A 60,948-nucleotide genomic window follows, 5' to 3' on the forward strand; every position below is an offset into this window, starting at 1 on the left:
AACAGCCCAGCTCAGATGGCATCCTCTCTGGTTCAACTGGGCCCTAAGGGAAGATACAACCTAGCTATAATTCTGCAACTAAAGGATCAACACCCCAGAGCAAAGAAATTATCTTTAACAACGATTTGACAGGAGATGGGAAAGAGAAGGAAAACTGAAACACAATATGAAAAAAATATTTGTCGGTGATACCAGAGACGTTTCAAAGGGTTAAGTGGAACCCCCTCGTTAAGACTGTGCCTTCTGAAATTTCCCAAGGAAGCAAATTCAAGGTTGTACACACAAGCGGATGGTTTCCGATAGATGGAATGGGCTCATTGGAGTAGCTGCACCAATGGGAGATGAAGTTCCTGTGGCCAGTGGAACACAGAGAACTGCAGTTGTGCAGCATTTTTTCTTGGGAATAGCAGAGTCCAACCTGGGCAGAGGTCTCCATTCTTAGAGGTAGGCAGTGGTGGTCCAGTTTTTATTTTGGTAGTTGTGGTCACCACAATCAGTCTGGGAGGAGATTCTTCCCATGAAAGTAAGTGGGGGGATTTTATACATGGAGGTGTGACAGGTCAATGAAGAGCAGCTGTGAGTTTGGGGGAGATCCACCACCAGCTACTGAAGTTTACCCAGGACCCCCAGAGTTGATGAGGCAGAAGGAGGGAGAATAAACAAGGGTTGTGTTCTGGGGTTCCTGGAAGATTTGGATCTCATATGGGGTGTAAGATTTGAAGTGTTGTACCTGCTGAAATGGTGAGATCCCAGGTCCTAGACAAGCATTTAGGTGCAATCTCTAGTTGTTACACATTGGATACACAGCTGGACAGTATTAAATAAACTTAGCAGAAGGGGTGGTAAGAGTTAACTACTTCTACTAGCAATGATTATAACCCATCAACAAGCCCATAAATCTTGTTTAAGTAGTGCTCTTGCCCCTACCATATGTGTAACCATCTATTCCCTTGCTCAGTCTAAAATGATGGATTTCATAATCTGTCTTCCAAGTGAAGAGGATGGATTTGGGGGAGCAGATTAGATATCTTCTAAAATAATGGAGTTTGGTGACTACCCTACCTCTGGTCTGATCCCTTCAACATTTTTGTCCCAACTCTTATACAACAATTAACTCTGAGGTTGCTCTACAGGAACCAGGGCAATGTCAGTTTTCCAAGGACAATGATTTGGATTGGCTTTTGAACTCTCCTTTGAAATTTATTTTGAGCATGTCAGATCTTTTCAATGCATTTACAGAATCAAAAACAAATGTTTCTACAGGTTCATTATCTGACACTACCCTTGTTTGTGAACAATTTATAATATTGGGAAAACTTATTGGTAAAATGTTTACAAACATTTCTGAAATCAAAGAATCATTCTGCTTTTTACCTACAGATCAAATAATAAAGGTTAAAAGACACTCTGATTTAGGTCTACAAGATTTGTGTTGGTAGCACTTTAAAACTGGTGAATGTTTAGGAAGATCTCGGATATGAGAGATCTTCTTAGTTTTATAGGATATAGGTTAGATAAGGTTAAAAGGGACCAGTTTGGGAATGATTATCTGAACTGCTCCCAAAAATTGTCCTCCAGATTAAATGTTAAAAAGATAAGAATAAGTTTTCCAAAGATTCTGCTGGTCTTTAGCCTGTGATACAGGTGCACCGTGCTGGGCTGGCCTTCAGCTCTAATACACAGGAGTTAACAGGTAATCAAAGGATTGAAGAAGAAGGGATTGCGAGAACTAGTTATAATCGTAAACCCAATGGGGTGATTTGTACTGATACCTTATTAACTGAAAATGCTGATAAGGAAATGTCTTCACTAGATGGTGTTCTCCAGAACTATTACAAAGATTTTATTAAAATTATATCATGGAACATTAATGACCACAAAAGTAAAGTCCATGATCTGAAATTTAAGAATTCTTTAGACCAATTGGATTAAATTTATTTATTTGTAAGAAACTTGACTTAGTAAAGACTAATCTTTTTATCTCCATGGCTATGATTTTTTTTTTTTTTTTGAAGGATCTGTTAAATATGTTAAGAAGGGCAGAAAGGGCAAACCAGTTAGTGGCATACCTCTTTTTATTTCAATTAATGTATTAGTTCTGGGTAATACCTGTCTTCAATCTTATAGTATCACCTATCTGGGTAACAATATTTTAGTTGCTTTGAATGCTTATTTGCTTCCATCAGGATCCCCCTATTATAATGAATCTATATGGGTGAAGTTAGAATCTCTTACTGACATGTTATCTGTCTGGAAGCTATCCAGAAGTAAATTTTATTCTTTTTGGTGATTGTAATGCTCTGTTGGGTAAGAAAGAGAAGGAACTGTTAAATCTATCAAGTAATACATTTAATGAGGGGTTGTGTGTCCTTCCACCAAGAAATTCTAAAGATAAAGTAATAAATTCAGCAGGCTGGAAATTTTGGGCAATTTTGGACAGATTTAGGCTGGGAATTCTAAATGACAGAGGCAGCAAAAGAGTTTCATGATTGACTATACCACAGCTCCAATGTTAAGTTGGCCTTTTTTTCTTTTTAAACTTTTCAGTGGCCCTTTAATCTGATAGTGACCATCAAACCCTCCTGGTTAATTTTTGCCCCCAGCCCGATTACATTAGTTGATCCCTGCTGGACAATATTTCACTTTTAATTTTGAAGCCTTATAGGTAAGAATAAGATTTTGTCACAGATTCCGTGACTCTCAGAGACCTTCATGACATTTTCCACTTCAGCTTCAGCCCCATGCCCAGGGGCCCTCCAGAACTGTCAGTCTCCACAGGCAGCAGGGGCTCCTGAGCCATCAGCCCCTGAGCTCTAAGCCACCATGGGCAGCAGGTTCCTGCAGCTGTCAGCCACCATAGGTGGCGGGGACTCTGGAGCCACCTGTCCCAGAGCTCTCAGCCATCTCAGGAGACAGGGACCCTGAAACTCTGAGCTGCTGGCCCCAGAGCTCTCAGCTGCCATGGGTGGCAGAGATCCCAGAGCTCCAAGCCATGGGCCCCAGAGCCCCGAGCCACCGTGGGTGGCAGTGGGGGCCCCTGGAGACGCCAGACACTGTGGGCTGAAGGTGCTGGAGACCCTGCCCCACAACAGGGCTCAGGCTCTCATCCCCCATTCCCCTGCTGGGCCCAGGCTTCAGTCTCCCTCCCCCCTCTCCCCTCCAATCCTCCTCCCATTATTTTTAGTAGAAGTCACAGACAAGTTGCGGGCGTCTGTAAATTTCTGTTTATTGCCCACGCCCTGTCCGTGACTTTTACTAAAAATAACCGTGACAAAATCTTATCTTTACTTCTAGACAAGAAGAATTGCATGAAATCCATTGGTTAAATCTAAAATTAAAGAGAATCTCTCCTGTCGTTATTTGCTTGGGTTAAAAAAAAATCAGATTCTAAATCATAGTGATGCAAGTCTATCCCTTAATGTAATTAACAATATTATACATAAATTACAGGTTGATCTAACTACCAGAAAGGGTAGATCTTGAAAGATTGAATAATTTGGTATGACGTAGATTGTTTTCATCAATAAAAATAGTCATATATTATGGCAAGGGAAGTCAGAAAAGATCACTTACAGGATTCCATCCATAAGCTTCATTCCATCCCAAAGCTAGTTAATTTTAAAAAGCTTTATAAAAAATCCTTGAAAGAAAAAAAGTCGGAACATAGTGCGGCCTAGTGGAAGGAATTCACATCGTATACCAAAATGACAAATTCGGTACTTTTTAAAAATTGGTAGCAATGGGTTCGCAGAAGATGAGAAGTCATATTGACACTCTGAGCACCAAACATATTTGGGAGAAAGACTTTTCCGTACTTTATAATGATAGGCCATGTATTAACTGTTCAGCTCCGATAGCTTCCGTTCCCTGTTCCTTTCTGGACCGGTCTGCAGAATCCAGAGAAGTTACATTTTTACATAATCAACAGCGTTGTAATAAAGTGCCAGGGGATGATTTTTTTTCCTTGAAGAAGTATTTAATGAGAACATTGACTGTGGCATCAGTTTTAGCTAAACTTTCCTCTAATATAAATAATACAGGGATTTTCTCCTCAGCGTGGGTTGCCAGTATTACCATCCCACTTTATGCAAAAGGGGATAGGAACAACCCAGGGAATTCCTGCTAAATTAGTTCACTGGACATTGCTTTAAAATTTTACACTAGAAACCTTTTAGAGACACTAGAAGACTGGGCAGGGAAAAGTAATTTATTTGCTGAAATACAAGCTGGTTTCTAAAATGGCCGTTCCACTACAGATAGCTGCTTTATACTTTCTTATTTGATCTACAAATGTCTCTCTCCTACAGGGGAAAATAGCATGCAGCTTTTGTTTATCTAAAATTGGCCTTTAATTCTCTTGATAGGGACCATCTGTGGGGCAAATTGGAGATTGCCAGAATAAATCCCCAGTTACTTTTTCTTTTAAGAGCTCTTCACAGTGGCCAAGATTAGTATAGGTCTGAATGGGGAATTAACTGATGCCATTCCAACTACAAAGGGGTTTGACAGGGCTGTCTTTTAGCCTCTTTTCTTCTTAATTTTTATATCAATTATGTTATTTTAGCACTAAAAGGGGGCTCAGTATTTTCCCCCTCAAATCACTCTGTGTCTGTCTTCTATTATGCAGATGATAGGGTTTTACATTCACAAACACCTTTGGGACTGAAGCATAAATTAAATACTATCAATGGGAGGCCCTCTTGGTAAATTATTCCACACCAAAATTAATTGTATTTAGGCAGAGATGTAGGTTGCATAAATGGAGGATCGATGGGCAAAATATTGAACAAGTTAGTTCTTTCCCCTACTTGGTTATTTGTTTCTCACAAAATTGTCTGTGGGATAAACATATTCAGATAACCAAAGAGAAGGCCTCAGATTCAATGCAAGTGGTGTTACAATTTACCTGGACTGATGGGGGCAATTTAATTGCATTGGCCCTTAGAGTGTTTGAGGCCAAGGTATGGCTCAAATTTTGTCTGGCTCAGAAATATGGGGCTAGAATGATCCCTCAGGACTAGAAATGATTCAAAACCAATTTCTTTGGAATATTCTTGGTCTCTCAAATAATAACCCAGCTGCACTTATTAAAGCTGAGATGGGCATGGATTCTATTCTGTCCAAAGTGCAGCATCATAATAGTAATATTTGGCCTTTTATTCATAGTGTGCACCCTCAGCGTTTGCCAAAGTTATGTTTTGAGGACCAGCTCAGCAGAATTTCTCACATAATTTCCTTGGTTAGCACATACTCAAAATTCGTTGCAATCTCTTGGTTTCTGAGAATCAGAAATGATTAGATTTAAGTTTAAAAAGTGAAATTTATAATCAAGTTGAGAATAGAGGATATTAATAAGCAACTAGATATGGCAGTAGTTTATATTTCAAATATGTCACCTTGTGTTCCTCTTGTTAAAAAGATTCATGAGTATGCCAAATATTTAGACAGTTTGTGTATTAACATGCTAAGGAGGGTATTTACTACTCTCCATTTCCAATCCATGCAGACAGATTACTTAGAAGGTCGATGTACTGGAATTGAGAAATGTAATCGTCTCTGTCCATTTGATACAGGGCAGGTGGAAAATCTACCCCATTATTTATTACATTGTCCTTTGTAATTGTCTTTTGAGGTCAAAATGGCTTTCCATGTTTTTGTCCATGTTTCTCTATGATCTCTCAGAAAACAAAATATTTGATAGGAACTGACAATGTATCTGTGATCCAAGCAGTTGCCCTACTTACATGGTCAACTGCTAAAATAAGGAAAAAGGAAGTGGCATGGTGGTTATGTATGGATTAGTGGTGTATGTCTCTTTTAACCTGTATTTACATGTATTTTAATATTTTATAATTTTGGGTTTAATTTTTACGTTTCATTGTAATATTTTGTTTTCTGTGCACTGGCCCAAGCCTAAGTCACTATTAATAAATTAGTAGTAGTCAATGGTTCACCCTCAACCTCTTTTACAGATGCATTGTATCTTGTGATCATTTAAGGAGAATCCCTTTTCCTCCACCCTCTTCATTTTTCTACACAGTCCTCATAACTTCATGATTCTTCATGATAGTGAAATAACTGCCTACCAGTCAAGCCCCATTTCATCCAGGCTTTTTTAGATCTTCAGTTTTGTGTCTCTCCCCTCTTTGATACTGACTGGCCCCAGATTACTATTAACTGCAAGTTTCCATTCCTTACTGGGTGTTCCCTGCCTTCCTCTCCGAAATATAGTGTTAGCAAGATCAGAGCGGATCTCTGCAGTCCTGCTTCCTGCCCAGTGGGTAGCAATTTACCACTACTCTGACCTTAATTACTAAGCTCCTTTTATATCCAATGTATAATTTCACCATCCATACTGTATTTACTACCTTTATGTACTTGCCTTTGGGCTGACATTGTGCCTCAAAACACTCTTGAAATCTAAATATATTATGTCTACTTCTTTACCCCGTCAGCTCTCATTGACCATCTCTGCTTCTCAAAGAAGTTAATTTGATTTACAGAGCATGAGCTCCCCTTTATAATCCACACTGGCTCTTTTTGACCCATCTGTACCTGTGGAAGTAATCTCTAATTTTACCTCCAAATACTGACTCAAATTCTTCCTAATTCCAAGGTTAGACTTGCACATCTGTAGTTTCCTCATTCATCCATTAATCCCTTGCTAAAATATGGGTGTCACTTTTTAACAAATTGTGTGTTGCTAACAGATACAGCTGACTAGAAAAATCTCTCTCACACACACACACACACACACACACACGCACACCTGCAAAGAAAGGACAAGAACCATGTTTCTTCAGCTCCAAAAATCACAGGTCTCTACCATTTAAGTTAAAGGAGAACTCCCTTATCTGTAGGGAGTCCCTAGACCTCTTTGTGGGCCAGCCACTATTGAGCATTATGATTCCAAAGCTAGGATGTTCCATACTCTTCCCAACCAGACAGTGTTGGTCCAAGCACAAGAGGTTCAGAAGAGTTCAGACCCAATAGCTAGGCGCCAATCTGTCACACAGGTTTTTCACAATGGTAAGGAACAGAGAAGGAAGCTATAAACCTTTCCGGGTGCCAAAGAGAGGTTAAAACCTAAACCCCTTCTTATTTTATCTATTATTTCTTCGGAATGCGGGCCAATATTTTTTTTTTAAAATGGGGTCCTAAAGTTAGAATTCTCAATCCATATTTTGGCACCTAAAAGAGATTTAACTTTCTTAAGTGCTAAGTGACCAGCAGTGCTCACTGACTTCTATGGGAGCTTCTGGTGCTTAGCATCTCTGAAAATCAGGCTACTTAAATGTTGAAATATGGATTTAGGAGACTGACTATAGTTTTCCGTTTAAAAAATATTGGCACCAAGGTTCAGGCTAGCCCTTTAGTACAGAGCTGTACAACACTTTTATAAGTGCAAACCATGCAATGCCATCTGTTTTCTGCTTTCATTACCATCCTGAACCTAAGGACAGGTTTGCTGATTTACACACCTCATAGTGAGCATGGGAAGTAAGTAAATATGGGCTTGCATAGATGCAAAATGTGGTGGTTTGTTGAAGTTTCAACTTGAAACTAAGGATGGATTCAGATCAACCACTTTCCCTCATCCATACGTAGATCCAGACACTCCTTGGAACTGGATCACAGACGACAGCTCAAATTGTTCTGTAAAATGGGCTAAATGTAACCAGTGCATCTTTACATCCTGAATTTCACATTTGAATAAAAATTGCAGACCCCTGCACTTTATAAGGATTTTTGGTTCTGCCTGTTCTGTTGGGAGCCAAAGTTTAAATCCAGAACTGGACACCAGATCTGGAGTTCTGGTTCATGTCCATTTCTACATAACAGCAGCCACATTTGTCAGGTTTGATTATGTTCTGGGAGTTTGATCTATAGCAGTGGTTTTCAATCTGTGGTCTGCAGACCTCTGGGGGTTCATAGACCATGTCTAAGATTTCCAAAGGGAAATCTGCACCTCCATTTGAAATTTTTTAGGGGGCAGCAAATGAAAAAAGGTTGAAAACCACTGTTCTAGAGATCTCTCTGCTTCCATTATTCATTGTTACTTCTGTTTAAATAGTTTCCCCTCCCACACAACTTATCTTCTCTATCACCCAACAAACCATTACAATCATACTTCTGTTTTGTATTTCCCTTCCTCCAAGCCTCTATGCTAATCTGTCTGGTGAATACTGACTTAAAGAAGTCATTCTATTTCACAGCAATATTGGCATCTTCTGTTACCAGTTTCCTTTCAATATTCCCCCAAAGGGCCCTCAGTCTTTTTTATCAACCTCTTGCTCCTTATACTTTACATTTGTAAAACCATTTATTATTCATCTTCATGACTCACATAATTTTCCTTTCATTTTCAATCTTGGCTTCCTTGATCATTTTTTACCTTCTTTTTCTTTCGTCTTCTATGCCTTCACTTTCAGTGCTAACCCGTCTGATTTATCCCAGGGGACACCTTAGAAATTAGATGTTAGCTCTCAGTGGAATTTCCCTGGAAAGACATTTTAAAATAAATAAATTATATATGTCTTGCCTGCCTTTCTCCCGGCCTTGATTTCCTCCTGTATTTCCCTGGTCATCCATATTGATTGTTTTTCCACATCTTGAATATTTATTTCTTAACTGGATACATATTGTATTTGCTGAGCTCATGGTAATTTTCCTTAGGTACTTTGTGCTCATTTTAACTTTCCAATGTGTTTTGCCTGGAGACATACACATCTGTATTATTGCAGAGATGCATATTATTCCATTTGACTAGAGAGGCACTCTGACAATAGGTTATAGCAAGGGGACTGCAAGTTCTACATTCCATGTCTGACATACTGAGTGGCATAGGGCCAAATTTTCACCACACCGCAAACCTACCCATGGAAAATCTGAATAAATGGGCTTTATGCTGTGGACATATGTGGAGAATGGGGGACAGACTCCTTCTATCTTCTCAACATAAAGACAGGCTAAAGTAGCTATGCAACAACTCTGTAGTTTTTATTACAACCTCTATGCTATAGGAGCCAATATAGTCCATTATACCCTGTACCTCAATTCACCCATCTATAAAACAGGTTTGAGAATACTAGAATCAGGAGGAATTTGTCCCTCTGTGTTTTCCAGGACTACAGCCTAATGGTCTTTGAGCATTACAACATTTTTAAAAGGAGGATCCAGATCTATTTTGGACATACAAGTTGTCTCCTTTATTCGACCATGTCATCTCAGATGTGGTCTGCAGGGCCCCCTATGCTCTGTGATTCCAGAGCTGCGGAATTTACTCCCAAAACCTCAGTTCTGATGGTTGTGAAGAAAATCTTGAAAGCAGACCCAAATGTATTCAATGCGGTGATGTCTGCAGCACTTGCCCTGGGAGGTGAACTGCTCCTCAATGTGTATGTGAGGTAAATGATGAAGAGAAAGAGCATGACTAAGTGCGTGTGCATGCAAAAGAGACAGATGAGTGGAAAAAGTGAGAGCAAGAGAGCACCAGTAGTTGATGGGTAGAGAGGGGGAGTTGGGAGAATGAGCAGGCACACATATGATGGATGGAAATGGAGGGAGTGAACAAATTGCCTTAAAATCTTATACAATAGATTAAATAGCACCTGGCATTTCAACATGTTATAGGGGAACAGAAACTTGCCCCATCCCGCTGCCCCCACTTCTTTTCATTGCTTCCCTACAGCTCCCCAAAGCCTCCCCATTTCTCTTTGGCTGGCTACAGACTCATACATGACACCCCTTGCTTGCATACGACTAAGCAAACCACTGATGCACCGCAAAGTCTACGTATCCCAGTGTCCGCCTTGGGCCACAATTCCTCATTATAGACTGGGGTGGACACATCCACATAGGGAGCCTGATCCTGGAAGATGATCAGCATTTCCAGGAAGGGGAAGTCAGTGGAAGTTAAGGGTGCTCAACGTGATGCAGGATTGGGTCTTTATCCCACCATGGTGCATTTTGACCACCGTTCCTATAGACTCTAATACCAGACTGTGTGCTGAGCTTCCCCCTTGCATTTTGTTCCGTGTGGTGGTAGGAGGGAAGCTAGAGACAGGCAGGTTACGGATCAGCAGACTGCAGCTGAAGAGCAGTTGCTTTGGGATTTGGTTTTACACTTTGATAGAAGCATTATTTTAGTAGATGTCAATGAAGCAGCTATTCTAGAGCAGCCAAGTACAGATATGAAATCAACTGTTTAAAATACATAAAGAGTGTAAAGACCAGAATTATAATCACTAAACAGACACCTTGGTTTTGGGGGTGTTTTGTTTGTTTTGGGGTTTGTTCGTTTTTTTGTTTGTTTGCTTGCTTGGCTTTTTTAACATTTATACTTCTTTTATCCAATGGTAACTTTGCCTCCTTCTTACAGCTAAGCAGGGCTGGCAATCAATCAGTCCCAGGGTGATGAGAATATTGCATCACAAAATTTCACTTTTTTAATGTGATATCAGTCACTTCCAGTCCTTGGATAGAATAATGTTGCAAATATTACAACAGGAAAACTCTGTATCATCACTGGCAGAGAATGTAATATACTGACTATCTTTTGAATTGGATAATTCAAAATGGCATAATGTGAATGTCATGATGATATTGAGGACTTTCATATTGAGTGAATGGCACAAAGGCAATAAAGAACAGAGCTGGTAGTGCTGTACTGTATCATCACCTAGTTTGAATGAGTATGCTCTTCTCCTAAATTTTACATGTTATGAAGATCAATTTTTTCCAACATATAGACTGAAGGTTTTGCCATCAAGGAAATGGTTCAGGTTTTTCACTGAGGGAGAAGCACAATCTATGAGGAACCAAATGAAAAAAACCTTCCCAAGGAAAACATCACAATTCAGTGCACAGGACACCAGACTGTGGGTCAGGAGGCCTGAGTTTTGTTCCTGTCTCTGCCACTGACCCTGAAGTATTGGCAATATGGAGAAGGACTGGAATACCATACAAGAAGATCTGGATGATCTTGAAAATTGGAGTAATAGAAATGGAATGAAATTTAACAGTGCAAATTGCAAGGTCGTGCACTTGGGAACTAACAACAAGAATTTTTACTATACGCTGAGGATTTATCAGTTGAAAGTGACAGAGCAGGAGAAATGTATTGGTTGATCTCAGGGTGACTGTGAGTCGCCAAGGTGATGCAGCTGTGAAAAAGGCTAATGAAATCTTAGGATGCATCAGGCAAGGTATTTCCAGCAGAGATAGGGAAGTGTTATTACCATTATACAAGCACTGGTGAGATCTCATCAGGAATACTGTGTGCAGTTCTGGTCTCCCGTGTTTAAGAAAGGTGAATTCAAACTGGAACAGCTGCAAAAAAGGGCTACAAGGATGATCAGAAAAATGGAAAACCTACAAGAAGAGACTTAAGGAGTCTTTGGACCTCATCTCCATTGCATCATCTGCTCAGTGGAGTATGGATAATGACCTCAGGAAAGGTCAGGCCTTCAGTGTTCTTTTACTCTGTGGATTCAAGAGGAACTCTGTTTACACTTCTCTGTGAACTTCAGATCCCCTTTTTAGGAGACAACATCCCCAGTTTCCAATGGATCCCAAATATACATGGCTTATATGGAGATGGAGAGGTGACCACTAACTCAGAGGGAGCAGCCATTCCTCCGCACCCTTATTTATTCATGCTTTTGTTGTTGGCACAGCCTTTGTAAATGGCTTGGATGTTTTGATTTAATGTGCAAAGATGGAAACTATTTAAAAAAAACAGAGAAAACTAAAACTGTAAACATGATTCCTACAATTTTTGAATTGTCCCATGTATTTCTAGCTCATTACTGTTAGTGCTTAATAACAGCCTGCATAAATTTGTGTAAAGCCGCCTCAGCCACCTCTCTATAAAAGATCTTAGAACTACCACTAGAAAACCTTGTTCTCTCTCAGCTTCAGTCACTGCACTGGGCTTCCTGAAGTTCCATTTCAGTTCAAAAGGGCTGAGAAATGTAGTGCCAAATACATATTAAGGCAAATTCTGAAGGGGTAAGAGAACAGGAGGGGAAAGGAACAAAGACGACAGGTAAAGAGAAAAAGGGAAAGAAAGTGACATTAGCACAAAGTGGGAGGAAAAGAGGATGAGAAAGATGCAGGAAAAGGATGATGGATGAAAGGACTTATTATTCAACATGACAGTTTGTAGGGGAGGAGAAATGATAATAAGTGCAATAGTTTGGGACTATGGCAACTCAGAATTTTCATTCTCCATGATGCACACTCATGCTGAGCAGGTTAGAAGTGCAAGGTATTGTCTATTTCTTTTTCATGCCCTATCCCTCATTCACTTACTGGCAGTACTTTTCAGCTTCTTTTTGTGATCACTCTATAGCTTGTCCAACAATGTGTCTGGTGGAGTGGGGTTTCCAGGCAGCAATCCAGGGATGTGCACACTTACAGTACATGGCTCTCACTTCCTTCACTTTGACCTCTGGGATTATTTGTTTTTCCTGTATTCAGCTGCAGCAGGAATGAAGCTGAAGTTCAGTATCTACAGCAAAGGCCAGCTGACAAGAGCAACATTGAAAACTGTTGCAAAATTGTGCACCCGGATTATCTTCTGATTTTAGTTACACATTATGCCTATGCAAGCCATCTTATGTAAAATATTACATGGCTAAGAGAGAAAAGGCCTGATATGCAGTGACTTATTTGCTGGGGAATGCCACTGAAATGCCTCACTCCAAACTGTTGTTAAAAAGTAAGCTAGGGTGAAATTCTTGCCTGTGCATAGGGCATCTTAAAGCCCTCACCACTCAGGTCCTCAAAATAGGGCATTTTGAGTGTGATTTAATAGTGTGATTTAAGTAGTCCATAGTCTTTGGCCTGGCCTTCTGCATAGGAGATAATTTAATTCTTAATTGGATTTTCAAAGGTTGATAGTTTCTAGGGTATGGAGCTAGAAGACCTGTGTCACCGGTAGTATGTGTCAGGAGTCAGCCACATAACCATGCTGAACATCAGCTTTCCAGTTTTGCAGAAATGTTGTCAGTCAGTGAAAGGTTAAACTGATACCAGGGTCTACTTTAAGGGGTTTTCTGAGGAGAATAGATTTTCTAAGGTTAATGAGTTAGCAACAGCAGACATCTGCGGTTCCATCTTTTCCAATCTACATCATCAAATAACACCCATGTCATAAATAAGGAGCAAATGTTTTCTCCCCTATGGGCTGAATTTTGGTAGGAGTAACAGTATTATTTTTTATTACATTAGTTCTCACTTGGAAACTAGCCTGCTAGAATCTATTCCCAGATGCACATCATGCTGTAATGCACAAAATATCTCAAAAAAGCATTTCTTCTGAAATCTATGATGCTGGTGCACACCAGTCTAACAAACGTATTTAATTCAGAATCATTAAATATTAACACTATAAGTCATGCTGATCACCAGCTGGGCCTGAAAAAATTTCCCATCACAGTACAGTTTTGTAGGATTGGCCAGGTGCATTATACTTTTAAAAAATAATAATAATAATAATAATTTGCACTTCTAAAGCACTTCTCATTCATGAATCTCTTTACAAGCACTAATTAATGAAGTCTCAATCCTGAACACCACAACCCCATTCCAGGCGGTACAAAAATTAGATTTATTCCCATTTTATAGATTGGATAAACTGAGGCACAAAGTGGTTAACATGACTTGCTCAAAGTTGCACAAATCAGGGACAGTGCTTGAAAGAGAATTAAGGATTTCTGAATCTCAGTTTCCTGCTCTAATGACTAGGTTACATTATACTTATCCTTTTATCAGTGACTTCAAAGTATCATTGTAAACAGACTAGTTCTTTCTTTGATTTTTGTCTTAAAAAAACAAAAACAAATATAACTCCTCCTCCATGTTCTTAGATCTTGTAGGCAAAAATTCCCAATCCTTTCACAATATTAATTTCAGTTTTGAAAGGTTTTAAAGAAAGCCTTTCAAAGCTAGGTTTTGTTGGATTAGAAACTAACTGATGCATTTTGCAGATAACCATAACTGATGTAATGTTACTGATCAGACTGATGCTGAGCGAAGGAGATCTAAACTGTAAATGCAGATCTGAACCTGATTTCAAACTTTCAAAGCTCAGGAGTGTTTGGATCTGGGATTTTCACTTGGTTCAGTCCATTACAGACAGCATCAGTTATGAAATCTTAGATCCAATTTCAGGTCCAGATCCAGGTTTGGTTTTCAAACCTTTCTTTCCCACCCATACCTCAAAGAGTTTTTTGGTTGTTTGGGTCCAGGTCTGACTCTCTCTCTCTCTTTCTGATAACATAAATCATTTCCGACAATTCTTCATCTTTGTCATTGGTGTTTCACATGACAACCCAGTGTTAACTGGCTACTTTTTATTTTTGTATACAAGTGTAAATCAACAAATGTAATGAATAACTGAGAGCAAAGTCGGCCTAGCGTGCTTGTCTGCAGGTTGTATCTCGGGCTGGCATGGTCACTTTTTGAGATGAGGCTTGAATAGTAATAACATAATTGAGAGAGTAAAAAGAGGAATAGGAAAAGGATTTTTTTATTTGAATGCTAGAGTACCCACCCCTACCACTTTCGTTCTGTAGAATCTGCTTTAAAATGATGCCTTACAGAACTATAAGTAAACACAGCACAGGCAATACTAAATACAGTATATTTAAAGTTCTGCCTGGCCCTGCAACAATGCTAAGTGTCTGTCACGTGCTGGAACTGATAGTGTGGAAACTGACATCTGCGGGCCAGTAATGGTTGTCATACCTCACTGCTACCCCAACTGTTACCAATCCAGCACAACCTACCACCCTGAGCTCAACGCAGCTGTCAGGACTGTCACAGCTGCCATCATATTCTACTGCCATAAGCCTCTTGGCATAGTGGACTTGACCACTGCTGAGAAAATGCCTGTCATTGGCTGGAATAGACACAGGAAATGAAGACACTAAGGAACCCTGGGAAGATGCAACATGTTCCAGCCACTTGACAATAGTATCAAACCCTGCTTGAGTCGCTGAGGTTGTTCTTTGTTGACTGATAAGATTGGACAAGGCACAGTGGGCCCCAGAACTCGTATTCTGTGTTATTTTAATTGAATGTGTCACTGACAAGGGACAATCACTTATGCTGCAGTATCTATTCTAAATGAAACAATTGTTTTAAAATAATTGGTCTGACAAGAGGGCAGGCAGCCATTGAGGATAACCTATATGCTTTTCTACTGAGAAAGGCAGAGAACATGCTCACTGTAATTGTTTGTGCTCAGCTAGTCTAATTTCCACCCAAAACACACTCACAGTGAAAGCTGCTTTGCAGATCTGTCATATGAATCACGTTGAACAATTCTAGTAACACCTTTTCACTTTTCAGGGTTTTGTGCTCCATGAAAAAGGCTCATTTTTAAAAAGTTTCTTAAAATATCTAACCCAAACAATTTGCAATTAATTTAAATAAAGTGGAAGCATGTAGACTCTGGGCCAGCTGGTCAGTAGCTATAAGCCCGCATAGCTGCACAGATTTACCATACTTGGGAATCTGGCCTTTAATTTTTCCTGTTAACTTCCCAGCAGATCTGAGCGCTTAAGAAACCCTAATGAAAATCTGTGCAATTATGCAAGATAAAGCAGACAACTGTTTCAGCCATTATTATCTGGTATGAGACACTGCTCCTGACTGCTTGTTTCAAAAACAAAGGTATAAAGAAAAATTATAACAGCTAGCAATGAAAAGACTAACACTCATGAAAGGCTTGTGCGTACTGGAGATATGGGAGGCAAGCACTAAACACCTTGAAGATTTCTCAGGGATAGTGAAGGTGAGAGCAAGTGTGTCCATGGGGGCTCAGTCCTGCAAGGTGCTAAAGTCCCTCACTTCCTTCTCACGTCAATTGGAACTGATAGCATTTATCACCTCCAGGAATTGATTAGTATCTTACAGGACTGAGCCTTCAGTGCTAACTCTCCAAAATAAATAACCCCTGCTACAACTGTAAAGGCATTCACACACTAGCAACCACAAATATATCTGAGATTCTTGAGGAAAGCCTATCTAGAAGTGCTAAATATTATTATTGTGTGTTTTTCCCTTTTCTAACTAATTTGTGTAAAAATATGCCATTGAAGTATATCGAGCACTTTTGTTGCATGTTACTAATGGTTAAAAATCAAAACCGCTAATTAAACTTTGTAACAGCGAAAGCTTAACATGTTTCATTTAAAAAAATAGAGACAGGAAACTAGAAACCCTATTTATGGTATATGAAAACTGATAGTCAACTCAGTTGTTAAAGTTCTGCAGGATCTGATTTTTTAAAACCTTTGAATTAATGGAAGCACTCCAAATAATATATATTCCCAATGTCCCATCCTACAATATGTGTATACTCCCCAAACCTAGCATTCCTTACTCAGGCCAAAAGACTCCTCATGGTTAAGATTAAGATTCTGTCATGGGTATTTTTAGTAAAAGTCAGGGACTGGTCGTGGCAAAAAACAAAAATTCACAGAAGCCCACAACCTGTCCCTGACTTTTACTAAAAATACCCTTGGGAGGGGGGACAAACAGATCATTGCCGGGGCTTGGGGCTGCCCCAGCCCCATTTCTGCTCCTGCAAGCAGGGACTGACCATGGCTGCTTCAGCCCTGGGGTGGGGGGGCTTGACCCAACCTGACCACTGCTCTGGCTGGCTGGCTGAACTCACTTGCTTTGGTGGCCAAGTGGACTGGCCACCGATAAGCTGTTTGACAGTGGTCTGGGATGGGAGGGCTGGCCACCGAACAGCTGATCGGCTGGAGGCTCCGTGGCTGCTGCTGCTCTGGCACCCTGGCCTAGCTGACAGATGCTGAAGCCCTGCCCCAGAAGTAATCACAGAGGTCCTGGAAAGTCACGGAATCTGTGACTTCCATGACATCCATGACAGAATGGTATCCTTAGTCATGGTTATAGACTCCTGACCCTGAGAGTGATGAAATGAAACTGCATCATTCCTCACAACACATGCATTTCCCCCTCATGCAAAGTTTTCCCCATAGGATAAAATGGTAGCGGCCTTTATTAAATAGTTGCAGCTAATTTCCAAATATAAAGCTTGATCTTTGCCCTGTCCGGCAACCACTTAAGCATGTGCTTAAGTTCTTTGCTGGATCGGGCCACCGTGCTTCCCACCCTGCAGGATTGAGCCCCACAATGAGTTCATTCTATTCCCACACCAGTTTTACAAAAGCTATAACTCCACAGACTTTGGTGAGTTTTATCTGGTTTATGCCATTGTCAGATTAGAATGAGACACAAATTATTCATTGTTTGCCCTCCAGTGGGGTTTGTGGATGAGTGACCCACGCAAAATAAAAAGCTGCGCCTGCAGCAGGAAGGCATCACAGAGCAAATACATTTCTGTCTTAATTCAGGCTCATGGCTGCAGACGGGAGTGGCAGCTGGCTCTGGGTCCACTAGCTTTAGAGATATGAGCTCTCTCTGGGTGGGGTAGGCAGATAGGAAGGAGGAGTAAAGCAAGATTGGTTTATGGGCAATTCTTTGGATGGGAAGCCAGAACTGGATGAGAGGAAACAGGAGCCAACAATCGATTGTTCCTATCTGAAGTGATGGAAATCTTTAAGTAAGTTTGGTTTGGGTTTAGGTACATAGTCCTGGCCAGTTCAGATTTATAGAAGGCACAGATTTAGAGGCCTGGATATCGGTGGTGCACGAGTCTGTCTTTTCCTCTCCCCTCAATGGTGGGACTCTTGTGGGTGTTGGATCTGATAACTGACTGGCCTATGCATGTTTTCTCACATGCTTGGTGGGTAACACAGAGACTTGGATGGGACAGTAATATCCACAAAAGTCAGCTATTGCAGTATATACCACCCATTGCAAGCCTTTACCCTGTCTTCTGCAGTAGGCTATTGTACTGAAGGTTTACTGTGATAAGTGGAACATATTTCTAATCATTGCATAGAAGTGCAGTTTTACCCTCTGTTCATACAATAGCCATTTCTCAATAAAACACCACATACTGACTATACTTGACACTGCTTTGCTGCGCCCCTAAAGAAATAAATGAAAGTCTGAGACAACAGACATTTTAAAGAGATTAAAACCTGTCACAGTTGGTCTAAGCAAAATGGGAAGATACATAGTCATTATCTCTTCTTCTCTCATATTATTTTTTCCTAGTGTTCTTATTGACATCTGGTCAGCCTGTCATGACAGAGTCCAATTAAAATTATATATCATTGCAGGTTTTCTTTTTGCCAGTGCTGGAACTCCCACAGGACAGGAGATCCATTTGATAGCACTTTGATGTCCACTACTAGGTGTTTTAATTTCCTGACAAATCTATCATGTGTAATTTGCCATTGGGGCATTCAATCTCATGACAACAGCAAAAAGGATAGAGGTTGGAGTTTTCTGTAACATTTTAACAAGTTGGCCATTTTTTACCCATATTAAGATTTCACATTTCCATACCCTACATGTGCATGTGAGCATACACGCACGGGTGGTTTTGGGGGTGTGCTTACCCATGTTTGAACCTGTCTGACATGTACTGACTGTATGTGTACATTAAACAAAACCAAGTTACCATATTACTATTATTTATCATTTGCATTACAGCACCAAAAAGCCCACACTGAAATGAAGGCCCCATTGTGTTAGGTGCTCTGATACACAAAGTCAGAGACAGCCCCTGCCCTAAATACATTGCAACCGAAATTTTTTAAAAAAGCCAGACAAATTGCTGGAGGAAGGAAGTATTATCCCCATTTTATAGGTGGGGAACTGAGGCAGAGAGAAATGAAGAGATTTGCAGGTCACATCAGGAATCTGGCAGAGCCAGGAAGTGAATCCGGATGTCCCAGTCCAGTGTCTTAACCACAAGCTCATCCTTTCTCTCGTAAATCTTAAAATAATGCTACTGAGAGCATATGACTTGCATGACATTTTAAAAATCACCATATCATATTTCCTCTGATCACCTGCTCACTTCCTGCAAAAACATAATGTGGCACATTGAATATAAAATAAATATGGGCTCACTGAGGCCTGGAGGCTTAGATCACTTATCCATAATTCAAAAAGTCTAAGGGAAATTTCTCTCTCTCGAGGACTTTCTTAGGCATTGTTTTTTATGGTAACTGATGCTTAAAACCATGTTTATCTGTGCTGTAACTTTTGCCCTGCCTCTGTGGTATCTTCTGCAATAATTGTTGAGAATTTTTAGCATGCAGGATAGTATGTATGTTGAAACTAGGCAGAGATGATGAGAGACAATGATGAATCCAAAAAGAATCAATATATTCTACCAGGTTGGTAATTCACAAAGGAAGAAGATTAAAGTCTCTGAATACAATTCTGGATATTATTCCTCTCCCAGCATGTTTAAGTTTAATTTAAAGGTTCTTTACAGGGAAGATCCAAAGTTTACATAAACTATCTTCCCCCACCCAAGCAGCAGTGAATGTTCTCTCATAACTGATGAGCCACAGATTCATCTAGAGTGAAGAAAAAATGTCATATACCCTAGGACAGCTTTGGGAAATTGATGACAGCTTTTTTTATATAAATATACTTACATACACACAGAGAGTATATTAGAGATGAGTGAATAATTCACAGTGAATATTGTCTGAGGAACTCAGCCTCATGGAATGTCAGATCATGATTGTTAAAAATTATTCACCACCTTTTATTGTGAGTGTTATGTATTCTACAGCTCTTTTCCCCCTACAGCTTGATAAAGAATAGCTCCCTGCAAGTATTCTGCTCTTGATATTCTCTTTTCAAAATGTGATTTTAAACTTTAGTTTCCACGAATATTCATATATGTGACTGACATTCAGAACACTAAAATTTGATTGCTCAACTGTTCACAGAAAGCAGACAGAAAAGGGACATGAACCAGGCTAAAGCAAACTCATTAAAAAATTTCAGCTTCACATTAGCAGGAAATGATTTGCATTATTAGTCTAGCTCTAATATATGCAGGTATGCGCGCACGCACACGCACACACCTATGATCCAAAAAGAATCCCTGTAAGTGTATGGGGGTAGTTCAGTCTCTGTACCCATTCAGTCTGATAACACTTTATATTTATATTGAACTTGGACAACTAGGGCCCAGATCCACAAACGTACTGAGGCACACAGACCCAGGCTTAGCAGCTGAGTCCTAGTTTTGGCCACACGGCCATCCACAAAACTCCAGGAGGACTGGACCCAGGTCTCCCACCTCCCAGGTGGGTGCCCTAACCACTGGACTACAGAGTCACTCTCATTCTTTCTCAGGCCCAGTGACTATTCCATTGAGAATAAATACTTGCTCAAAACTCACTTTATTTATCCATGGTGGAACAACTTCAATAGAACAAACTCAAGAAGCCTCATATCAGAATATCCCATAAATCAGTGGTGAGAGTACACCCCTGAGAGGCGGGAGACCAATGTTCAAATTCTTTCTCCTCCTCTAGCAGAGAGGAGGGAATTGAATCTGCATCTCCCACCTCCCAGGCAAGTGCTCTAACCACTGGGATAAAAGTTACATGGTGGACACCATCACCACCCCCTGCTCTTCCTCCTGTTTTATGTGGAGCGAAACAGGCACCTAACTCATTCCATCAAGAAGCAGCTCATGTGCCTAAATCATCTAACTCCAGGAGACAAGTTTATGTTCCTGGATCACTAAGCAGGGCTAGGTGCATCCCTGAAGTCTAGATTTAGACACCTAACCCTGACAGAGGAATGGGGTTTAGCATTCACTCCTGTAGGTGGCCTCTCTCATTGGCTAGCTTAGGCAGTTCCCTGCCTTGTGTATTAGCTTTTGTGGTTCAATCTTAGGCACCTCTCTGACCTCATTCACTGTATAGGGAGCCTAGGCCTAACACAAGCTTTGTGGATTGCAGTATTGTTCTAGTCACCTAAAAGTTAGGCTTGGTCTACATTGCAGGCGAATTTCGGTGGCAGTCGACGGGAGATACACAAGCCCATCGACTTCCTAACTTCTACTTACCGCAGCATCCCCACTATGCTGTGCCGACTGGAAATGCCCCCCGGTCAACACAGTGTTACTCTTTTTTGCGGGGATGGATTAGCACCATCAATTTCCAGATCAATTGAGTGGGTCTCCACTGCCGCTCAATCGATCACGCAGAATCGATCCAGCGGCGCTGACAGTGCTGCCATCAATGTAGACATATCCTTAGATGCCATGATGCTCAGCTTTGCAATGCCTAAGTCCCTTTGCTATCCCACCATAGGAACTGAATTGAATCCATCAACTAGTTTCCCATAGGTTATCAGAGCCATCAAATGGTAACAATTTTCAATCACTACGGAACTGCATTGGAATTCATTGAGCAGACGAGAAAGACTTCAGAACCCATTACCAATCCCCTCATTTGGACATTCGTCACCTTTACTACCCCAAATTTACATCTCTATATTTTGGAGATGCTGTCAGATCCTTGGCCATATCTAGACTACAGTTACTATAGCAGCCTAGCTATGTAAGCATAATCCAGTAGTGCAGATGCAGTTTATGCGGTTGAAAGTGTTTTTCAGGGCTCTAAGATCATCACCTCCCTGACTGACAACAAGTAGGTCAGTGGAAGCATTTCTCCATCAACCTTGCTACATCTACACCAGGGGATAGGTCAGCATAGCTACGGTGCTCAGAGGGGTGGATTTTTCACACCCCTAAGTGTTGTAGCTACATCAGCCTACATTTTAAATCCAGACCAAACCTTATAGGTGTTAACAAAGCCTCACAAACACACAGGACACAGGGCCATATGGTTTCTTTCTTATTTATGGAGAGAATTTTCCAAGCATGCTAAAGAGAAGAGATTGAAGTAGCAACTTTACAATTAAACTTTATTTCTCAAGAGAGCTTACTGAAGTTGAGGGCCTGTAGGAGTTTCTTTTTATGAGCAACTTAATTTTTTTCCCAGGTCTTACTGCAATGATTATAAAGGATCCCAAGATGTTTAATTCCTTCGCATTAGGCATTGACACTATCAACAAAGCTCTTTTTGGATTATACTTCAACATTATGAATATAAACATTTCACATGCAAGGCATTTTTTGCTGCCTTGCGGGATAAAACAGAGCCCAGGACTGTATGCTGACATGAAAATCCTTAGCTGAGGAAGGTCTATTGTTTTCCTTACCCCATTTCTGTCAGTTCAGGGCCTGATTCTCTTTTCACTTATATTAATTTTACTCTTTATTTATATTGCTGTAAGTGAGATCAGCACTAGGCCCCTAGTGTATTAAGGATGTTACCTACTCCTTAGAGTTTACACAACATCCTAGATACAGGAATCCCCATTTGCCCATACTCTGTCAGACCAACTGGATTAACTGGGAAACAGAATTTCAGCTCCTTCATCTGGTAACTGGTGTACACCGCTAGCTCTGCCTGCACTTAATTATTTTGTTGCTTGTGGATGCCACAAAAGGAAACTTTGATGGCACAGTGGTCTAGCATATTAATGTTTTCTGCTTAACTGCACCCACTCCCAGCTCTTCAGGTCTGCGGGTTACCCACAGCCTTCCTTCCCCTTGCACGAGGGCAATTCTATTTCCTACTGGGAAAAGTAGTGCATTTCCAGATCTTGGGAAAGTCTCAATGGTCATTCTTCCTGACAGAAAAACAAAACAAAGAAAAGAGAGCAAGTGTATTTGACTCACAGCAGCAGTTGCTGACTTTAGGACCAAACATTACAAGGCAGCAAACATATGGGAATGTATGGTATGTCCCCAATCCATCTTCCCACAGCAGGCAGTCACTGAAAGGTTACTTCTGTTGAGAAGTATCCGAATGGCAGGGGGTGAAGGAAAGAGAGGGAACAAGGAAGAACAATGGATGAAAATGTAAATGCCGTGAGGTAACAACCACCATTATAGGCTCTGCTGCACTGAAAGCATAAATGCTTTCAAAAAGATGGATTTTCAGGCCCTACCAAAGACAGTGCAGACACAAACCATGGCATAGGGCTGTGACTGAGATGAGAACTGATTTGAAGAAAAATTCCTGGGAAGCACAAAAGGAGGAGTAAGTTGGATAGAATCAGAGTCGTATAAGACACTATATAGCAATTGCTAACCTTTAAGGTGTCATTTCTTTGCCCCCTGCTAATTCGCTATTTCTTTGTCTATGTTCTTACCACCTTGCTTTAATCCTTCCCCTTTTCTATTTCTATTTTGTGACAATTAGGATCAGACACCCAATGGGAAAACAGGGATAAGAATAAGCAATTGAATCAACTGAATGTATACAATATGACTGTACTATAAAAGTATGTAAAGTCTTTTATGAAATCCAGTGACACACTGATGATTAATATCATTGTGAAATGTATATATTAACATTATATGAGGAATCATGGCTATTCACTGATATTATGCTTTAAAGTCTGTGACCAAACAAACAGAGAAACAGATTCTCTCCCAGACAGGAAGGAAGGAAAAGTTATCTACTTGTCTCCAATGCAAATTAAACATTATGGAATTAGAACAATGGAAACCTCATTTACATATGGATCAGCAGGGGGAAGGGAAGAACAGCAGGAGGTCAGACAGACTCTGGAGAAAAACAATGAGTTCTGGGAAACATAAGCAGAAGCAGAAAACCATTTTGACAGCCTTCACCTGAGGAGACAAAGACCCCAAGTTCTTTGGCCTGTGTGTTTTGGATCCTAGCTAAGGACTGGCCAGCCAGGCTGGAAGAAGAATTGTGGTGACAAAAAAGACTCTAGTTTGTTAAGTTAAGGTTTAGACATAAAAGCATATTTTTACTTTTGTTTGCTTGTAATCATTTCTATCCCAATTCCTTCTCTTTGGTATCACTTAAAGACCTGTTCTTTGTTATTAAATTTAATCTTGGTTTATTACTCAATCATCTGAGTGCAGTGTTTCAAAGTGAAGAGTGAAATCCTCAGCCAAACTAACAGGCTGGTGCTGTGTACAGTCTCTTTAAAGGAGCACTGACCATGATAAGGCTTTGGAAATGTTCCAGTGAGACGAACGGGACACTGCAGAGGAGATGGTTTCGGGAAAACTTGGGGCTGGGAAGGGCTGTTAATGTCATCCTGCAAGGAGCAACCAAGCTGGTAGAAGCCAAGTTGAGGCTATTTTGCTGTGAAGCAGGCTGCTGGTACCAGGTCTCTAAGCCACAGTTGCACAGCACAGATGCACCCAGGATTACAGGGCAGGCAGAGACAACTTCTTACTGGTCTGGATTAAACCCCAAAGCATCACAATTTTGCTGCACACACCTGCTTCATCTTGCCCCCCAACTCTGCCCATTTCCTCTTCCTCCTCTACTCTTTCCAGACAACACCCACGCACACTTCCTCCAATTCACCTAATTGTTTTATTTGATTTTTCCCTAGCCCATACCTCTTCCTCCCTCCATATATTGGTTCTCTCATTCTTCTCCCCTATTCTCTAGACCATCAGTTCTTTCTCCTTTCCTCACATTTCCCTTTTCCACCTGGTGCTTTATTTCTTAACTCCTACATCTACCCCATTTTAATTCTAATAGCCAGGCTCCTCTAATTTTTTTTCCTGCCCTCTGCCACCTTTCTTCTCTTCTCTTTTCATACTGCAGCATCTGCCTGCCCCTTGCCTCTCCCTCTCTCCCCACCACTCTCTTGTGAAGTGCGAATAACATGGCGCCTGATCTCCTGAACTGTCTGTGAAGCCAGGGGCCTGACTGTCTGTGAAGAAGCTGTGCTGGAGAGGGAAAAAGGGGTTAGAGTTGAAGCCCGAGCTGGCAACTCATCTGCTCACCAGCTAGCCCTCTGACCAACCATAGAGATGCAGTAGTGCTGCCTGAGCCCTGTGTTTGCCCTTTTGATTACAAAGCAGGTAGGAGGAGGAGTTGGTAACCGCAGTGAATTCACTGGAGTGACTCCAAACTTAGGGTCTGATCCTGGAAGGAGCACAAGGACCCTGAACTCCTCTTGATGTCAATGTGCATTAAGGGTACTCAAACTTCTAGTATGTATTCAGTACATTGTGGACACAAATAATCCCATATGCATTGCCATGTCTGGCTTTGAAATTGCAAGATGGTCAGAGCTGAGATAGGGTTAACTATTCAAAGTTAATTTGTAATATATGACAGCAAAAGGGGGAACAAAAACGCAACTCAGTTCTCTCCTGACAGCTGCATGACAGGCATCTTGGGTAGCAAGTGAAATAATTTATAGAAAAATTAGGTACCAATTACCATTTCTCCATTATTCTCAGAAGTTTAAATACATCAAGATCTACATGATAATGGGTTTTTGCTAATTCTTCCATTACAGGTTCTTTTCCTGAGGCTTGTGAAAGTAATTCACTGAGTTCTTCTCTCAGAAACATATGGAAATGAGAAGTGGTCGCATTCCCACCCTGTTCCACATAAAGTCTAAATAGGCCATAGAAAGGCAATTTACTTTTTTCCTGGGGTTTAGCTTTGTTGGCAAGTTTCATAATAAGAACAGACCATAAGCCACCCAGTTCTTAGGAATTTCTACAGTACCTCCCCCATCTCTCTCCTAGATCCCTTTAACCAGAAGGTCACACCCACCTCTTATATCCTGGTGGAGCTAACCAGCTGCACCTGCTACAGTGAGTCATTATTTACTCAGCAGCTTCATGCAGGAGTCTAAGGGCAGGTCTACACTGCCGCTTAAGTCGCTCTAACTTAGGTCATTCAGGGGTGCGAAAAAGACACCCCACTGAGCAACGCAAATTTCAGTGACCCAAGCACTGTTCACACCGGCACTATGTTGGCAGAAGATGCTCTCCTGCTGACATAGCTTCTGCCTCTCACAGAAGTGGAATAATTATGCCAAAGGAAGAGTGCTTTCCTAGAGGCATACAACATCTTTACCAGATGCGTTGTAGCTGCACCAATGTAGCACTTCTAGTGTAGACCTGCCCTAACTCCTGTTACCAGGGTGGGTCACTGGAAGAGCCCTGCACTCCTATGTGAGGGTCATAGATCTTGCCACCTTGTCATAAGAGGACATGCATTTATTTGTTTTATTTCAAAGTGAATGCTAACTAAACTGATCAATGCACGGAGGCAGGACCAAGTATCATCTAGACCATCCATGACAGGTGTTTGGAGGTTTTTATGAACAGGCTAGACAATCACAGAAATTCCACAACCTCTGTAGGTAATTTGTTCCAATGCTTAACAGCTTACAGTTAGGAAGTTTTTCCTAATGTTTAAACTATATCTCCCTTGCCGCAGTTGAAGGCCATTATCTCTTGTCCTGGCCTCAGTGGCTACACAGAAAAATTTATCACCTTCCTCTTAATAACAATCTTTTACATAATTGAAGACTGTTATCATGTACCCCCTCAGTCTTCACTTCTCCAGACTAAACAAACCCAGTTTTTTCAATCTTTCTTTATAGGTCATGTTTTCCAGACCTTTAATCATTTTTATTGCTCTCCTCTAGACTTTCTCCAATTCGTCCAGATTTTTACTGAAGCATGGTGCCCAGAACTGGACATAATAATCCATCTGATAGCTTATTAGTGCTAAATAAAGTGGAAGAATTACTTCTCGTGTTTTGCTTACAACACTTCTGCTAATACATCCCAGGTGGTTTGCTTTTCTTGCAACAATGTTACATTGTTGACTTGGATTTAGCTTGTGATCCACTATAACCCCCAGATCCCTTTCCACAGTGCTCCTTCCTAGTCATTTCCCATTTTGTGTGTATGCAATTGATTATTCCTCCCTAAGTGGAGTACTTTGCATTTGTCCTTATTGAATTTCATTCTATTTACTTCAGACCGTTTCTCCAGTTTGTCCAAATCATTTTGAAATCTAGTCCTGTCCTCCAAACCACTTGCCACTCTTCCCAGCTTGGTATCATCCACAAACTTTATAAGTGTATTCTCGATGACATTTCCAAACCATTTATGAGGATACTGAATAGAACTGAATCCAAGACAGATCACTGTGGGACCTCACTTGACATTCCCTTCCAGCTTGATTGTGAACCATTGATAACTACTCTCTGAGTACAGTTTTCCAGCCATTTGTGCACACACCTTATAGTAGTTTTGTCTAAGTTATATTCCTCTAGTTTCTTTATGAGAGGGTCAAATGAGACTATCAAAAGCATTATTAAAAGTTGAGACGTCTACTGCTTCCCCAGACCCACAAGGCTTGTCACAATCTATCAAATATAAAGTGAGATGCACTCAGTGTATCAGGCTTTCCTAGATAAAAATATCCCAATTCTACAGTTACCATCACGTCTGGTGGCAAGTCTATTAAATCTAGTAAGTTAAGCAGGGGCAGACCTTGTCAATACTTAACTAGGGAAGCCTCTTTGTAGCTGTAGGTGGTACTCTGAGTTCATACCTACCTCATTGCCCAGTATGGCAGTACTGTGTATTGGGCTTTTTTAAGATGTCATCTTGTGGCTAACATGTGAAACCAAGGCCAAATTACTTCTACCCAATAAAAATCACAAGCCATTTTTAACCAGAGTAAGTTGCTAGATTAGATATCATGGCCAAACTCAAAAAAGGATAATTGCATTCAACCATACCCTTCTAAATTTTCCCTGCTATTTCAACACAGAGTTAGTCTTAATTCATCTCCTAAAATCTGTTACTTAATATTATTGGTGTAGAACAGCTATCACATTCTGTCCAGAAGTGGCTGAATTTCATGATAAGTGAAGTAATCCCAATATAACCAGTATATAGTAGCTTGTAAATTTATTTGAGACCCTTTAGGTTGAAAGATACTAGAGGTGAAGTTTACAGGTGTTCAGAGAACCAGCACAGGACCTATGCATCACTTGAGTCCCATATAGGCTGTGTGCTGTCTCTTTCTGTTGGGGGTGAATTTCACCCTCCATAAACATAAGTGTATTCGTATTATTTGCAACCCTTCTGCCAGATGTCAATTGGCAGGAACAAGGGATGGATTTGATCTGTCTAGGGGAGTCCTCTTTCTAAAATATTTCTGAGGCCCCCTTCCAGTACCATAATCCTATTTCTGGTTCTGAGAAATTAAAATTTAGTCTCCCTTGTTACCATTCCAGGTGGCTTTTTCCCCCACTTGCAAGCACTCAGTCTTTTTGGGAACAAGGAACCACAGGTTTTGTTGTTTGTTTGTTCTTGTTCTTTTTTTTTTTTTTTTTTTGGGGGGGGGGGTGTTTTTTTTTGTTTGTTTTTTTTTGGGGGGGGGTGGAGAGAAAATCAAAAGAAACATAAGAAATTGTTCAACCCCAATTAGGAGTACAAAGGAGTCTGATCAACATGAGAGCTGCAATTAATAACAGTCCAGCTTATTGAGTCCAGAACCCTTAGCCCTACTATGAAGTCTCATTCTCACAGGTCCAACTAGACCCAGTAGCAATCTGGGAAGCAAGGGGTGACTTTCCTCTCCCAGTCTCTCCACTCCAGTGTGAACAACTCCACCAGATCCCACTCCAGCATGAAGCTTAATGATACCAAATATTCTTCTGCTGGTTTAGTAGGCTGGGGTGCTGTGAACTCAGCACTGCCACCATCTGTTTGCTTGCTGTACACTTAACTCTGCTAGTCCAGTCACTCCTTGGAGCAAAGTCATTCTATAATTTCACCACTGCTGGTCCAGTTTCTCAGATGTACTCCATGCAGGGGGCAGAATCTCCAGTCAGGGGAACCCAGAACAAACCAGCCCTCTAAGATGTAGTACATAATTCTTGGGATGGCACTCCTAGCCTCTGTGACACAGCCATTGGCCTTTTCTCTACTGAGTTTGAATTTCATCATCATCCCCTGTAGACTCTCACACTCCTGGGCATACCCTGCACAATCCTTAAGTCCTTTCGTGAATACATTAATAATTTATCATTTATACAATCCAAATTCCAACCACAGCAACAAAACTCAGTAGGTGGAATTATGGGTAAGCAACATTATAATTAATGTAAATGAACCTGGCCAAAGATTGCTTTCCCCCTTCTTCCCAGGGAGTAGAGAGTCATATCCTTCTTAGTCTTCCCATTATTATTTGACATTCCTCTTAACAACCTAAACCATATCATAGCAGAAGAACACGAGCATACTAGAAAGCCATAATCCACTCCCACCTTTCTCTTCCCACCCTCCGCCCCCCCAATGTTCTGATATTTGTCTCTCTAAACAGGCCTCTTAAAATGGTTTGCTTTGGCAATAACATTGCACTCTTGGGGAAGTGTTCTGCTGTGAGTGAACCCTAAATCAAATATTAGATGTAAAAGAAAATGAAAATTAGAATCATGTCCAGTTTTTCAATTTTTTTTATTTTGATTAGGCTTTATATGTTTAATGTTTGAATGATAAAATCAAAACAATAGAAAGGTATTAATCTATTTTATAATTTTTTAATTTCATTTAATTAAATGTTCCAAACACCCCTGGACTCCTTTGAAAACCCCACTCTATATGTTAGACAGCCTATGAATTATGTTAACCATATAATGTAATATTATGACGATAGGTTGAGATTTTCAAAGCAGTTCAGGGGATGTAGACACACGTCTTCCATTTAAAATGAATGGCTAATGTATGGCTAAATCCCATGTACTGTTTTGAAAATCTCTGCCACACATTCTATAGCCTACCTAAAACTCTAAATATATAGCCATAGGTCACTATATAGATAGATAGGGTGAATCAATTCTGGTTAGAAATAATAAGCAGAGGCAAAGTAATGGACCAGAATCATTTATAGTCCCAATGGGAGCTGTCCATGAACAGGAAATGCTTAGCACTGGCATGAGACTGAGGTAAAATAAAATTCTTCTATTTAGCACTGGTATCCTTCACCTGGATAGGAAGGCAAAAAAGTGCAAATAAAAAAAGACATCAGAATAACAAATAACTGCAGAGAGTCACTCTGGACCTATTCTGAAACAACAGAATACGCTTTAAAAAGCAGTAAAACCAATAAAAATCCAGTCATCTTGAAAAAGGAGAGTCGTAGCTGCAATAAAGGCAGTCAATAAAGAAGCTCTCTCATTTAAACATCAAACGCACATTGTTTTGCAACACCTGTTATTCAGCCATAATAGCTTTCTTAACCTGTCAAAGTGTTTAAGCTGAGGAAAAGAAATGGGCCTCCAGCTGTGCACTTGGGTGGAGAAAGCCTGTGCAAAGCGATATTAGTTTAATGAAATGTGTACAGATTGTAATTGTGGTAATAAGAGGGCAATTCCCCGAGGGGCAGTAGGAAGGCGGTGAGTGCAGTCAAGCAGAAAACAGAAGCTGCAGATTGAAGGGAGAGAGAGAGAGAGAGAAGCAGCAGGGAGAAACTAAAATCCTGCCAACGGGCCCCTGCCCTCCCATGTGCTCGGGTATAGTGGAGGGGGTTAAAGGATTCACCTTCACAGAACACAGAAATTAGCAAATCTCAAGCAGAGTTAAAACCAGAGCTGCCTGTGTGCCCCCCCTCCGCCATGCCTCACCCGAGAATTCCTGGAAAAGGAGCTATCTAGTTTTGTGAGAACAGCCCAAGCTGCAGATCACTGCGGTCTGTAAGATGCACTTGTAAATACAAGCCAACAATGACAGGTGGAGAAGGGGGGCACATTGGGGGGAAGAAATAAAGTAAAGGGACAGTTCACTGCTCCTTTTGCTGGCTCATGTACAGTTCGTGACTCAGTGCCAGAGGAAATGTTCCCTATTCCACTATGAGCATTTCTCCGGGAACAGGGAGTTGTCACTGCTCCAAAGTAAAGCACATGGGGGGCCGGAGAGGAGATCAGGAGGAAATGAAATCAAACATCTCATGGGGCTTTTCTTTAATAAAACAAGAATGAATTGAGAGCTTAAGCACTGTGTATAAAGGTTACTTTGCTCCCCCTCCTCCCCCCCCCCTTTTTTTTTTTATACACACACCATGGAGACAGATCAGACCCAATCCTTAAAGGCCTACTGGCAATTAGAGGCACATAGCACCTCACTGGGTCCTTTTGAGAGAGATATCCAAACCACAGCATTAGCCAAAGCATGCACTGTTCACACATGTACCTCAAATAGCAATACAATCAACTGCCCTCACTTGATCAAAAAGTTATAATTACATGAGCACTATGATTCGCCAAAGGCATTTTCTTATTGGTGGAATGTGACATCACTGAAAGGCTCAATGATGAACCAGTGCTTAAGAACTATACCTCTTTTTCCCCATAAGTAGCTGAGAAAAAGCCAGCAACAGCCCCGGAGAAGTGAGAGACAGGGAAGATGCAGAAGTAGAGAATAGCTGAAGAGAATGGTACAAAGGTATGGCGAGAGCCAGGAAATGTGGGAGAAGAGAGAGACTGAAGGAAACAGAGGACAGAGAGAAACCTCAGCAGGAGAAACAGAAAGGTTGGGAGTAACTGTATAGGTGAGAGGAATAGAGAGATTGTTGGGACTCTCAGGGAAAGAAAGAGAAGGAGAGAGAGGAATAAAAACCTCAAGGGACTCTCAGAAAGGACAGAGAGCTATGGCCACCAGAAAAGCAAGTGTGAAAAAATCAGAACACTTTCTTTCAGGGGAATGGGTATAGTTGGGTATATAAGACAAAGCCCATAATGTCAGGACATCTGGTCACCCTATTAAGAGCAGAGATTTTTGTGAAAATATGGAAGAGGGATAACAAAGACCAGAGAGGTCTGGAGATGGACCAAGGAGAGGGAATAACAGAGACAGACACTGGGATGCAGAGGAAAAGAAAGATGGGGGGGAACCTGGGGAGGGATGGAATAAGATGTGGGATTTGAGAAGTGGCAAGCAAAGGAGATCTAGGGAAGAAAAGGAGAGAAAATAATTAAAGGAGGGTAAAAATCAAATTTTAGAAAAAAAAAAGAAAATGGCATGAAGATGAGGGATGGCATGTAAGAGTGAGAGAAGAATGAAGACACTAAAGAAAAACAAGAGAAAGGGATATGCAAATAACTACAGAAAGCAAGGAAAGAGGCACAACTTGAAAATTAGACAGTGTCAGTGTATTTCTACATTCACATCTTAATGTATTTCACTGCAAGAAAGGGAGGAGCTGAAAAGAAGAGGGGTGCACTTTAAGCTGCGGAGGATGGATCGTCAGGCTGTATGACGTACAGGCAGCTTATGGTGCTCTTAATACTTGCCTTTGCCTTAGTTAACGATAGGCCAGATTCAGTTACCCATACTCTCTATGTAGGCCTGCTGACTTCAGTAGGACACTCATGGAATAACATGTTACCCACCATAAACAGGGCCGGATTCTGATCCCCTTGAATAAGTATTGGCAGTTAGGATGTGTAGTGTGCAAAGTACAAGGAATTGCAAGGGGACACCACACACACTGAGGTAACCTCATCTAAGGTATAACTGGCCATCCCTGTTCCAGCCCTTTTGATTTTCCATAGTGGCCAATCTTATATCTTTACATTACAGCCAGCAGAAGCTGTCTTTTACCATTTAGGGATATTAGTGAGCAGTAGATCTGTATTTAGGCTATCAGATAGCATTTGAGAAAAGCTTCCCCTTCCCGCCACCAGTAAGGAACAGTACAGAATGTGGTGGCTTTAATTATCCAGGACAACGTGGAGATCATGGCTGTAAGATGCTTCGAATCAGACTGACTATATTTGTCCATGGATAAATCTATGCCTTTGTCACAGACATCACAAAGCTCCACGCTACATCACTTCATAACTTTGGTGAGGAAAACACTTGAACCAAATCTAATTTGGGCAGCACAGCTAGCAAAACTTTTAATTTGAAAGGGTGGGGGAGGGATATGAGGGGAACAGTCTCTCCAACCCAAGTCATTTCTTTTTGTGTTTTTTTTTTTTTAAACAATGGTTTAGAGAATTATTCAGACTTCCCCAGCTGAGGCTTTGCATTGTGATGTGACACCATCACCTTTCATCAGTCACATCCCCTTCTGATCCATGATGTCATGTAAAACAATGTGACTGATGCAACCTGACACACCATGTCACAATGCCAGGCGTGCCAGCTGGGAAACGATGAAAAAAAAAACCAAGCTGAAGAAAAGGGCAATTTTGATGAGGAAAATATCTATTTTTGTTAGAAAGGTTGCACTGCGTACAAAAACAAATAAGGAAGCAAAAGAGAGAACAAAGCAGAGATTCAAGCTAAGGACTTGTCAATGAACAAATGCTCGGCTGTTTTATTAGCTGGTTTGGCAGACCCTTCAGTATGCAGACAAGGGACATAAGGATAAAGTTACCCCCACTCTCTGCTGTTTTAGAGACCATGCTTTTCTGCCTCGGGAAAAATGAGTGAATTTAGCATTTCAGAAAGTAAAAGATTAATATCACTGGATTGAGACACATGGAATGTACCCACACATACTGTCACCCATTTGAGAAGAGACAGCTAACTTTACTTCATGGTGACATACCTTGGTTTTCTGAAATGAACAAATGAGGACTAAACTGAAACCAATTAACTTATTTTTACTTGACACCCATGAAAGAATTTTAATTCCAGACTCCAGATTAGTGGTGCAAATCTATTCTACTCCACCACCTAGTCCCCTCCAATAAGTACCTATCAGACATTATCTACCCATGTGATGTTTATGGGTACAACATTGGCTGATACATATTTATTTGGAAAGGGTATCTAAGGGTTAGAGTAGCATAGATCTTCTGCTTCCCTTCCATGAATATTCTAGCAAGTTAGCTTGCTTGTAGAAGTATCAGGATTGCTTTAATGCACTCCATCTTGTAACAACCTCTCAGAGGGCCACTATACAGATGGGAATCACTGGACTGCCAGCTCTCCCACTGTGCTCCCTCTTACCTCTGACTATGAGGGCCAGGAATGAGTAGTAAGTTCACTCCTGCCCTGCAAAATGTACTTGAAAAAGTTAATGCTGTCTCAGGCTATATTAATTTTTCCACATTTCCCACCACTCCTTCCAGTCCCTAGTAGTCATCACTGCCAGAGGGGAGACCCAGGTAGCAGGAGTTCATTGAAGTCATATTCCCAGGGGAAGGCACCAGCAGCCAGAGTCACTGTGGCGGGGGTGGGGAAGTCTGTCCCCTCCTCCCCCACGAGGACACGCTCTGATGGGAATCTGAATAAGGAAATCTTTACATGATTTTCCTTGCAAAAACTCTTCACCTACAATCTAGGCCTGGGTTAGAATATTTGTATAAGGGCTTCCTGACAGTGAATGCCTCCGCTAATGGTGTCTCAAGTAAGGCCAGCCAGTCACACCAGTGAAAAGAACAGTGATAAAATGATTTAAGAAAACTGAGGTGGCCACACAGACACTTCGGTCTGGTCTACACTACCAACCTATATCCATATTACTAGGTTACTCTGGGGTATGTAAAATCCACAACCCAGAGCAACATAATTATGCCAATCTAACCCCCCTCCCACACCGCCCCCATTTAGACAGCGCTATGTTAGCAATAGAGCTTCTCCTGCCAGCCTAGCTACCTCCTCTCAGGGAGGTGGATTAACTAAGCCAACAGGAGAGCTCTCTCACCTCATCTTAGAGCATCTTCATTAAAGCACTACAGCTGTGCCAATGCTGTGTTTTAAGTGTAGACTTGCTCTTAGCAAAGTTGAGACACATCTTCAGCACCAAGCCCATTTACAAAGTTTAAACAGTGCTTATTCCTTTGATTCTTTCCTTGTTTTTTCTCTTTGTTTAACCACCTTGCTCCCCCCACCCTTCCAAAAAAATCCTGGAAATTGAATGTAAAAAAGGTAGTATTAGGGCAACAATAAGGCTGAGAAATCAAGCTCTCAGATGTCAGGAAACTCCCATATTTAACATTTCTAGCACAACTTTAACTAAGCTATATTTAACACATTGAGCCATATTTTCAAAAGCTGGGCCCCATTTTTGCACCCGCATTTGTTTCACATAGAAAAATAGAAAATGTCACTTAGATGCCTAAATGATTATTTGTGGACACAGTTAGGTACTTAGATATGGAAGTGACAGAAATTGCACCTGCTAATAATCACCAGTATAAAAAATGGGATAAGACCAGGGAACATCCGGCTGAAATTTTGGCCCATTGCTTGTAGGACTTTCTACTCATGTTTTTCTTATTAAATGTAAAACAATGTACAGAGATTAAGCCATACAGAGTAATCTATGCTGTAAAATTCATATCAAGAGCGATGCAGCTGGGTTAATGCTGCAGTACATACTCTAACAAAGGGAATTTCCAGATTTTTAACCACTTGATTCTTCCATCTTAACATTTCATTGACTCTAATTTTTGCACTTAATAAAGACACATCAAATGCAAATATCAGGGGGAAAAAAAACAACTCTCTCTTCCATCTTCCCTAAATGGTGTTGAGATGCACAATCATCTTGAGCAGCAACACTGTGCAGCTCGGTACTGACAGGCAGGCATTGCTGTCCAGCCCTTTTCTCTTATCGCTTGGCTTTGGCTAGTTTGAGTTGCTGATGCCAGTCATTGAGCAAGCGGTTGTGTAGCAGTGTCAGCCTGTCAGTGGGTCTGTCTGTCCGTATCTATCTTCCATGACATTTCTTTTTAAATGTCAATTTGTTTAACCATAATCCAGCTGGCCAGCCACAGCTGCCAAGCATATGCCAAGGTACCGTTTCCAGGAGAAAATAAGACAATGGAAATGGAAAAAATCTATTAAAAAACACAGAAGCATTAAACTCTGGCTTTGCCTTAGGCTACCCCCTGCTCAGGGACTGACACAAGCTGATCGTTTACTGTTGATATCAACAGATTTTTTTTAATAGGCTTGTTGCTCTTTTGTTTTAATTGATTTTGTTGTTAATGTTAATATCACACGGTTTGTAATTTGTTGATGACCCATAGCCACAGGCAGGGGTGGGCAAGAGCTCAAGTATCTCTCCCTTCTTTATTGACAATTGATCCATATGATTTTCAGCAGCCTACTTTCAAAATTAAGGCTTGAGTCTTCTCAGTGGTAGACATCCAAGTCTTTTTCTTGCTATATAAAAGCTTCTTTCAAAAGGATTTAGGCCCCGATCCAGTAAAGCACGTGTGCGCGCACGCGCTTATTTTTCAGCATGACAGTAGTTCCATTTACTTCACTGGGACTACATACCTACTTAAAATTCATCAAACTTTTTGCATTTTTGTTAGATCAGGCCACTGGTGTTTGTGAAAAGTGGTGGGCTGTCTGCCCTGAAAACAGAAAAGAACATGTACAAAAAAGATGCATCTATGAATATGAATGTACTGCAAGCATGATGAGTGTTATCTTGGTCAAACACCCTGGGGATTGACTCAGGGATCTCCAAAGTAACAGCCTGAGCCAAAAGGCCAAGGCTCATATCCTCTGCAGATTGGGCAGGGGGACCTGCACCACACACTCACCAGTAGGTTACACAAGCTTCCCCCAGCTGGTCCCTACCAAGGCATTTCAGTCCTATCTTGGAGGGCTAAGAGGATGTCCAATCAACATTCAGCCACTCTGCGGAGACTGCCAACACGAACACCAGTTACAGAGGTGATTTTTGTAATGTGGACCCAAGTTCACTAGGAACAGGATCACCACCAAGCTTATCCTCACACAGACTACTGAACAGTCATCCTGATCACTTACAATGTCCAGTCACGAACTGAGCAAATGCTACAGAGAAGTGTCCATAAAAAGTCAGCTGAGTTTTTAAACGAGTTCCCTTGAACTCTGTTGGTGCCCATTTTCTGTGAATATTTTAGCAAATGATTTTACTAGCAAGAACAATCACCAAAACAGAGAATTTAAAGGGAAAATTGCAGAACATTCTTAGAATCGTGCTTGTTACTTGAGTTACTTGTAACAGAGGCCCAGTCCTAAGTGACATGCTCATTAAAAAAAATAAAAAAAAAAAGCATAAATTGCAAATATTGAAAACTTACAATTAACTTCTCGCAATAATTATTTTCAGAAATTATTTGGCAAATTACCTATGAATGATAAACAAGTTACAACAAAATAGTGATTCATTCACAGATGATTCACATGCAAGATAAAAAGGCATTACAGATTGAATAAATCATTTTAATTATTTGCCTATATCTAGATATTGCCAATTAGAGATGAGTTAATTTAATATTAAATATCCGAGGGGGGAAGAACAAATACCATGGCTACTTATTGTTGCAGTATATTGCCCAAATATTCTGGAAGCAGGGTGGCAGACCTAAGCCTGTTCGAAATATGAGAGTACAGATCTGGGTAACATTGGTTAGAGCAGGTCTGTATGGAAGAGAATGATATTCAGATCAAGTTTCAAGGTCCAAATATCAGGACGCCCAAATATGATTATCATCATCTTATTCCTTCATCATTATCACTGAAGTGGGCTAGATTGAAGACAACAGTCCAGGTTGAGCCATCTGGTCAGATGCATTTTTTGTTTTTCCTTCTCCTCTACAAATGTTTTGCCCTCTTTTCTTTCTTATTTCTTTCCTCCTTTTTAAAATTCTATACTCTAGATCAAGTTGTTGTGGTTTTTTTCCCCCGGCAGCCAGAGAATTCATCTGCTTGTATATTTAGCACTGGACTGCAATGAAAATGAAGTAACCTGTTTGAAAAATGTGGATGTGCATATCTGTGTGCCAGAGAGAGATCTTGACTGACAGAGTTGTCTATCAGAATTATGTAATTAATGAACTATTTTCCCCAGGTTGTACTACTTTTTTAGTCCTATTCATTAGCAGATGTACATTGCTCATTTTACACTCCAGAAGTATTGCTAAGGGGCAAACAACAAATGTGGCCCCAGAGAGAATGCTGTTTGCCAACATACCTGTGTGTTAGCTTCCTTGTCATTAAGCCATTCACTCTTCTCCCATTCTGCTGTTAATGTCACTACTTGGATTCACTTAGCCTTTTCCTTTAGGAACCTGGCTGTCTGTAAGTCTTCCCTCTCTCAGTCTCCATTCTTTTATTCTGTCTCATACTAACAAATGCTACATAGCAGAAAGATTCATTCATCTACCACCTTATCTGGTGGAGCATACGTTTCTTTTCTTTGAGGTCAGATTAACTATTCCTTATAACATGGTACAAAGAAAAAATGTGCATTGGCAGCAAGTTCCGCTACTCTTAACCTTCATTTCTGTCAACTGCATTAAGCCAATTTAACATGCTTAAACATGCCTTTTGTCAACAGCAACAAAAGCAAAAAGCAGTTGAACTCTGGTTAATAAATCATCTTCGGGAGGTAGAGACTAGCTAAGAAATATGATGCCAGACAGGTACTACAGCTATTCTTACACAGGGTTTGGAGGGGGAGAGGATGGGAATGGAAAGTAAAGGTTCGATCAACTTTCTGTCATTTAAAAAGAGCTTTCTGGAAACATTAAACTATAGTAGTTTAAAAAAAAAATAGGATGCCTGAATATCATCTTCCATACTCATTGAATTCATTCATCCCTAATTAATCATAACCCATACTGAAAGAACTAATGGTCATTCGATTACATGTTCGCTTCCTGATAGTCTCCTCCTCATCCCTTTGTTTATTGACATTGCTGCCTGCATTCAATCTAATTTAGGTTCCAATGGATCAGAGTGTGGGATTAGAACTCAAAGCACCTTGGGGCAAGGACTTGTCATTTTATTTGTCTGCAAAGTACCATGAATGCCTGGGATGCTGTATGAATTAAACTATAAATAATGATGATATTTGATAATGGATGCATTGTCATAATAATTGCCAACTCCCACAATTTTATCGCAAGTCACGTATTTGGTGTTTTTTGTAAAGGTCCAGTAACAGGAGTTAGGTGATAATGAGAGAACTGCTGCTTTAAAAATATATATATATAAAACCTGAGCCGTAAATGTTTAAAAGTGAGAAAAGTAAATAAAAAATACCCAAGATTTATTATTTTTTAAAAATTTGTGATTCTTTAATCCAATCTTACGATTCTGTAGGCCTGAGTCATGTTTTTGGACTGCTTGGGGTGGGCAACGTTGGAATTCACCCTTGTGCAGAGGACAAACATGAAGTCTAGACACCACTTAGACCCAGATTCAGGGCCACAAAAGTGGTTAAAAGCTACTTTGGCATTTCCCCCCTTCCCCCGCACAGTCCTCCACTGAAAGCAGCTTCACTCTACCAGGGCAGAGAATTTGGCTGATGATTGTTAGAAAGTCCATTCTCCCTTTATAACCCCAAACCCTTAACCATGCAATACACTTTCAGCACACAGAGTTACCTCTACAGCACAGATTAATGCTAATGCTCCACACATGACACTACAGATCAAGTCATCCCACAGGCTTTTCTCCCATAATATACAAAATGAAGCAAATTAGAGTGAAAAGCAAAGGGAAAAATGCAAGTGGATTAAACATCATTTTGCAGTGTCTACAGTCTGTACTGGTTATCCAAAAATAATTAGAATAATTAATCCATATTTAATTATGGATATAGCCAGTGTCAAAGGGTACGGAAGAGATGAAAATTATTGTAACGCCCCATTCTTGTCCCAGATAACTCATGCGAGTGAAGTACACAGAAGTTAGTCAGGGTAGGTAGCCTTGAGAGCTGAATCACAAGCCCTGCAAAGCAAGTGCTGTAAGTGCTTCAACTATTAGAGCCATGGGAGCAGGTAATAAAGAGAGGTTCCCGCAGAAATGACATTCACATACAGCAGTCACAAAATGAACAGCTTTCCTTACACTCAGTCTGGCTGGGCTCATGAACATGAATTCAATGGAGTTACGACCAACAGAATTAAATAACGATGAAACACAAACAGGACTGATGTAGCCACCCACTGACAATGAAACCGTGTGAACCCCCTGCAGTAGAGCTGGATGAAAATTTTCAGATGAATAGTTTATTCACCAAATATGCAGTTGTGCATGAATTTGGGTCAAATTTGGAGGACACTTTCAGCAAAAAAGAAAAAAAAAAGAAAAAAGAAATCTCTCAACTTTTTATTTTGAAACATTTCCTTTTGAAAGCCTCAAAAGTTTAAAAAAAAATTCATTTTGGGTGTCACAATATATTTGGTTCAAAACACCCAACCGAAAAAATCCATTATTCACTCCACTCTCCCCATGAGTTCCTGGGTGCCCCCAAGTCAATGACACAGCCCATCCCAATCAGGAATTAAATTTCCAGAGCTGAGGCTCCCCACCTTACTCTGGCCCTTCCCTATTCAGAACCCCATCTCTCCCAGCCAAGAAGCACCCCTTCCTCAGGCCTAGCCTTACCCTGGCAAACCACAGTGGCTTTTTTGCTCCCCTCTGGACCAGAGATACTGTCCGTCTCTCTTGCCTTTCCAGATGTCTCCTATCTTTTGTTTCACTCCCCAAGTTATCTGATTGGCTGAAGAAAAGGAACTCAGCTGTCTATTAAGTGTCAGTCTCTGATAAGTCTCAAAGCTGAAGCAACTGAGCCCCTAATGGAGAGAGAACATTACTATGCATTGTCTGGAGCTGGTATAGCAGCTCCAGATGATGAAACAATCCTTCCCACCTTGGATTTTGCTGGCTATACAGCTAGGACACTAAATGGCTCCTGTGCATTGTTAGCAAAGGTAAATGAACTGGTTCCCAGTAAATCTGCAGAGCTGCACTGTACCTATGTTGTGCTGTACCTAAACTGTGCCAGCTACAGGGGGTCATACTGTACTTATGAGGAATGCAGCAAAGTAACCTGCATATGTGCCATATTCCATTGTGGAGATTTTAGACCATGTCTCTTGACCCTTCCGTATTTACCCTGCTCTCCTCCTGGGGTTACAATGCATGACATCTCCCAAGCATTCTAGGCAATGGAAACATTGTATTCATTCTTCCCCTTCCACATGTTGGCCCTATACATTTACCATTTGGACATCTATAATAACAACTGAAAAGCTGGTTGTAGGGTACGGTTTTAAGAAGGCCAAATTAGTCCATGTTAAATATACTCATTTCAGAAGTCCTACAATGCTGATTGGATGAAAGTTTGTATTTAAAAAAAAGAAGAAGTATCAAAGAAAAGGACTTCGGTTTCATCTGCATGTGAAACCACCTGCATCTCTAACTACACATTTCTCCCTCAACTGGTCCCTTTGCAGTTTGGAACAAAATTAGAAATGAGATGTGAGCATTGATTAAAAAAAGAGCCAAGACATTTAACAATCTGCAAGCTCAGGGCTTTTTCATTAAGCATGTCTCCTCCTGTATCTACAGCACTTTCACGTGTTTTATCAAAGGAGAAGAGGGGAATGTATTTTTGCCTGCAGTTTGCCATTCCCTTTTTAAGTATATCACGGCTGCACTACAGAAAATATTGGTGCTTGAGTTCCAAGGAGGGCAATTATTTTGTTGCCTACCTGCTGTACCTGAGGGAATAACAATGCACACCAGTAAATCAGCATTTCCAGAGATGAATTTTAAATCCCTGCCACCAAAGAAGCAAAACTTTAAGGTGATTTATAGTGGAGGTTAACCTAGCAGCTGGGGAAAGATGTATTCATATATGATAAAATCAGATAAATTAGAACTACAAATGATATTATTGGCTCAGTTTCCAATCAATGTCCACAAAGCCCTTGGTACAGCTCAGAAGGAGGATATGCAAATATAGTTTTAGGCACCTTTGCGCTTCCATCTTTCTGGGGCACTCTGCATCAGGCTGGTCCAGTGTAAATCAGAGCAGCTTTACATCTGACAGCTGGGGATTCAGCAGAGGTAAGAGTGCCCCAACCAAGCCCCCTTTTCTATTATGGCCAGTAGTGGAAGTTGGCATAGTAGCAGCTATTGCTCCCTGCACCCCTGTGATGAAGAATTCTCCAGTGACCAGACACCATGTTTAAAGCATTTTTGAGAATCTGGCCCAATAGTCAGACAGACCATTCTTCCACCCAGCATGACCTTTTTCCTTTCAGTACATTCTACAATGACTTGGGACTTGGTCTACACTTACCTCCGCAATTCGGCGGCAGTCAACGGGAGTTACGCAAAGAACTTGTCTAACTCCCGTTGACTTCTGTGCTTTCTTCTGCATGACATCTTCACTGCACTGAACTGTGTTCCCATCAATGCTGCGCTATGCCACTTGCAGGGGTGGATTAATAACATTGACTTCTCTGAATTGACTGAGCGGGTCTTCACTGACCAGATAGTCGATCTGATGGCAGCAACTTTGCCGCTGTCAATGTAGACATAGCTTTAGCAACAGGAGTCAGTGAGCTGTTTTTAGACATTCCCCTGTTTCAAGCTTTTTTTCCCTCCCCTCTCACAGTTAGTTAATTAAGTGATCACTGCACAGTTATACATCTCTGGAGCAGAGATTGATAGACAGCTCCATGTTGTCTGAAAGAATCCCAGGAATAATCTACAGCTCCAAAGTTGTAGCAGGCCACTGTCTGAAATACACTGGTAGTTGCTTGTGGGGAAAGTGTCCACAGCACCAACCTGAAGTGTGCCTGGTTAAGGGCACTATTATCCACCCACATCATTTTAAGTAATAAAAGAAAATATACAAGGGACAGAGAGTCAGACAAAATAGGCCATTTCTAGCTCTTACCCACAGTATTCATACTGAGCCCATTTAACAATGCAAGCTTGAGTAAAGGGTTAGAATATACTGAAGAGGAAGTTATGGCAACAGAGGGATACCAGTGAGACGTGCCATCAAGTTATAGCCTGCACAGTTCACAGGGATCAGTTTACTGATGTTTCCAGTAAAAAATGATAATCACTATGTCAACCCTGTATCACATAGTTCATATACAGTCTCTGATATATAGGGCACTTTATGAACTACACACATGCAGTATGTCGGTACTGATGCATTACTTGGAATGAAGGGCAACAGCTACAAGGGCTACTGCTGACACCATTTCCGAGGCAAAAGTTCAGCTGGCACTTTGGATTGATTTCTTAGCCATGTCTGTAAGGACTAAGCACATGAAGAGCAGAATAGGACGACAGTTCAATGTCATCTCCCTCTTTCCACCCCTTACAGAACACGACTCAGGATTCATTACGCAATTAGAAAAAATACCTTTCCCTTACACCGCTGTAGAGTGGGGTTTATTTACATTGTTCAGCATTAATCGAGATCAGAGCTGGAATGGCAATGAGCTATTTTATGAAGCATGTCCTATGTCAGGCAGGGAAAGTTAGGATAGACAGACATTTCATTGCTTTCAACGCAGAAATCCCACCTTAGATGCCCACATTTAATTAGCGTTACTCTACAGTCAGTGGCTTGCCTAGCCTAACGGCCATGTATTAGGATGGCAGCATGTCAGCCATTAAATCGTCTACCAGTTTGGTTAGTGAACAGATGGATTTGGGTGGGTAGCCTAGATAACGCTACAATAGGTGCCATATATGCTGCAGGAATTTCTCATGCTGTGACTAAAATGTTGCACTGACAATACATTCTCCTTACGTTACACCACAACTGTAGTCACTGATGTGCCAAAATACAATAGCTGAACTGTCGTGGGTGCAGGGGTCAACCAATTACGCAAGTTCTGATTGCAGAGAGCACTTGGGAAGCCCGAGAAAATGTCATCGTAGTGACAGGGAAAGCATTGGACACAGACCCATGACAGACTGTCTAGCATTTTCACAGATGATGCAAGATAACATAAGAAACCCCAAACGGAAGTTGTACGCTTATCATGAGAGGGGAGACAAAAGACAACATATAATTCCAGCTGGTCTCTCATTTAGGAAGGAATGGTGTGGGGATGGAGGTAGAATTTTGAATATACTAGCTCTGAATGATATCGTCACTGCTGATTGTGTGCTCATGAGTCACCTTTAACCATAGCCAAGCAATCAGTGCAAGTATCTCACCACACGGTTACAACCCTTATGATTCAGAGCCTGTTGGCAGAGCTCTCCGAGGCATCTACAGCAAACCTATGTTTTTCTTTAGAAGGGTGATTAACAAATCCACGACAGTCTGTCTCCATGGCTTCTGCTGAGCAACTGTTTTTTCTCAGCAACACGTGCAGGGTTCAAACATTAGTATCATATCTATGAGGCACATGTCATGGTATCTTAGGAATGAAGATGCAGCCAAAGGACAAGTAATATCCTGGGTTTCTAAATCAGGATATGATTTAGGGCTGCAACATGCCAAAAAACCCTTGTAAGTCTCTGCACAAGAAGAGTGATTTTTGCTGGGAAGAGTCACATTTTTTCAGCTGAGGTGACTCTGGGCACATCCTTACTGACTGAAGGTAGATGAATTTGGTGGGTAATCTGGTCCTGGCATTTGTCTGGTGTTATTGCAAACATTTTCCCTAACTAAGCTTTTATTTTGATGTATTTTCCCTCATCTTGTTTAGGTAATGTATGTATTTGTGAAGAATATCATGTTCTTTTGATAGTGCAGATCAGGGAATATTAGCAAGAACTTCTAGAAAGCAGGAACCCTCACAAATAACAAGAAGGAGAAGAAAAAATAAAATAATTGTTTTACACTTTTCATTCAAGTCAAGATTTTCAAAAGTTACTTAGTTGCTCGGTACTCAACTTGAGGGGTGTTCAGATCTGGGATTTAGATTTGGGTCCATCTCTGTTGGAAACATAGGACTATGCACTATATTCTAAGGAAAAACACAGCATTTAAAAAGGCAGTAGTCTACACTGCCATCTGAGTTCACAGCTCCCATTGACTTCAGCAGGAGATCCACATGCAGAACTATCATAGAATATGCAATAGCAGTTCTGGAGAAGAGACCCCTGCCTCAGCCTTCTATTACAAGTCAAATGCAACATTGAGCAGAAGGTTTTGCTTTCCTGCGGGTTGTACCGATCTGCAACGGTTGACATATACCATCACTATACACAGAACTCCATATCCGCAGCAACATGCAGTTTAATTTTTCAACAAATAAGGTAATTATATTCATATTTTCAACTATTTTATAGCAGTACTGACCTCCAGGTCCAGCATTTCCTGGCTTACTTAAAGGCTTTGTCCTCCACCTTGGGCCTTGACTTTTTCCAGCTGTTCATTATCTACCAGGAAAAAGCCTTCCTCATCAGTCTTTGACGCTTAAATGGAAAATGGATGATATTAAAAACAATCTCTCTCTCCCCCAACTAAAAGACCAGGGCACGGTTCCTCAATGGGTGACTTCAAAAGAGCAACGGTGATTTATATCACCTGAAGATCTAGTGCCATTCACATTTGCTCCTTCCAATGACAAGCCCTCAACAAAACCGATACAAGCGTTAAATGGTACGCAGACTAAATGGCTAAGGGGTATATCTCATTTTTGTGCACACACAGAATTTTCACCCACGCTAACTTGCATGCCCAGTCACCAAATGTGTGTGTCCATATTGGTCAAGTTGGCATGTAATGATCACGTGTGTTTAAAAAAAAGAAGCCCTTTTAAAAAAAAACAAAACAAAAAAAACCAATACATGACTGACAAAGTAAGCTGCATGTATCTTCCTGTGATTTTTTTATGGCGAGATGTGACAGGGTGCTCATAATCATAGTGCATTACAGCTACTATTGTATGTTAATTGATCAGCACCAGCACTGCTACAAGACATAGACCAAGAAAGAACCTGCCTCAGAAAAGAAATGTAAAGACAAAAATGTACTGGCAGGCCTAGGAGAAGGAGAAGGAGATGGAGATCACATTAAAAAAAATTTTTTTTTCCTATTGCCAATGTTGTGGTTGAAGTGGATCTACAGAAGGGTTTTAAATGAAGTGATAGTGAAGCCTGGGGTGCTGGAATTTTGAGTACATTCCATGTTTACACTAAGTATCAGAGTTAAGCCTATTTGAAAATGCAAATTTGTTTCTTTCTTTACACCAATTCTCAGAACCTCATTTGTGATAACAGATTTGAAAAACTGACCTATAGATCATACTGTCATAACCCTACACCCATTCCCATTTCTCTGTGCTGGTATAAATTCATGTGGCCGCACCTCATTTATTTAGCATCCCTACTTCCTTTTCCTCTCCAGTTGACCTCAGTAATTTCAGTCAGGCTAAATCATTACTTTGAAACTGCCTTGGAGTCATAAACAACGATCTCCTGGATTCTGCTTGTCTCTGACCTTTTCTGGGCATCATAGTTGTAATTTATATACCTAACCACAAACTCCCACTGCAGTCTCATGAATCCTCATTGGTTAAGCATTACTGTCTCTTGAATTGAGGTCCCAGCCAACTGACAAGTTACAATAGGTATCCTGCAACGGAAACAGTTTCAGTTCATTTCTTCACCAGATTTCCTCAGATCTCTCTCCCATGCTGATTGCTGTTAGGAAAATGTCCTATAGCATATAATAGGAATGAAACAGATAGATGTTCAGAGCAATTTCCAAATAATCTTATAGAATATGGTACTCTTTCCAGATTTTAACCATAATATAGAATGTATTAATATCTCAGCTATGGAATCCTGTAGGTTTTTTATTAATTGTATAGAAAGATTAAAATATTTCTCTATAAAATGTTATAGGAATTTTCCATAGAGATTTGGAGAAAGGAGAGTTCTTTTAAGACTGCAACAGCATTCCACTCGAAAAAGAAATGTTGCCAGCTCACTAAAATCATCAAGAAAATGCTTTTGGGGCTAAGAATTGAAAGGCAAGTAGTAGGATTGGAGGATATGTTTGGTCTTAACTTTGGGATGAATTGTCATGCCATTTTAAAGATATGGGGATGTAAAACTTTCAGTGTTCTCTTTGACTGGAAGATTCTTACTATGTATTTGATTACATTTCTTTTCCACAGCGATGAGACCTTGAAACTTGAAAGTGTTGTTGACATCAAAACAAAATCCATTTAATTTTGAAGAGCTAAATCACCATACTTTGGAACTTCTAAAATGGAACACAGTAGTCATGTCAAAAAATGGTCAAGTTACAAGTGATAATTCTGACTGAACAAATAAGGTTCATAAAAAACATGTCAGGCTTGGCAATGTCTTATAGCCATTATTTGGTTTCAGAATATCACTAAATTTCTAAGGTACATTCTGTAGCAGGCAGAGCTTATAAGTCAAGCAATTTATATCATTATCCCAGTTTTGACCATCCCATGTAGGTCAATCCACTCAAAATTTCTCATATAGAATTCTCCACTATGTTTTGTCCAAAGATGTGTTGTTTTAAAAATATGGGAGATGGGGCAAAAATTCCATTTGTAAAAAGTTTCAGTTCATAAAAAATTCTTCATTACCTTTTTAGAGAAGCACAGAACTGCTAGCTAAAACTACTGTTCAATATGATTTGCATACATTTAGATAGATCAACATAAAAACAATTCCCAAACAAAAAAACTTCACTGATCTAGAGCAAATGTCATTAATATGTATGAATAGAAAGTGTGTATGGCAGTTCATAGCAAATAGTGTCACACTTGAGCATCCAACCTTCCCGAAATACTCAGTCACCCCTCACAACAGAGGAGTTGGATGCAGGAGATTCTAGCCTGAACTATACTGGAGATGTGCTTTTCCAAAAGAAATATTAGGGATTGCACAAAGAGGAAAATCTTCTCATTTTTGAACTCTCATATTTTAAAAACAGCATCTCCAATTCAACTCAAAATTGTCCCCAAAATATTCTCATTTAGCAGAGGATTATAAATAAGAAATCTGGGGTGAATTAATTAAATTCAGTAGAATAACACCAGGAATGAATTTGGCCCTAAATCATCATCATTTTAGCAGCATGCTGTATTCAATCCTCCCCAGGGCTGTGAAATAAAGATTTTCAATTGCATTTTCAATTCATTTCCAGTCAAACAAATTTGAAAACTAGGAAAGGTCTTCCCATCTGCTGAAGAATCCAGCACCTTCTCTGTGTTCATTATACCATAAACGGCACATAGATTTGCAGATAGATGGTGTCTCCTCAAATTTCTGCTCATCAGGCCCTGATGGAAGTTCATCCTGCCCACACCTGTCTGACATATGAACCATGCAAAATCTTTTGGAGGGTGATTATTTTTTAAAGAAATCTCTACTCACTTCTGATGAAATAGACGAAGGGTTCCTGACAAAAAAGTGTTCACCTGCCCAATGGTAACTTATAGTGACTAAAATTATCCCACAAAGGGCTTCTATAATTTCTCAATTCAGTGATAGTTACTGAATGAATTTTCAGTGAAAAGCTCTACTATTTCTCCACCAATCGTGTTGTACATATGTTTTTCAGAAACCAGAAATATAGGTAATTAAAAAAATAGTTTTTTCATTAAAGGCCAATGGTGCCAAATTTGCTAACAATGAGTGGTACTTTTTTACCCAACTAGCCCTACTGAAATCAATGGAACTGTAAGTGTAGTAAGGTACTATTCAATGTGACTAAAGGTAGCACAATTGGACCCTAAGTCAATTGGTGATCTGATGATCTCCAAGAGTCATAAACTTGTGATCTGGTAACCTCAAAATAAGAGTCACAATGGTCTTCTAAATAGGAAATAAAAATATTTAAAATTAACCAAAAGCTAAAATGTAACCTGGAAGCAAATTAATCATGTTGCCCTTCAATTCTACTTCATTATGAAAAGCAAAATCAAACAATGAAAAAAGTTACCCCCCATTCCTTAAATGGGCAGCTACCTGATATCATTCAGCTCTGCACACTTAAAGCATTTTATTATTTCAGCCCCTGAATCTCCCTGTTCAGCATTTGCTGTTGCCACACTTTACCCTGCTCCAGGGAAGCAGCAGAAATGGGCTGCTGAGTTGCAAAATTCTGGTCGAAACTTTCCCCAAGTTCAGGCTGTGCAGATTCAGAATTCAGGTTTGGTCCCTTATACAGACAAGCGCTAGCTGTGATGTTTAGATGATTATCTGAATGTCCCCAAAAATCAGAGATATCTGATTCCAAGATTTTGGTTTGGGATCAAAGCTAGTAGACCAGTAAAACAGGGTAGATGTTACCAAGAGGAGCAAGACGAAATAATACAAGTAAAATTTACAGACATTGGATGGACAAACAGAGACATCCCTTGATGGCATTACACTGCTGGACTTGATTTATAATGGGTCTTAAACCTGGTTTCTATTTATCCCCAGGCAGAGACAGATGAATCCTGGAGGAGAATGCCTGGCTGTGAGGATGGTGTCGCCAGGAGGGCTTCGGCTTTCTTGACCACGGGATGCTGTTTTGGGAAAAAAGCATTGCTAAGTAGAGATGGGGTCCACCTATCAAGGAAGGGGAAGGGCATATTTGGATACAGACTGGCTAACCTATTGAGGAAGGCTTTAAACTAGGTTCAATGGGGGCAGGAGACAAAAGCCCACAGGTAAGTAAAAAACATGGAGAGTTGGGAGACTCAGAATTTGGGGGGGAGCATGGGTCATTTTGCAGGGATAAGGAAGAGACAAGAGAGAACACATGGGGGAAATCAAATCAGTGTCTTAGATGTCTGTATACTAATGCAAGAAATATGGGGAATAAGCAGGAAGAACTAGAAATGCTAGCTAATAAACACAATTATGACATAGTTGGCATCACAGCCCTGGTAGGATAACAGTCATGACTGGAATATTGATATAGAAGGGTACCACTTGCTCAGGAAGGACAGGCAGAGAAAAAAGGGAGGAGGTGTTGCCTTATATATTATAAATGTATACACTTGAACGGAGATTGAGATGAAAATCGGAGACAGACTTGTTGAAAGTCTCTGGGTAAGGATAAAAGGGTTAAAAACAAGAGTGATGTCACGGCAGGGATCTATGGAAAACCACCTAACCAGGAAAAAGAGGTAGATGAGGCTTTTCATAAACAACTAGCAAGAGCATCCAAAGCATAGGACTTGGTGGTGATGTGAGACTTTAACTACCAGACATCTGTTGGGAAAATAACACAGCAAGGTACAGATTATCCAACAAGTTCTTGGAATGTATTGGAGACAATATTTTATTTCACAAGGTGCTAGAGGAGAGGCAGTTCTAGATTTTATTTTGACAAATAGGGAGGAACTACTTGAGAATTTGAACGTGGAAGGCAGCTTGGGTGAAAGTGATCATGAGATGATAGAGTTCATGTTTCTAAGGAATGTTCGGAAGGAAAACAGTGCAATAAAGATAATGGATTTCAAGAAGGCAGACTTTAGCAAACTCACAGAATTGGTAGGTAAGATCCCATTGGAAGCAAGTCTAAGGAAAAAAACAGTTCAAGAAAGTTGTCAGTTTTTCAAATATACATAATTAAGGGCCCAAGAGCAAACTATCCCATGGCATAGGAAAGATAGGAAGTATGAAAAAGACCACCTTAGATTAACTAGGAGATCTTCAATGATCTGAAATTCAAAAGAGAATCCTACAAAAAGAGGAAACTAGATCAACTTACAAAAGATGAATATAAACAAATAACACAAGTATGTAGGGACAAATTAGACAAGCCAAAGCACAAAATGAGATTAAATTAGCTAGAGACATAAAGGATAACAAGAAAACATTCTCTAAACCCACTAGAAGGAAGAGGAAGACCAAGGACAGGACAGGTCCATTACTGAATGAGGGGGAAACAACAATAACAAATGTGGAAATGGCAGAAGTACTAAATTACTTTTTTGTTTCATTTTTTATCAAAATTTAATAGCAATTGGATTTCTAATTTAATGAATTCCAGTGAAAATGAGATAGAATCAGAGGCTAAAATAGGGAAAGACCTAGTTAAAAATTACTTAAACAATGTAGATGTCCTAAAGTCACCAGGGCCTAATGAAATACATCCTAAAAAACTCAAGGAGCTGACTGAGGAGATATCTGAGCCATTAGTGATTATCTTCAAAAAGTCATGAAAGACGGGAGAGATTTTAGAGGACTGGAAAAGGGCAAATATAATGCCAATCTATAAAAGGGGAATAAAGCCAACCTGGGGAATTATAGACCAGTCAACTTAATTTAAGTACCCAGAAAGATAATGGAGCAAATAATTAAGCAATCAATTTGCAAACACCTAGCAGATAATAAGGTGCTAAGTAGCAGTCAGCATGAATTTGTCAAGAACAAATAGTGTCAGACCAACCTCATAGCTTTCTTTGATACAGTAACAAGCCTTGTGGATGGGGAGAACCAGTAGATGTGGTATATCTTGATTTAGAAAGGCTTTTGATATGGTTTCACATGACCTTCTCATAAACAAACTAGAGAAATACAACTTAGATGGAGCTTCTATAAGGTGGTGCATAACTGGTTGGAAAACCATTCCCAGAGAGTAGTTTCAGTGGTTCACAATCAAACTGGAAAGCTCATCGAGTGGAGTCCCATAACAATTCTGGGCCTGGTTCTGTTCAATATCTTCATCAATGATTTGGATAATGGCATAGAGACTCCACTTATAAAGTTTGTGGATGATACCAAGTTGGGAGGGGTTGCAAATGCTTTGGAGGATAGAATTAAAATTGAAACTGATCTGGACAAACTGGAGAAATGGTCTGAAATAAATAGAACAAGATTCAATAAGGACAAACGCAACATACTCTATTCAGGAAGGAACAACCAGTTACATACATAGAAAATGGGAAATGACTGCCTAAGAAGGAGTACTGAGGAAAAAGTACTGGGGTCACAGTGGATCACAAGCCAAATATGAGTCAACTGTGTAACACTTTTGCAAAAAAAGCAAACATCATTCTGGAATGTATTATAAGGAGTGTTGTAAAGCAAGACACGAGACATAATTCTTCATCTCTATTCCACGCTAACTGGAGTATTGTGCCGAGTTCTGGGTGCCACATTTCAGGAAAGATGTGGAAAATTGGAGAAAGACCAGAGAAGGCAACAAAAACGATTAAAGGTCTAGAAAACATGACCTATGAGAGAAGATTGAAAAAAATTAGGTTTTCTCTGGAGAAGAGAAGAGAAGTTTTCAAGTACATGAAAGGTTGTTACAAAGAGGAGGGAGAAAATTTGTTCTCTTTAACCTCTGAGTATAGGACAAGACGCAATGCACCAAAAGCAGTTTAGGTTGGACATTAGGAAAATCTTCCTAACTGTCAGAGTAGTTAAGCATTGGAATGAATTGCCTAGGAAGATTGTGGACTCTCCATCATTGAAGAGATCATTGCAAAGATTTACAAAGGGATCTCCCAAAACTGCCAAACTAAGCAACACAATGACAGATGAATTTCATTGTTGATAAATGCAAAGCAATACACATTGGAAAACATAATCCCAACTCTTAAATATAAAATGATGGGGTCTAATTTAGCTGTTATCACCCAAGAAAGATCTTGGAGGCATCGTGAATAGTTCTTTGAAAACATCTACTCCGTGTGCAGCAGCAGTCAATAAGCTAATAGAATGTTAGGAACCATTAGAAAAGGGACGGACAATAAGATGGAAAATATCTTAATGTCACTATATAAATCCATTGTAAGACCACACCTTGAATACTTCATGCAGTTCTGGTCACCCAATCTCAAAAAAAGATACATTAGAACTCGGAAAAAAGTATAGAGAAGGGCAACAAAAATGATTAGGGAAATGGATTATAGAATGGCTTCTATATGAGGAAAGATTTAAAACACTGGGACCGTTCAGCTTAGAAAAGAAATGACTCAGGGGGAATATGATCGAGTGCTATAAAATCTTGAATAGTGTGGAGAATGTGAATAAGGGAGAGTTATTTACCCCTTAACATAACACAAAAACCAGGTGTCGCCCAATTAAATTAATAAGTGGCAGGTTTAAAACAAACATAAGGAAGTACTTCTTCTCACAATGCACAGTCAACCTATGGAACTCATGGCTGGGGGATGTTGTCAATGCCAGAAGTATAATTGGGTTAAAAAAATAATTAGATCAGTTCAGGGTGGATAGGTCCATCAATGGCTATTAGCCAAGATGCTTAGGGATGCAACACCCCTATTCACTGGGTGTCCCTAAAAATCTGACTGCTAAGAGCTGTGACTGGATAACAGGACGTGGATCAGGTGATAAATTGCCCTGTTCTGTTCATTCCCTCTGAAGCATCTGGCACTGGCCACTGTCTAAAGACGGGATACTGGGCTAGATTAGTCTGATCCAGTATGGCCAATTTTATGTTCTTAATCCACAGGGGCTTTCAGTTTGCAGGTACTGAAGCAGTGAAGGAGAAAGCTCTAGCTGTTGTGAAAATGCAGCAAAAAGAGTATGTTAGACATTAGGCAGGAGAAAGAAGTGGATTGGGAACTGGATAAGGCTTATTCAAATTTGTTAGGATTAATTATAGGGCTTCTGATTTTTGGTTCAACTGATAAACACCACTGATACAAAAACAATCAGATCAGTGTTTATCCAAAAAACACTGGAAAAAGTAACTTGTATCTAAGGATTTGTCTATGTCCACACACACAATCACTCATTACAGTATGTACAAAGAAAGTCCCCAAAAACCAGAATTTTTGAACGTCTACAAAAACCACAAAATTGCTAAAAAATAAACCCCAAATCACAGAAGCCCAAATTATGTACTAAGGCCCAGATGCTCAAGAATATTTAGGTACCTAACTCCACTGAAATCAGAAGGTTATATGCCTAAATACCTTTGAGGAACTGAGTCTAAAACCCTGATTCAGAAAAGCACTTAACATGCTTAGCTTTAAGTATCTGCTTTAAGTCTATCCCTTTTCAGCACAGCACTTTAGCATGTGCTTAAAATTCTTTGCTGAACAGAAATGGATTTAAACACATGCTTAAAATTATTAAACTTGTGCTTAACTGTTCACAGAACTGAGGCCTAGAACTGGGGGAAAACAGTTTTGGGTATGCTCCATCCCCTATTTTCCTTATTCAAGCTGCAGTATTTAGAAATGGGAGTATATCATACCCACCTTTGACTTAACACTGAGGTCATGGCTACCACCCCTCTGCAAAAAGGGACAATGGTGAAGAAAGGAAATGAGAGGGTTTCTAGGAAATGTTGATGAAAATATAGCAGTATGCATTGCCACAGATATTCTGATTTCTCCAAAAAGTAATTAACATCAAAGGGACATTTCCTACCAGTGTCAATATCTGCATACATCAAATGGTAATGCCAGTGTCTGCTTAGGAAATACTTCATTGCAGAGGTATTATTTTGACCTTAATATGGGCAAAGTTCTAAACACTTACACATAAATGTCTGGACAAATGATGTGTGCTGAAATTCATAAACATTTTCACGACTATTTGCAAACAATGACTAACATGAACAAACAAATAAACATAAGCTCACCTGCTATTATCTCCAGAAATATTAATGAGACACTTTCTGTACCTGACTAGCTCTGCACTGCACAGAATGTACATACTTCATTTATGAACTTGGTTTCAAGTGCTGCATCTCACCAAAGGCTATTTCTTGTGGAAGCATATCACGGTCTTTTAGCCCCTCATGGGGCTGTTTTAAGGCTAATTTAATGACTACATCCAAAGCATGTCAGAATGGAAGGTGCTAGGGGAACACTAAACATTATATTTGTCCAAATGATAGGGGCATCCCCCACCACAGCCTGAGTTTGATAATACTTTATCTTCACTCTAATTCTAATATTTAGATTAAGGAAGGGTTTACACGTCACTTCTGAAAATACCCTTTTAGGAACAAGGAGGGATAATTTTACACTTTGATAGGCAGTAAGTCCTAGAATATTGAAAAAAGAAACAAAAGGAAAGGCAATTCCTTGCTGTCCTACTGACCTTCAGAGAGCAAGCGCATAGTGATTACCTAATCAGGCAACGCACAGCAAGACATCTCAGGGCTCTTTATATTCCTTACTTAGAGACAGAAAACCTAAGGAAGGAAAAGCTGAAATGGCTAACCTCTTGCCAAGCTCACTGGCTATGTTCCACTGGTGAGGGAACATGGCTGGACCTGCTGCCGGTTCAGTTCCACAGTAAGCAGCAATCATGGCTGGATTTTCAAAAGGGCCAAGGCCAATTAGGCTTCTATCTCCTACTAACTCCAAAAGAGATTTGGGTGCCTAACTCCCTTAGAGACTTTTCAAAAGTCTATATGGATGTTTACATCATTAACTCCATTTTTACAATGCAGGGATTTGTCATCACATGGGCATGCATTTGATGCTCCAAGAATTTTCTGTCAAAACTATAGGTTTTACCCACACAGTTATTTGGCTCCACCTTAACATTTGGAACAGAGAGGATGAATGGATGGCTCAGAGAGCTGACAAGGGAATATATAGCATTCCACATCCTGATCTTTGGTTCAGATCTAGTCTAGCTGGTTTGTAGTAACTGAAAGTCATTAATGTTTGATGAGACAAGATGGTCCAGTAAAAGACATTACCCTACCCATCTTCTGTCGGTGAGAGACACAAGCGTTTGAGCTTACACAGAGCTCTTCTTCAGGTCCTTGTCTTTCATCATCAGAAGTTGGTCCAAAGAAGATATTACCTCACCCATCTTATCTGTCTAATATCCTGGGACCAACACAGCTACAACAGCACTGCAGATTACTATTTGATTGTTTTTCAGTGGCCTTGGTGAAATGATTTGCTGATGTCTATCCAGTTGATGAGAATCCACGGAACAAAATGCCCCAATACAATTGACACAGCCTTTGGCAGCTTCAGGACAGAAGCCAAGGACTGAATGGCCTGGGAGCTTGAGCTAATCTCTTCTCCCCTCCCCCAGAGATGGTTTCCTGAGCTCTGGTAACCAGGCATGTTTCAGGATCCCCAGATTTGCCCAAAATGTTTTGATAAATAATTTTAGAAATCCACTGACGCATTCACTTGCTCAGTTATAGAAGTCATAGGGGATTGTCTATCTCATTTCTGGCAATAAAGTTCCAAGGATCAGACAGTCAAAAATTAAACATATTTAAAAGTTAATTTGAAGGTGAACAACCTAACAGCAGCATTTTAAAACAAATGTTTACAATACTAATTATCTCAGTAGCATTTATTGAGACATTTGGGCCTGATTTTTAAACCTTCTTCTCTTTGTGAGAATACAGTTTTGCACCCAATCAACTGAAAGCACAAATACTAGCATTTAGATGTCTAAACTGAACTGCAGGCACAGTCAAGTAGTCATATACCCAAATGCTACACCTACAAAAATGAAAGCAGCATTTTAAAGTCAGGCAGGCCCATTGAAAATCCATAATCATATTTACGCCTATTTACCTTATAAACTAACTAAACCCAATCAATTGAAAACAAAACCTATTAAAGAAACTGAGCATTAACAGATGATAACTATCAATAAGGTCAACACAAGTCAAGTCTAAGAGAATGCATAAGGGGAAATATATGTTTAAATTCTTTGAAAATCGTACATAAGAGTGAAAAATAGCACAAAGGCAAGTAGGCACAGACAGATGTCATTAGCTGCATAACTACAACCTTTCAAGAGAACACACATTTTTCACAGACACAATTAGATACATGCATTATGCCCCTGAGAAAGCAAAACAGTTTACTCACAAGCTTTGACAGTGCCTCTGCACCTCCTTCAATAAAACAAACAGAAGGAGCTACTTGAAGAGTATGACTTTTTGAGAGGTTCATCCCTTATCATTCCATCAGTGGCGTGGGGAAGTGACAAACCCTTCACCCCTAGAATAAGATGAGGAGCCTGCTGGCAAACCCGGCAGAGTCTCTTGTGATCTACAGGAGAGTAAGGACATCTTCACAATGGCTGTGCACTTCCAAACTGACTCTAGTCCCCAGGGCTCCTCTCCTCACTCACCAGCAGTGCAGCTTCACTAGATCCACTCAGTTACAGACTCTCTCTGCTCATGGCAGACCCCAGAATGCCACCTCAGTGGCAAAAGACACGATGAGGAGGAATGGTCCAGTGGTTAGGGTGCCAGCCTGGGATGTAGGCACATCTGAGTTGAATTCCCTGCTGTCCCACAGACTTCCTGTGTGACCTTGGGCAAGCCACACTAACCTCTATGTCTCAGTTCTCCATCTGTAAAATGGAGACAATTGCACTTCCTCCTCCACCCCCTCAACCCTCACAGGGTGTTATGAGGCTGTCAAATACTATGGTAATGGGGGCCATACGAGTACCTCAGGTAACCAAATTAGTAACTTTCAGTCAGTCCTTAGCCAGGATAGGTTCAAACAGGCAACCCAAATTCTCATCATCTTTCTCCTGAGCCTTCCAGCCTCTATGATATAATTTTTAAATAGGGTAATATTATAAAATAATTTCCTTAAAGCTTGCTGTTTCCAAAAGACCTATAAGACTAATGAGAAGCTGTTGATATTTAATTTTGCTTATAAGGCACATGTGAACGGGTGCATTTGAAAGCATAAAGCAAAATATTAGCAGCAAAGTATTTGTTATTTATTACCAGAAGCTTTACCAGATTTAAGAGATACCCGCTACTTTGGAGTAGAATCTTTGTCGCTCTCCCTAAAGAGCCGGTAACATTTAGCTAAGCTCTAGGAGTAACCTTTCAGACACTGCTTGCAAAGAAGTCGCCAGGGATACCTTGAAGATGTGCAGAGTGGAAACTTTTCCCTCTCTAACAAGAGAGAGAGAGAGAAGCGCTTTTCATTATTTGTAGTGTAGCCAAAGACCAGCTAAACTAAACCAAGACATACTAACATTTTAATTATGTCTCCCAGGTATGCCTCTCCAGATTCTCAGGGCACAATATTAAAAACAAAAAGACATTGGTACCAGATTTAGGAACAGGAGTGATCACTAACCAAGGCTAGACAGACACATGCTGTTTAAGATAAAGTTTCTTTCCCAGTAAATATTCAGTTAAGAGAAGCAACATCCCCAGCAGAGGATCAGACACAGGCAAGAAGGCTTGATCCATCAATCAGTTATGGGTCAGGGCTTGAGTCTATTCATTGCTTCATTTTAATGGGTGAGCCACTGTTCACATTTCCAAATGCCTCATCTAAACTTGCAAGAAAAATGTGCACCTGCACATTTAGAAGCCAGCTTCAGATCTAAATTTGGCCCAAAGAGTCTTTGCTGTCATGCATGATGGAGTGTGGGTTTTGTTGCTGATGATGAACAACGTTACAAATAAAAGTTAACTCACCTTGTAGAGCTACTATATGAAGAAGAGTCTTCATTTGCCCTCATGTAGCAGCTTTTACCCAAGGAACTCAAAGCACTTGGTCCATTGACAGCAATTCCAAGCCCCAGGGCAGCACTGTCAATGGCCCCCTAGAAAGGAATGACTGAGGTTTAGGACCATGGGTGGTGGGTGAAGCTTCCCATCAGGGAGGCTAGCTCCCCATGCTACTTCTTCTCACCCACACTCCATCCCCCGCTCTGCCCCAGGCCCTGACCCCTCACTCGCTCACCACCGTATTCCTTTCCCCGCCTGCCCCCGATCAGTCCCCCTCCTCCCCCTTCCACATGGTGGCAAGCCACAGCAGGGGGGCTGAGGAGGAATGTGGCAAGCAGCAGCAAGGGGGGACTAGAGGGGAAGGAGAGGAGGGACGCACACAGTAAGCAACTGTATGGGGTCTGAGCAAGGAGGAAAGACATGGGGGTGGGGGGCCAAGCAGGGAAGGGGTTGTGTAGAAGAGAGGAGGCAGGAGGGAAGCAGCAGCGAGCTGGGGAGAAGGCAGGGCCGGGGCCCGGTGTGGAGCTTGGTTGGACTGTGGGCAGGGCCACAGGCAGAAGAGGCAGAACAGGGAGCTAGCCTCCTTGAGGGGAAGTGTCACTCACTGCCCATGGCACAGGCCCTTTTAAAATTGCCAGGCCCCATAGCAATTGCCCCCTTTGCTTCCTCTCCTCCTCCTGGCAGGCCTGCAAAAAGCTAATAGCAGAGGTGGGTATTAAACCTAGGATGAGCTACTGACATTTTCTCATCTTCTCCAGGTTAGATCACCTTTAAATTAAAAAAAAATAATGCTGAGGAAAGGCCATTAACTTCTATGCTTTTCAAGTATGAATGGAAGTAACATCCTTAATGAAGGTGAGAGCTTAGTTTCTGGCTAGAGTTTATATGCTGGAAAAATATGTTAAGAAAATGTGTTCCTTTGGGTAAAGCAAGGATTTCACTAGCCGTCTACCATCATGCTCTCAATGTCAGGCTGAAGCAGCTGCCAAAGAGGCGCCTTTACAAAATGCTCTAGGCCTTGTTGCATCAGCTGCCATAGCCCATCAGCTGTATGTTCTCTCTGATTCCTTGGTCATTTGGTTTGTACCAAATGGGGTATGTCAGCACAGGGATTAAAAAAAACAGTTAGCCCAGGTCAGCTGACTCAGGGGCTGCAAAATTGCTATCCAGACATTCAGGCTTGGGCTGGAGCCCAGGCTTTAAGACCCTCTGAGGGTAGAGATCCCAGAGCTTGGGCTCCAGCCCAAGCATCTACACAATGATTTTTAGCCCCACAGCCTGACCCTGAGTTAGCTGACTGAGGCCAACCATGGCCGTGCAGGGAGTCTTTTATCCCTGTGTAAGCATAGTCTCTGAGACAAGGAGCATTACATTTGTGGTATTGATGTGTCCACTGATACTATCATTTCTTGTGATTTCCATCTACCCAACTGTTCACAAAATTAATGGCCCTCAATAATTCACAATGGAAGAGCATATTAAGGGTGTTACTTACAATGAGTGTGCATGTGCACGTATAAAGATATGCATGTAAAAATAGGCATGAACTAGCATGAATCCATACCATACACCCTCTCCTTTCACAGATGATTAATGGATCACATTATGGAGGCTCTAATGGGGAGATGACTATCTGTTTTCATTAGTGGACTACACTCACTCCCCTTCTGAAACAACTATGAGTGACCCCCCATATCACTGCTCTATCAAAAAATCTCACTGCTTGCCAGGCTACTTGGCAAGGTGAGGCTTAAACACCTGTGCATCACAGCTGTTTGCAGTGCAGCTGGCTAGTGCCAATTCTGTGGCAAACCCTGTTACAAGCTGAATTGCTGGACTTATATGGCCTAGAGTGATCGCTAGACGGTAGCCAGAGGGCAAAGACAATTACCAGACACCTAACCTGTCCTTGTGTTTGTTTCCAAGGAGTCAGTTTGTTTGATTCCCCACAGCTATGCTGATAGTATATACACCATAGACCATTCAGGGAGAATGCAGATATCAGTACGTTCCTCCTTTAGTCAGAGGTAGCCTTTGCAACGCAGCAGGCCCCCTTCCTAGCCTTTCTTTGGGGAGACTCTAATGACACAAAAGCTCCTCTCACCTTCATTTTAAAAAACACACAGTATCATAGGGTAGGCCTCCCTCACCGACGGTTCCTCTGCACACTGTCCTCACCACCATATCCTTTAGTTACAATGTGCTAAACAAGTCATTATCCCTCACCAACCTAAGACATTTACCTTCCCCCAGTCACAGGGTGAGATTTCTCACCTCCCTGAGAGCCTAGATGTCTCCTGTCTTCCTTTTAACTGTCCTCAGCAGAGGAGCTGAATCTCCTTGTTAATTAGTTAATCACCTGTTGCTTAATCAATTATCTCATCAATCTGGCCCATGTGGAAACACTTACAAAGTGCAGCCTTAGGCTACTCACACTCTGCCATAAGAAGTAAGTTTCTAGTTCTTTTTGTGGTGGTGATGATGTCTTTGACAACATTAACTTTCAGCCTTAGCAATTGGTTTATCACTAGGATTTTTCCTAAAAAGCCAAAGTTATTCATGTGCTTCCCAAGAACTGCCTCTGTTGGGGCTCTCAAAACCTTATGGCTGTGAATTCTTTGATTTTTCAGGAGACTTCTTTGTTGGGTGAGGTGTTGTCTGCACAACCTCTGTAAGCTCCAGACACCACACACCATCTGATTGCCCGGCCGTGAGCCAGCCCCTTTGCTGAGCAGCCATTTTAGAGTCTAGGCACAAGGAGGGACACAGCTCACTAACTTGATAGGCAGCATAGCCTGCACTGAAGGACTAACCACAGGGCTGAGAGCAAGGGACTCCTGTGCTCTAAAGCCAGCTCTGATGCTGACACCCTCGGTGGTCTCGGTCTAGTCACTAACCCTTTCTTCCTGAGTTTCTTTGGACCAGATTCTCTGAGGAAACCAATACAGACAATGGCAGAGTGCCTCAATGGCAGAAATCCCACCTAGAGTGAAGTTGT

General features: G+C 40.7%; 1 long non-coding RNA gene across 1 annotated transcript; it reads right to left on the bottom strand.

The window, feature by feature from the left end:
* Nucleotides 1-8,327: 8,327 nt before the first annotated feature.
* LOC137159219 (uncharacterized) lies at nucleotides 8,328-60,215 on the bottom strand. Its single transcript, XR_010921596.1, has 3 exons — nucleotides 60,055-60,215; nucleotides 57,918-58,045; nucleotides 8,328-8,500 (listed from the first exon to the last, which is right to left on the bottom strand). It is a non-coding gene; the product is annotated as an uncharacterized lncRNA (long non-coding RNA).
* Nucleotides 60,216-60,948: the final 733 nt, after the last annotated feature.

This window comes from Emydura macquarii, unplaced genomic scaffold (assembly GCF_026122565.2).
Source record: "Emydura macquarii macquarii isolate MOO-44397 ecotype Brisbane River unplaced genomic scaffold, CSIRO-AGI_Emac_v2 contig_1790, whole genome shotgun sequence".
Lineage (NCBI taxonomy): Eukaryota > Metazoa > Chordata > Testudines > Chelidae > Emydura > Emydura macquarii.